The sequence below is a fragment of the Metopolophium dirhodum genome, chromosome 8 (assembly GCF_019925205.1).
Source record: "Metopolophium dirhodum isolate CAU chromosome 8, ASM1992520v1, whole genome shotgun sequence".
Lineage (NCBI taxonomy): Eukaryota > Metazoa > Arthropoda > Insecta > Hemiptera > Aphididae > Metopolophium > Metopolophium dirhodum.
Genome location: NC_083567.1, coordinates 28,338,782 through 28,410,870, shown reverse-complemented (window position 1 = coordinate 28,410,870; position 72,089 = coordinate 28,338,782). Strand labels below are relative to the sequence as shown.

Sequence of the window (72,089 nt, the reverse complement as noted above, 5' to 3'; positions counted from 1 at the left end):
ATATAGATTATTATGGTTTTTTTTTTAAAAACTATTCAACTAATATTCAAAAAAGTAATTTACGATTAATCGTAAACACTAAACAATGAATTTGATAATATCTAATGGGTATAATAATTCTATATATAAAATATTATGGACAGTAGCCTTGTACCACACTTTAAAATTTCCAAAATTACAAATTACAAATTGTATAAGGTATTAAGGTAAAGTGTACGAAAAATTACATACTATACGTACAACATAATCTATTGAAAATTAAACCACGTTTATAATTAAATACTAAAACAAAAAATCGTTTACACGCATATAATGGTCACTAGGATTATCATAAATATTGTAAAAAGTTTTCCTCGAACTAAAAAATGTATATTTAATCGCCATCTGTGTTAAATCACTTCCGTGATTTACATATATAAATATTTTATAATTGTATATACAGGGTGATTCACCAAGCATACTCATCCCCTTTTTTCTTCAATAATAGAGTTATTCAAAATCTGATTTTAAATATACGTGAAGACCATATTTTCCAATTCTTGAGATTTTTGTATTACTAAAGGAATGTTCAATGAAGATATTAACTTTTGTTTTTCAAATGAGCCCCCCCCCCTTCTCCATTCTACTGCAAATTATTTATTAGATAATTTTTATGAACATTTTTTCGTATCAGAACCAAAACTCGTACTACTAGTTTTTGAGTTAATAAACTTTGTGTATTAAGAATAATATGTCTATGGTAATGGCCTTAAAGATATGAGGATTTAAAAAAATTAGTAATTAATATCAATCTATCAACATTATTAATTTGTAAAATTGGTCCAAGATGTAGATATATTAAATACAAGATTCAATATTATACAATATTTTCAAAGACTATTATCCTTAGTACAATCATTTTAATAATATTGAGCAACTACTAATTCGAATCATGAATAAATAAGGTTCCTAAGTCAAAATGTTCAAAAAAATTGTCCACCAAATAATTTACACTAAAAAAATTCTCATTTGATAAACAGAAGTTTGGATCACCACAGGACACCACTCTTTAAATAGTACAAAATAAATCAAGAATTTGAAAAAACAGTCTTTGAGGGCCTATATAATTAAAGGAAAAATGGTAGTGAGCATGTTTGGTGAATCACCCTTTATAAGTTTAATGTTGTTATGAGAACAAGCCAATTAATTTACCGATTTATTGATAAAAATCTAAAAAAAAATGTCTCGATTTAGGAAATAGGTAGGAAATAGGTATAGGTACACACCCACACCGGACAAATTGATTTGCCTTGCAGTGATACGGAAGCACTGATTCCTCTAAAAAAATATTTTATGATAATTGAGTCAATTATCCCTCTCGTCGACGAACCCCGTAGGTGTAGATAGCATAATATATAATATGTAGATAGGTAGCGACTATCACACAGGTAACCTCGTTGACTGCGTATTTTTAAGACACGCGTTTGCCGACCGATACTTTTCTATGCAAACTCGGCGAACCGGAAAGGCTAAACGTTATATTATACACTCTCAACAGGTAGGTTTGTTATGATAACGTAAAATTTATCGGACAAAACACAATAATATGTAAATGCTTAATAAATTAATATATATAGTGACTACATGGCGTGGGCTGCCGGAAACGAGTGCGTGATTCGTGATAATAATGGTCGGTGGTTCGCCCGCTCCCCCCCGAACGTATTTTTGACCGCGCCAAGGACGTGGATTTCGTCGATCAAAACGACAGAATAAACGATGTATCGTGATAATGACTGTAAAAAATAAAAACGCGTAATCTCTCGCGGAAACGACGCGACCATAATATGAATATATGATGTGTATACATATAATACAATATACTGCACACTGCTTCGAGCTTATAGAAAACGAGTTCATGTTAGCCGGTAATTGGTATCGTATTATATATATACGCGTGACTACGGTTACGCATACGGAGACATTTGTATAGTAATAATGTACCTAACATAATGATATTATCGTGTCGAGATTTGTCGCGTCGAGGAAGTAAAATCAAAACGAATGAGTGAAATATAAAAAACGAAAATCGATCGGTGTCCACCCCCACCTGCACAATACGGATACGTACCGTCTCTACACTATACGATAATAATAATATAATCTTATTACACGCTCACAATATTATTATATTGTGTGTACATAATAATATAATAATATAATATAAATAATAACATATTATTATTATTATTATGTCTGCGGGCGACGACGACGATGACGACGACGACGACGATCGACAATCGACGATCGGACCGACCGCGCTTGGTTTACGGTAGCGGTTCAACAAACGTCCGCCAGAAAATTCAATGGACTTCCTGCACCGGAGCCTGCCCGGGCCTTGAGACCTGCGTATCGATGTCGTTATACATACTTACTTATACATATATAGGTATATCGGTGGTGCATGTATTGTCGTGTACCTATATTGTTGTTGTGTTATTATTTTTTTTATTATTATTATTATTATTATTATTATTATTATAGTAGTTACCCATTATATTTGTATGATTATTATATACGCGGAGAAAAGTGGCATGTCTGGCGGAATATAATAATGTTCATGCGAAGAAATCTGCCGCGTGCAGGTGGAAGTACACACACACACACATATATATTATTATTATATGCATCGAATAATTATATAATATGCTGTGCGCGTACATACATCGTCAATGTCAAGGGCGGCGGCGATGTAAAAATATAATAATACACACGTGTGTCTACGAGTGCCCGACACGTTTCCAACGATGATAATTGTACGTTTTCGTGACTCAAATAACAATAATACCATCCGAGAAGCGCAGTAATGATTGCGGTAAGCTGATATTCGCATATTTTTGTGAAGTGCATATACCTATCGCTATCCGGAGACGAAGCCGATTAGTATAATAATATTTTTCCGCCGATTCGAGGACCCCGCAACATGTGAGTCCTAACAATTGGCATTCGCCGCGGTTTAGTCGTATTATAAGTTATATAAGTAGGGCCCGGAACTTGATGACCTAAGATTCTTTAAAAACATAAATAATGTACAAAAAAAAAAGACTTAAATGCTTAAATGACTTAATATTATCAAAAAAAAAAATATTTTAAAAATGGACCAAAAAAAGCAAAAACCAACCAAACATTTTCAAAAAAAGACATATTTTAGTAATAAATTAATTTATTAACTAATGGCCATTGCTGCCGAGTTATATTTAAAGATCAATGAAAAAAAAATCATATATTATTAAAAGTATCAGTGATATCTAGCTTTTGTAGATTTCCTCCCCCCAAGACTGAATAAAAAGAAGCCATTTATAAATAACATTTTGGGCCCCTATACTAAATTTTTTTAACGGGCCCTATACAAAACGCCCAATAAAATATAACACATTACAATCGATAAGGGTGTCTCATACACGATTTCTAGGTAATCAATTGTTAAAATAACAAAATGACTTAAATTATTATAATAAAATTCATATCATAAAACTAGTATTCCTATCAAAATGTCTAAAATTACAAATTTATTTTAACGGGCCCCTGTTGTACTCCGGGTCCAACCATCCCACACCCATGCGGAGCCCCTGCACGTATGCATAATATAAGCCCAGGTTAACTATTGTAATGATGTGCTTTAAAATCGTGTGAGACTACTAAAGCTCATTCAAAAATCATATCCTTAGGGGTCCACCTATAATGCAATAATATTTTGTGAAAATCGGATTTCGGATTTTGTTGCAAAACGAACGTAAACAATTTTTATGCGACGCGCCTACCTCCAAAACTGATTTTTTATTATTGTTGTTAACTATACAATAATATGTATAATGTATATCTATATCTATATATTATATTACATTATGACTATCGCCATTACAGTGTTTTTTTTTTTATACATAATCATATAATATAAAAGTAATAAGTTTATCATAAAATATATACGTACTATTATATTATGGGAATCCAGTAGACGTTTATACTCTCAGACTTTTATAGTTATACTTTTATTACGTTTTGCTCCTGGTGCACGAAAACTCAAAACAATACCATACCAATAAATGCCCGAAAACGGAAAACTAATAACAACGATTCAATTCGGTGAGCAATAAAAAATTACTGTCACGCGTGAAATATAATAATCACACAATAATAATTAAATATTGCACACAATCATAATATGACGAAATATCCTTTAGGTGTATATCGTAGCATGTTGCTACAGTCGTACCGACGATAATTATTACAGAAAATCAGAAAATATACAGTAAGTATAGGTACCTATATTATAATAATAATTTATTCAACAGTCTTTTTATTTTTAATAATCTTGGTTAGTAATAAATATTAATTTCCCAAGTATTCAGTCTCTGCGTACGTATATTATTTTATCGATTCAAGTTTTACTAGTTTATACAGGAAAAAAATAAAGGTTCTCAAACGAAGACGTCTATAATAATATTTGTAATATAAATTATAGAATGGAAATAAAATATAGCTTTGCAAATGTACCTAATAAGTAACAACGAAAATCAAAATCTCCCAGCCCCTAGGGTTTACATAAATAATTTTATTGTGATTACTAGTCTCTATATATTTTTTCTGAGTTACCCACTAAATAAATTCATGAGGCTATTTTTCAATTTATTTTAAACGAGTTTTAAATAACGACAGGTGGCAGTGAATATAATTTGGTGAAAACTAATCGTGTCAGAATTACAAAAGTAAACGTTGTAAAATCTACGAATTAAAATATTTATTTCAGATTTTTAACAAAATATACATTTGACGACTTTCATTTAATCAATCTTGAAAATTAAGTATATTCGCCCCTTCAAAACCCGTAACAATTTAAAATACATTATAGTGCACACTTCGCGTCCTCTCTGTGGACCTTACCGTTACTTGTTCAGTAATGACTGTTTAAAATAAAACAAAACCTCGATTTTTATAATTTAAAATTATGTTGATTGTTAATTTTTATTTCAGTATGACATTCAAATGTTATAGTTACTTTAATAGTTTAATGATATTCAGCAGTCTTGGTTAGTATTCCGAATCCTTTTCAAATAATTTTCCCAAAAGTATTTTGAATAACTATTTAGAATACTTTTACAAAAAAAAAAAGGTTAAAAAAAAAATTTACATTAATTGTTTTTTTTTTGTTTTTCTGGAAATTTTTACAATTTGTATTACATTTTAAATCAAGTATCAATAACTTAAATTATATTAAATTTGTAATTATTAAATTACTTATGATGTGCTAATTTCAAATTTTCCCGAAGATAAGTACTTGGAATACTTTTAAAGTGTTTTAAATTTTATTCGGAATATTTTTTTTTATAAATTATTGAGTATTTATTCCAAATACTTTTTAAAAATATTGTACCCAAGTCTTATTCAGTCGTATACCAAATATTAAAACTTGTTTTGTGTTGCATAAGTGTTATAGTGAAGATATTTACAGAAATATTATCCTTATACATAAATAGTACAGAAAGAAAATTGAACTTGCTTATACATGATGTAGTGAAGCAATGCACATTCCAGACTTTGTATATTAATAACAACATTCGTAAATTTAACATAATAATTTAAATCAGTGTATCAGTCTATTCTCATAGTATTTATACATTTCGTATACAGGTACATCGTACAAACATTGTGCCTGGAATTCACACCTATATTTTTATGGTTACCATTGTATTATATTGTTACAAGATGATAATTTTGAATTATGAGTTTATAAATGACAAATATAGTTCATATAATATGACTAGGTAATACATATATTTTTGAATTGTTTACAATACATGTAAGATGTAACGTACATACCTATTTAACTATTTGTTTTACCACTTATTTGTAAGTATTATGTACCTACCTAATATTTAATTTTGTGTTAACGAGGTTAAATAATGATAGTCTTTTAAAATATTTCTTTAGATAAATGTATATGGGATAATATGCGTTGTGACCGTTGTGTGCATATGGCGTGTAAGTATGTTAGCTTATAGCTTTATGATAAAAATAAGAAAACACAGTAGCCCTTCCCTTCCCACTACTAATAATATTAAATACACAATAGTTATTGTAATATCACTTAAACACACTCATTTACAGATAACTAATTTATTTACCATAAAATGTTACTTTTTTAAACATTTTTTTTTGGAACTACTAAACTACTTGCAATTCCAACATTTATATTTTAGTTTTCTCTCATCCTTGTACCATTGGTTGCTGTAGCCACTATATCGTATCTATATCTATTAATTATCGTATTATATTTTTGATTTTGTAATCAAGAAACTTTTATGCAATTAATGTTGATGTATAAATATTGATCGAATAGGTAGTTTTTTTTATTAATAATTATTTGAAAGTTTATCTAAACGGAGAGATGTACCATGGATTTTTACTTTCTTACTTAATTTATTTTATTTATAATTTGCTTATTTCGTATAAAAAATAACTATTCGTTCAATAATCAATATTTATACAATTATACATCAACCGTTGATGTATAATAGTAAAAATATAAGTATAACATTAAAAGTATTCTGCTTCAAAGTTCACATTACATTTATGAAATAAAAATATAACAGGTTGTTAAAATGTTATCTGATAAAAAAAAATTTAAAGTGGTAGGTGAAAAAACAGTCGCTGTATTTATATAATATTATAATGATATAATTGTATATGTCATTTAAATTTTACAAAAAGAAACATTCAAAGAAAATTTATACTTTGCTAATTACTAATTGTTCATTAGTTAAAACTTAAGCTATATATATATATACAAACACCACTTGCTATCAGTATAATCCACTATGACACTCGAACAAAAGTGTCAGTCAATGTTTTTAGATTAACAAATTCTGTGAATGATTCGTGACTTTTTCAACCCTTTGGTGAAATCGGAAAATGCACTTTACGTCTTCACCTTAAATTAATATTATGTCGATTTTTATCTCTTAGTACGATTTCAATACTTGAACGATTTTATACTTATCGTCTATACGTTTCGAGAATGTATAAACAGGTTTATTTATTTCGTACTTAGGTGTTGGTATTTTTATAACCCGGTAGCAGTTTTATTACTATTTCAGTTTTCATTCCTTATCCTAAAAACTCAGTGCAGCATCCACACACCAGTGAATGCTCGTAAAATATAAAGCTATTATTTTGGAGGTCTTTTGGAGAAAATTTTACGATTTTCCCACCCTTAAACTACAGGGAAAAAAATGCACGGACCACCGGAGGGTGGTATTTGTCCGTTTGCCTTTTATGGGTTCCGCGCGATATTTCAACTTAGTATATATATAGTGGATATAATTTATATGTATAAGACCCTTCTCGTCATCCAACTGAAATCGTAAATCACATTATTGTTCTGCAGTGACATTTATACTTGGCGCCCGTTAAAATAAAATGATGAGACGATAATAGAACTCCCTTTTGGGAAGTTGAAGACAAAAGCCTTCGGTTGAAATCGAAACCTTTAAAACTTTTATTTTATTTTCACTTTTAGTTTATGGAGATTTTTCAAGTGAAAAGTTTCTCAAAATATCGAATATTATATACCTATGCTATCGCTATATAATGTGGAGATAAAAACAGAAAATAATTGAAATTTAATAATCTCAACATAATAACTAAAATAGTTTTATGATTTCGTTAAAAACCAACACAAAAAATAACCGTAGGTACATTAATTGACAATTACTATCAACTCTAATTATTTAATTATTTGTGTTTTCTTTGTGCGTGTGTATGAATAGTGTATATTTGATATCTTAATATGAGTAATGAGTAGTCCTAAATATACCATATATACAATATACATATATGACATACGTATATGTATTATGTATAGAATCTCCCCCCTCCCTTTCTCACTCTCTCTCTCTCTATCTATCTCTTTATCTCTTTACAGTCAAAGCAAAAATGTGGAAGTACAAAAAATATGTAAAAAGGGTGATGGACCACCGAGATTTCAAGTTTTCCAGTGATAACTATATATTATGTATATGAAAAAAGTTATGATATAATACAACGATTAAACCGTTAAACCTTTTTTTAAAAGTTTTTTTTAATATATATTTTTAGATGTATCTTAACGCGTATCGGTATTGTTGACCCCTTCAACTGCTAAAATAATCAAAATCATTACACTTACGGCTTATCGACATTGGACCTTATATAATATAAGAATATGGATAGGACATGCCTATACCAGCTTCATATGGAGCCGTGGTCTTTTTTGGGGAAGAGAGAACGTTAAGAGAAAAAGACAATATGGGCCTTTTTTTAAGGTTATGTCCAAAAACTGTTTACAATATTTGTCAATTTCAAATTTTTATTTTTATTGCTATTTGTTATGCCTGAAAATGGAAATTGGGATACTCAAATTACTCTAAACTTAGCGTACATAATTATAATAATTATAATTGTAATTATAATATAGGATAATATAGATCGTTAATTATTACTAATTAATCATTAACGTTATTTATTATTATTTATCAATTATCATATCAATATTGGCCCCATATAACATTAAAAACGTATCACTAAATTTTCTAGTGATAAGTTCTTATGTCCTATCCATTCTTATATTACCGATGCATTGGACACACTATTACCACTGCCACCGTATTTATAATTTACAAATTATATAAGTATTACTTATACGAATTGTAAAAATTGAACGATATATTTTTGCATCCCTTGACGATTTAATCGTCAAACCGCTAAAACGCGCATCGTCTCAACATTTTGGGAAAATCTATTAACGTGTAAATGGCACCAAACAAACAATAATAAAGAGAGTGCGAGCATTAAAATCTCTTTACTCCCGAATACGTGTATCACGCCGAAACTGTATTTTTAGCCTTTTAGCTTGATAATGCAAGCACTACTCACACACTTAGGTACACATAATAAATGAATAACAGTGTCGGTAATATCTGTAGCAAGAAATACTACACGTTTTACCGAAACCAAGAAACATTTTTTTTTTTATAACATATCGAAAATATTATTAATCATTTTTTTGCACAATTTCAAAATAAGTGCATGGAATTACAAAAATATAGCCCCTCTTCTTAATACAATATTTTCATGCTCTTGGCAAATTATGCCTATTTGGATCGACATTTGTGTTTGCGGTAGTTGGTGTGATATCGTAATTCGCAAGCTATATTATATAATATGGTAATAACTAATAACTGTTAAAAATGTTGGCCATAATATTATATTGACCGCATACCAATATGCAATATTATAATTTATGACCATCTAAAAAATAAATGTTGATCGTAACGAAAACTTGCCTTTTTTTTAAAATATCGATGAATCGTAAACTAATATATTGATTATATGGATTGATTTGGTCGTAATTTTGTCCATTATGTATTTAAATCACCATTTTTTTTAAAACTATTATTATTATTAGTTATAATTCACTGTTTTGTACTAAATCATTATAATAAATAGTGTCGAGTTATAAACATACATACGTAATATATAAATACTACCTAGCTGGTTGTACTATATGTGTATAGATTTTTTCTGTTATTTGGCAACAGGTACCATGGTACATGTTATCGCGGTAGTTTTAATGAAATAAAAAAATATACAAAATATATGAAAGTTTTTTGGATTCCCGCCGGACCAGAGATCTATACGAAAACCACATTAACGCGTATATAGGCAATACTCATTTCAATTATTTACCTTTACTGGTATGTAGGTATAATATATATACAATATACATTTATAGGACATTCATCTGCTCTTCCATCATAATAATATTATTATTACATGTGCTATATGGTAAAACGATAAAATATAATTTATTCTCTGTACTGTACCTACTTATTGTAAACAGTATAAACTAACTAAAATAATATATATATATGTTTCTGTTTCAATAATACCAGCTGCATGTATTTATTATGTATACAGTGTTGGGTGTCTGGTACGAAAGAAGAAAAATAAGTGGGCTTTTCAGATGTACAAAAAAAACGTGTGGCAATCACTTCCAACCCAGTTTGATCAAAACTTGAAATCCATACGTACAATATTGTGTATATACTGTATATATTATACTTAAGGTATAATATGGTACTTAATATAAAGTAGGTATTAAAATAATTTATACGGTACATAATATATAGGTAGTTTAATCGTTGAGTTTTTACGAGTTCGTCTACACTTTGGTTTAACGGATCTATATCATGTAAAACGCTATGGTAAACACCCAGTAGATATTATATTATACTACGTGTACACAATAAAATTCTATACGTATCATTGGTGGAAATCTCGTAAGGGTCTTAACGAGTGCTAGCCCCCCCCCTCCAAAAAAAAAAGTCCAGATCCCCCTAAAAACTAATAAAAAAATAACTGTAATATTTCCACATATGAATATTGTCCCAAATGTCCATGGGAAGTTACGAATTAGGATAATATTTTCTTAGTGGAGAATTTTTTTACTGAAATAATTTACTTAAAAAATGTTATAGTTTTTATAGGCACAACATATTAATGATGGATAAATATATAAATATTAACAACTACTATATTGTACCTATTATACTGACAAAATTATGAATATTAATTTAATACATTAACAGTATAACTTGTATAGATTTTTTTTTTCGGGGGGGGGGGGGGGGATACTCCAGCCGTCTTCAGTGACTTTGTATTGATAATATTTGTATGTAGCTTCCTAATTTTAAAAATCAACCACTCTATTTTGAATCACCTGTGGAATGCAACTGCAATAAACGATTTATAATTTATATTGTCGTAACAAAATGTCGTTTTGTATTTTTGTAAAAGATATTTTAAACTTTTCACCTATCATAATATTAGATGGACTGCTAATGAGTGATAACCGTTGTTTTTTTTTCAAGTTATTTAAGGGAGCTAGGTAAATTGGGTCGGCGATAATTTGGGTTCGTTTTGAAAGCGGTAAGTTGAGTCCCGGGTATAAAAAGGTAATAGGTAAGTTGGGTCCCGGCTATAAATCATTGGCGCAATTAGGTCTAAAATACTTAAGAGAACAAATGATGAAATATACTAATAATATAATAACTCGATTAGAATTTGTTAAATGTTTATCATTTAAGTTTTTACCTAAAGCATAATATTTTTAAATATTTTTTGTAAAATTTGACGTACTATATCATTTAGCGTATTAACATTTTTTCCCGGTACATCATTTTTTAATTATTTATACCATATATTGTAAAATTTTACGTACTATAATATTATTTAGCGTATTGACATTTTTTTCCCGGTACACAATTTTTTAATCATTTATACCATATATTATTTATTTAGAACATAATATTATAAAAACCACATATATTTTAATTTATATATTTTTTCCGGGACTCAACTTACCTACTACCTTTTTTTTTCCGGGACCCAATTTACCGAGATAAGGTCATATGGGACCCAATTTACCAATCCCGTATTTAAGGATTTATTTTGGACACTGAAACTTCTGGAGCGAAAACAAAATATGTTTAATTAATAATTTCGAATTGTGCCATATTCTTCAACCATCTTCAACGAACATTATGTAAGTCATGGGTAACTGGAATTAATGGTCAAGCGACGTCTGAATTGGCATAGTTTCTACAACGTTTGTATTATTGCATTTTATTTCCATTTCTATACACTGCTGTTGTATACAACAGATTTAATTATTTATGATCGTCACCTTGAACGAATTTTATGGCCAAAACGGTTTCAAAATATTTCAAACTATTCGTGTATACAAATATGTAAACACGCGGCATATATTATTATAATACAGATATTATTATTATTATTATAAATACACGACATGTTTTGTAGGTAATATCGCATATAAAATATGTATAGGTACCTAGGCATATTATACACATTGGGTGTTGTTTTCTAACGAACAATACAGCGTGTCACAAACGTTTACGGGGCAACGTAGGTATACGTGTCGAGATACAGTATTATTATTAATAAACACGTCATTTTTTTTCTCTTTCGAATGTGAAGAAATCTCGCTAGGCATTGCCATAATACTATAATATGTATAATATAACCATACCTATATTATTATTCTAACAATTTGTCGTTATTCCGACGAGATAAAACGCAACAACGCGATTCAAGGATGTCTAATAGGAACTAGGAAACGGACAAGTCTAGTTACATATTATTATTATTATTATTATTATTATTACTAATCGGCTGCTACTGTTGCTGCACAGACGCGTCCGCATGCGTCGACTTGTTTTGTGCATAGATATATATTATTTATTACGTTCCCACCCACCCACTTACCCTGGATAGTCGGATATAAGTCTGAGAGTCTTGACGGTTTAGACCCACTCTCATCGTACCAATAACTCATGTTTCGAAATTCACAAATCATCGTTGACTAGGGGTGTACAAAAGGGAAATAGGGCTGTGAGCCGGGAATCGAGCTCAAACATTAGATACTATTCACAATCTTTCTCATTTAGATTGTAGTTAATATTTACAAAAATATTTAATATCCTAATACTTTAACAGCACGTTTTACAATATTTTATAAGTTATTTTTGGTTTAATCACTTTTTAAAACTATACTTTTAGCCCCTAGCTGTTCCCTTATTTCATTTCTATATCCATTGTGTTCATCACGAGTTTTATTACCGTGGTCATCATAATTCTTATATTTTATTTTTTAACTTTAAAAATTCATATAATATTTACTGATTTTAGACTTATACTCTTCCAAACAATACGCCATAATTTATGCAGTCTTTATATTTACATTATTTACATTATTTGGTTGATTTATTTATTATCTACAGAAATACATAATATTATAATCAAATTGTATATGCCACGTGCGTTATTCAGATGCGTTAGTCGTTTTAAAGATACAATTTCTAACACATCGAATTTAATTAGGCAATATGCCAACACATTATAATATGATAATAATATGACAATAATTATTGGTTATATTTCATACTCGCGTTAATTGCGTATAAAAACCAGGAAGTACTAACAGACATGCTCGTGGAGTTTGCTTTTCCTCATACCTGCTTAGATTTATTTTAACAATAATTTTAGACTTTTTATGTCGTTTTATATTATTTCCAGTTTTTGATACTTAATTACATTTATTTGTAGATAATAAATTATTAACGTATTCAAATTTATGTTAAATACTTATACGTATACAACCAATGTTTATTAATTAATACGATTTCGTATTCAAAACGAAATTTTCATCGATTTGTCAATAGTTGGTATATAAGTATATGACCAAATATATAGGTACGGTGCCTACTCAAAGCCGTTATTAGTTTACATAACTTTTTTATGTACTATATATTTTTTTGTATTAATCTATATTTTTTTTTATTTTTTTTATTGTAGTTAGTTTAATATATTTTGAATAAAAATATATGTAAATGATAAAAAAAGATATTTTATTTGTGAAGTTAAAATTATTAACTGAAAAGTATCTCTAATCTAATCTATATCTAGTAATTCGTAGAATATGGTTCTAACTTCTAATATACAATTGTATATACCTACTAATTACAAAATAATAATTAAATGTACATATTGTCTTAAATAATGCCTCATCCCTTTAAATGTTAATTTTACTTAACGACTAATTAAAAAAAAAAAGCCTAGTCCAAATAAAATAAAATTATAATAGTACCTATTATATTTTAATCATTATATGGATTGGCAATTAATCAGCGCAAAATTAGATGATGTTTATAAAAATAAAATCACTGCTGGGAGAATATTACTGTTCTACAAAATTGAAAATATACAAATATTTTACATATTATTTATCTTTTAGTAAGTGTACCTTAAATTACTCGTCTGGAACAAATTCAAATGTTACAGTTTACGATCGTAAGACAAAAAATAATAAAATAAAGATATTAAAATGAAATTCGAGTTTTTGATTGACAAAATACAAATAACAAAATAATAAATAAAGAACGTCAGTGAAGATATTTATAGAGATATTCTATCGATTAAATCCTAGTCAATATGAGATCTATAGACTATATTGTCTATATTATATTATATTATACATATATATAGAGGCATATATAGTTAGTTATATACTGATGTAAATATGTGGTACCTAATACAAAATCAACAGGTATAAATAGGTTGTCTTTGAGATGATGCGATTTCTTATTACATCGTTAAATAATCTTTAATGCGCAGATGGCATATAAATTCAAACAAACAGTTACTTTCTTAAACTCGTCTCCAACATATATATATATATTATGCATAAATTAAGAAGGTTTATTTTAGTGTTTTCCTTCACATATATTATAATCCTAATCTAATACATTTTTATGGGATCTATATACCTATATAAATCGATCTAAATACTATATTATGTTATTAACCACAATATTATCATCGCGCGTTCCTATAACTTCAGAGTTAACTTCAGTGATTCGAGATGTACTAACGATAATATGGCATGTTGGCATGAATCTACAATATAATATACTAATAGTAGTAATAGTAATAATAATAATAATAATAATAATAATAATAATAATAATAATAATAATTTACTAATATGTACCTACGGCTGCGCTGCATCATTCGCTATAAGCTCGTTAAAACCAACTTAACCGCTTGCCGCTCTAGTTTTCATTGTTTTTACTTTTTGTTGCACAATCTAGTGTAACGACTACTGTGCCGCGTGCTTTATAATCATTTTTTAAAATATTGTATTAAAATAAAAAATATAAACATATTAATTATTATTATTTCTCAAAGTTGCGATCGTAAAAATGTTATGTCCGTTTTCGAGTTGGCGGCGTGGTTTCACGGTCGGCGAAACCCGTGACATTGTAAATCGTATATTATATTACAGAGTTCATTGAGTTGTTCCTACTTTCATAACCACTCGGTGGACGATCTGACTGCGGGGCTACGGCGACTAAACGCATTGGAATTTATAAATTGTAAACAGATTGATTTAGTTGGTAATTTTTTTTTTTTTTATTTGATTCAAATATAGTATATTATACTTACGCTCAGTTAACAATTCATTATATATAAAATCAAAGGTATATCTGATTATGTTCCTTATGACAATCCACAGTTTTTGAAACCAAATTTTACACACATATTCTTCGGGCTTTCAAACGGGTGGTTTTCGTCCAGGAGTTCAACACCTAAATGTTGGCTGACACCAGAAATTTGTAAATATTTATGGGCTTGCCATTGGTTACCTAAAACAAAACAGTTATTATGATTAAATATAATTTTCTATAGTTATTGTATTATATATTTGGTATCTGTCATGGACAATTGATATGAATATAGACAATTTAAATGATAATTTGTAATTTATTTTCTTATTTGTTTACGATACAAAGATAGATTAATTTTAAACCGGGCGGAGTCGGGTATATAATATATTATATAATAAAAACGTAGGAAACAGTTTAGTAAACGAGATGGTTGGTCGGGGCCGCTATATTAAGTTATATTAAATACAATATTAAATATTGTCTATTGGTACCTAGGTAATTATTAAATTTTGTATTATTTCTTTATGGAGGCCTATATAATATATGATCTGTATAAATACAAAAATGTAGGGTCTCGAAAACTATCATATTTATTGAAGAGAGGAAGAAGCTCATGATGAAAGTAAATAGCTTCAATTATGGTAGGATTTTAATTTATGTATTTTGTATTCTATGTAAAAATCGGAATGACACCCCTACATTGCAATGTGACTTTGACCTGGAAGCAGAAAAGTTTGGACAGCTTAAACATTTGGCAGCCTTATTTTAAAACTGAAATGGTGTCCCTACATGATTGAATAATAAACTATAAAAGAAAAAAAAAATATAAAACATAAATAAATGTATATTATCCATTTACCAAGATAAGGCAAAATATTTATCAGTGAGCATAACATACATATTTTAGGGAATTGTGGAATATAAAATAGGTTTTTGTAGCGGCATTATGACATTATGTTTATTTATTTTGAAGTTAATTCGGCCAAGTAGAAATGTGTCATCAACGATTTTAATGATTTTGTTAAGCATATCATATAAGAAACGTTGTACTTATATGAATGATTTATGATATATTTTAAGGAATTTAAATTTAAATATTCAAGGATTTAAATTCCCAGGCGACCCCGGAAGAAAACTAAAACGTAAATGGTGCCGCGACCTGCTGGATGAATAAATAAATAAAGCCAAACGTCACGAAGTCGCATCAATGAATGGACTCTTCGTTCAAGCCTCATCAATCACCTATCAACTCTACATCACTTTCGCTTATTGTAAAAACTAAAATATTAACAATTAAAATACGTATAATACTATAATGTATATATTATTCAAGGACTCAAGGTTATCATCATAACTAGAATTATAGCTAATCTATTGAAACTTATTTCGAAATGAATAATAAGAAAAAGAAGACGAACTTTATTTTGGATTTCTTTAGTTAGATTGGATAGTGTGAACGATATTATATTATATGTTTCCCATATGGCCATATCCTATATTATGATTGAGGAATATGAATAATGGATAATGATTAATATCATGTATGTGTAAAAACTTTTTAATGTGAATGGTTCGTTAAATTTAGCAAAATGGCGCTTTAACAAGCATAAAGCTTTTTTCAAGGCTGGAGCATTTTTGTAAGGGGTCGTGTTTATGCAATATTCTATACCCATCGTGAGTTATGTGTCACTGTGTGTGTAGTGACCGATCATTAGTGTGCGTGAGTTCCCTGAACGCTTTATGTAATTAAAGATAAACTACGGCTAAGTTTCTTGGGAATCAATAACGTACACCGTCATGAAATGTTGCGATCAAAAAAATTCCAACATAAAAGTCCCGAATGGCGAAAAAAAAATTCACCCAGTCCCAAAAGCCCGATTTTAATTTTGAAAACATATTTGAATTCCTATGTTATGTAGGAAATGGATTTTCGATTTTTTGTATTTTTTAATTGGTATAGTACCAAATTAATTATATACCTATATATATAATATTTTTTTTCAAAATTCACCTTTACTTGAATGTTATTTAAATAAAAAAAAAATCGAAAAACTATAATACATAACCTAGAAAATAGAATACGAAATTCAAAATATATGTTTCAAAAATTAAAATCGGATTTTTGGTACTGGGTGAATTATTCTTCAGCTTATTGATCTAAATTCTAAATTTATGGAAAAACGACGAAAAAACGACCAACTTTCAACAGTCTTGATTGCAAAATAATATGAAGATTAAATATAAGTCAAATGTCAAATGTTAGTCCTATAGTAATTACTAATTAGTAATCCCGCAAGTCCACCATTATTTAATTAATTTTTACTGTTTGTTTCTAATACATATCATTAGTATACATTATTACCAATTATTGTAAGGTATCAATAACCTTTTTACTGTGACAACTATTTATATTTTCAATGCTTGCATATTCTGTATCATACGATAATTAATAATAAGTAGTCCTAGATCCTTAATTTAATAGGATCGAAATAAATTATGACCATTTCGAAAATCAAAATTACACCAACTTGTATGAAAACAGTTTATTTATTAATTATATAATTATAAAAACAAATGTTATTAAAATGTTCAATACTAACAAATTTCCATAGACCTATATATAGGTCTATCTTATATCTATAATATACCTTATAAGACCTAATTCGTCTTTTGTTATCACAACACTTTAAAATGTTAGTGAATATATACATGGTTTAATTTGTAATAAATTATAAAAATTATCTAAATCAAAAACAATAATGTATTACCTATTTAATGTAATATTGTAATAAGGTAATACATAAAATATAACTGTCCATATATAGTTGGTACTCGAGCATTATATTCATACGATGTTAAGTGTAATCTATAAATTAATAAAAGGGAATATTGGTAAGTGGTAGGTAGTTACCGTAAAATAATATAATATGTGTAGGGTGGAATACATATTATAATATTTAATCGAATATTGAAAAACGCTTCCGAGGTGTGTCCTGCATCATACAAGAAATTTGTCTATTATGTGTTTAATATTAAAATCCTTGTTCTATTATAATATTTAAACCTTCGATGTATTTCACATTTTTACTCGTTAAAATAGGTACAGCATTTTTAATAATGTGATCAATAGGTTTAGCTAGGCGTATGGGGCTGTAATGAAAATTGTATTCGCGCATATAATACGAAAAGGATGAACCACAAAATAAACATCGCATAATAAAAACTAATTACGCTTTAATATTTTACTCATTGTCCACAAAGGTTAATGTATTACATAATGTTTTATTCTTTATCGAACTGTATGATCAATGCCGCCGTCAGTTTTTCAGGTCATGCGTTGAACAAAAACGAAGAACAAGACACAAATAATATGACTGATACCTATACCGGAATGCAGTACCTCAATATACCGGGGTTGCTGGGGGGTGCAAGAAATGCAGGCCATTGTTAAGTCATAACCACGGTCATCTACTGACTACTACCACGGATAACCGTGGTCATGACTAGGGCTAGGATTTCTAAGCGCTAACGTATATTTTTCCTTGGTCCAGAGACGGTTAACCTTTTTCCATATTGTGTCAAATATAGAGAGAAAAAAATAAAAATGTGCCTTAAAAATTAACACGGCTGGCTTTATTATAGATTCTAATCAAATAATATGTTATATTACGTAACATTATTAATGTTATTTTGATACAATAATTGTTGTGTTGTACTGTTATAAGGTATATTAATATTGAAAAACATAAATTTAGAAATATTTAAAAATTATATGTAATTTTATTTGACGCACAAACAACTTTTTTTTTTTATTGAACAAAAATGTATAATATTTACAATCTGTATTCACACGTTATATGATGTTTTGATGTGGTTTGATTGACGGAAGGGGAAAGTCACCCAATGGTGGCACCGCGTGAGACAAACAATTTACAATTTTAAAATACTCATAACTTGCTTTAAAATTAAAATACAGTAAAAAGCCCATGAGATTGCCTATATAATAATCTTACCTTTAAATTTTATGAGAAGTCAATTCGCTCTAATTTTTAAGCTAACGGAGCTAATCGTGTTCTGCTGAGCGTACAATTTGCTATGTTACGCACTTATAAGACAGAGATAACAAATGTATGCGTATCTGCACTCTTAAACCATTAAGTAAAATATGTTTTAAAATATCTAATACTTATGCGTGATTTTAAATCAAACATAATAGTATACATGTAATTGTAGATGTCTTTAATAATAACGTGTGTGTATGTATAAAATTATAAATTATGAAGGAATTTACCAGTGGCGTGGCAAAGTGAAATATTTTATCGGGCAATTTATTTTTTGAATGACCTACCACCCATTGACTACTTAATATAATACTTATTATTTAAGTTATTATTCTTATTGAATATCATATTCAGATGAAGTTAGTATTGTACGTACTACAGTCTACAATGTCTCACTAAATCCAGTACTCACCCACTCGGCATCCACCCACCCACCCCTTTAAGACTATCTGGAAAATGCCCTTCAAGACCTTTTTGACAGATAACAATGCAAGACTAAATAATTAATACATAATATGTAGAGGTATCTCTAATTTATTACATATTAGCTACTATATGAAGGCCCAAAGGCCAAAACTAGCCCATACAGCGGCCCGCTAATAACAAGAGGGGGGGGGGGGGGTGCAAATGCCCACCCTGCCACCCCCCGAATGACACCACTGCCTATAAAATATCATTAATTATAATTTATTAATTTATTATAGTATACGTAGTACGAATTATTTATGTATATTACATTTCCATCAATTGTATTTTATCTTCCGATCCCCGCCTCCGGCTACTACTTAAATGCAGCCGACAATCATCCTTTACGAACTGTATATCCCTCTGCATCTGCTCCTTTTCAGTTTTTTCCGCTCAAATATTTTGTGACCGGCACATGTATAATACGAGAGTACCTGTACACTCGTAGGTACATTTTGCTGACCTCGACGTGATTACGTGACATAATTATAATATTATATTTTCGTAATATTTTTATAATAGTTAAACCTAGACCTAATACTAATTAATAGGGAATATTATAATCAGTTTTTTTATTTCTATTATTAGTAATATTTTATTCTTGAATTCTTATTTTGTGACTTTGTTTTTGTGTTATTATGACGTAATAACTAATAAATAATAATTATTTATTATAATCATCAATTTATACTTTTCTGTGCGTGAATTTTAATTCGTAGAGTTTTCCATTTTAATTATAATTGATTATTATTATTATTGTTTATTATCAGTGCATAACATATTATTATACCTATGTATTAATTAACTTAGGTACCTTGTAGATACCTCATTATAATTTAAAGTTTAGTTGTTATAATTTCAGTTTTTTTATACCTAAATTAATTTGTATATCGTATATGCACTTACCTAATTACAATTTGAAGTTTTGTTTCTACAATTTCGGTTTTTTTTTAACACATCAATTTCAATTTTTCTTTAGTGGTGAAGCCTCCCACGCCCTGTGTAGTTTGCAATATTTTACATCTTACAAGATTTTTGCGTCGCGTTTGGTGCATTTTATTTATACATTGTAATTTGATTATTACTCAGGCTTGTCTCGAAGGAGAGAATTAGGTTAGGGTTATCAATTGCAAAATAAATTACTATAATATGGGAAACGATAAGGAAATAGTAGTAGCTAAAAAAAAAATAATCGCTAATGGAAACCATTTATTATTTATAATATTATCCACGAATTAAGATAATATTATACTAAGAGGATGTCAGCAGTCAGCACTCAACATCTAGTGCACTATATTTTGTTTTCTCTTTCTGAAATCTAAATATTACATAATATCATTTTAATATGCCTTTTTTTGGTACTAATATCACAATAGTAAAATACAATATAATATTATTAACATATTATCTTTCACCTTTCGGCAGAACTACAGAAGTATTGGAGAGTATTGGCGACTTAAAGATCTTCCTTATTATCAATATTGTAAATTCGAATTAACAGACTAGTATTGGACATTTGGACCTATATTGCCTATTGGTAAAATTAAAAGTAATACACTAATACCTATAATATTAATTTTGTTTCACTAATCAACATTTCCAGTCTATTATTTATTTATTTAAACCATCGGTGGTACCTCGGTATCGGCTAATATCTAAAATTAGATCAAATACATTATACCTACGTCCTACACACATTTAGTGGCGTGGCGAACTGAAAATTTTCCAGAGGCATGTTACAAATATCCCAAGTATTCATGCATAATAATGTATTAAGGAAAATCGCAGAGGTAATGCCTCTGAAATTATCGTTCACCACGCCACTGACTACACTCTAAAGTTTAGAGTCTAAACTGTAGAGCAGTGGTTCCCAACCTTTTTCATTCTACGCCCCCCTTGTAAATTTACTAATATCTCATTCCCCCCTAGAAAAAAAAATAAAAACAACTATTTACTTTTATTATTTTCATCATTTTAAAAATGTATTACAAATCAACTTACGAAGTAATAATTAAATATCTTAAGTAATAAGAAAAATGTGTTGAATATAAAAACAAAAATATTTGATTTCAATTTTACACATTGTAAAATAACATAATTATTTTCGAAATTCCGTCATCACTATATCCCCCCCCCCCCAGTAAACTCTAAATTTCCCACCCCCTCCGGTTGGGGACCGCTGCTGTAGAGGCTGCAGCATACAGCAGCTGTCTGTACTAAATGTGCTATGTAGAACTTATGTCTAGTTCCTATAGGAATTTTATTGTTCACGAATCACGATCAATAATGAGGGTCCGAGAGTAAAATTAAAACATAGGGTATGAGGTCCGACGCACTTATGCAATGTGCCAATGTCTGAATACTAATATCGATCGAAAAATAATTATCTGTGGGCTATAACGTTTTTAATCTTTCGTAAAATCGATATTATGAAACCTTTCGGCGACACGCTAACCGACATTTTTATTTAGTTTACTAACCATGACGTCATTGCTTACCGGCTACAAAATGATATTATTATTTTCTTTTCGTACCAATTAGAAATTGCCTGCAAATCTACACACTGTCGTTGATAAATTATTATGGCCGCTCCAATGTAGTGTGCACGTTAATAATATTAGACATCATAGTCATTCTAGTTGGTTCAAGAAGACGGGCGGGTATATTAATATCGAGTACCTAATATACAATTATTGCAATGAACTACAACCACACGTTCACATTATTCCTGAACAAATGTTTCGGGACGGCCGATCGACCGGGCGGCTGGCATTAAACTTCAATAATAATAATATTATTAATGAAGTAATAAGGATTCTAGAATATTCTAGACTTCGTGGTATTATAATTGTAAAAATATACTTCGAAATACCTTAATGCCAAAGACGTCTAGATGGATGTCCATTGCCTTGTTGATATAGCAATATTATCCTCCTTGAATTTCCCTATTATCATTTATTTCACATACGATGATTGTTGCTAGTGTTTTTATTTTTTAAGTAACTGTTATCTTATTTCGTTAAAAATGTATTTTTACTGAATACTTACGCAAAAAGTGATTACTGAGCAGTAGGCACTGCGTTAAAAAAAAATCGTTTTTAAGTTTTATTTCCAAGTGTTTCAACGCAGTTGGGTTTTTTTTGAAATTATTGTCGGTGAGTACAATATAATAATTTTCGTTGATCTATACTTAAAATGTCTGTCTTGGAATATTAGTGTCACTTTTATTTTATTGTAATTAATGATAGTTTAAATATAACATCATCCAACCTAACACTCAACTACCTACCTAGAGTAATGATAAAACCTTCCAAATTATGGTATGGACTATGGAATTTATTTTTAGATAATTATTATTCACGTGATATGCGTTTGTGATGTGTGGTTAGTTATAATATAGTTGTGATTCATTATAATCACTGTCTTAGAACTTTGAAACAAGTCATAGTACAACTGAAAACAAAGGACTCAGACGCTTGACCATGTATTGTTGGGGCAATACAATCAACGGGGAACTCGGTCTGGGTGGTATTGAAGAAAACTATATTCTCAGTCCAGAAGAGATAGTCAATTTTGAAAGCGTGAATAACATTAAATCAGGTAATTATCTATCATGTATGAGACATTAGCAACAATCCAAATATTTCATTAACGTGTTCACTTTTAGTGGCTTGTGGAAATAATCATACACTTGCCGTAACTGAAGATGGACAATTATATGCTTGTGGTAGTAACGATTTTGGTCAGCTGGGACATGATGGATGTCGGACAAAACTACGTATGTACATTTATAAAATGTTTACTTTAATTCCAACAAACCATCTATGTGCATATTAAATTTGTAAGTTACTTGATTTTACAGAAAAAATTCCAGGGGTTGAATCTTTAGTGATGACAAGTGTTGCATGCGGAGAAGCTCATTCAATGGCACTTAATGAATGGGGACAGTTATATACTTGGGGTTCTGACTCTTGTGGACAATTAGGTGAGTTTAAAATATTTAAATGTTTTCAAACTAGCCGGGAGTAAAAATTGGTTGATTTTATTTTATAATGAAATGTAGGACTTGAAACTGATGAAGGGATTCAATATAAACCAAAAATCGTCAAAACATTAGCCAGTATGCTATTAGTTCAAATTAGTTGTGGATATAAACATTGTATGGCTCTGACAAACCGTGAGTTGATTTGTATTATCTTGTGAAAACATTTTATAAAAAAAAAGTACCTTTCTATTTCAATCAATAATTATTTAATATTTTATTAAAACCTAATAAACTGTATTATTTATTTTTATGTTAATAAACATTGTTTATATTAAAAGACAGTTATTTTATTTACATTAAATCTTATTCATACAATTAGATGGAGAGTTGTACACTTGGGGCTCGAATGAATTTGGACAGTTAGGCCTTGGACTTGGCCCTGGTAATGTGTCAAAGCCAACATTGGTTAATTCACTGGTTGGCTTACCTATTTCATTTATTGCCTGTGGTGGATATCATAGTTTTGTTGTATCAAAATCAGGTAAGATTATTGTATAAAACAAATGTTTTTATTTTTTTATCTTTTGTATTGTTTTTAACACTTAAAAATATTATTACTCAATTAAAAAAAAATTTGTTATTATTTAATAGGCACAATTATTTCATAACATAGTATTCACAAATAAATACCATTCAAATTTAAAATAATTTATTAGTAATTAAGTTAAATTGTATAACATTTATGACAAAACAAAACTGTAGATATAAATAAAAATATATTAATTTATACAACTTGTTATGAAATTGAATTAGGCAAAATATAAAATGGAAATTGATTTATTCTTGTTCTTGAGAAATAATATCAATATAACAGCATAGGTAAATGAAGTTGATAATAATAATAATTATAAAAGTTAGAAGTAAAATTAAATAACTAAAACTATAATTTTAAATTATTTAATGCCCGTGATAAAAAAATCTTTACTCAAAATCGGTTAAAAAATAAAAATATCTGTATCCAGCCTAAAAACATCTTTATGTTAAAAAAATGTATTTAGTATTTACAATTATTAAAATTATGGTTTACTAAAAATCATTTTTTTGAAGAAATTAAGGGGGTAAATGTTTGTATTATATTAGGATAAAATCCCCCTCCCCCAAATCATTGATTAACTAATTATTTTTATTAATTATTTATTTCAAATAGGTGCTGTGTTTGGTTGGGGAAAAAATGATTTTGGACAACTAGGGATAAACAGTCAAACTAGCTTATCATCACCTACGCAACTGAAAACAATACGAACTGTCAAAGTAAAATATATTGCTGGAGGAGAAGATTTCTCAGTATTCTTGACATATGTAATTATACATTGAATATTTAATATGGTATAATATTTTGGTTTATTGATCTATTGCTTAATATTTTTTAGGATGGTGGAGTTTTTACATGTGGTGCTGGTATGTATGGTCAATTAGGACATGGTTCATTTTCAAACGAAATTGTTCCAAGAAAAGTGCTAGAACTCATGGGCAGTACTGTGACTCAAGTTACATGTGGGCGGTAATTATTATAATTCAATAAATAAGGTTTTGTTTATTAATCAATTAATATTTTCTAACATTTTATAGGAGACATACTTTGACTTTAGTACCTTCAAAGGGTCGAGTCTACTCATTTGGACTTGGTAGTGTTGGCCAGTTAGGTACAAAATTATCTATTAACTCAAATACACCACAATTAGTGTTAGGACCTTGGCTATCTCCATCTGGAACATCTATGATAGAAACAAATAAGCAATATGTTGTTAAAAGTATTTATGCGGGAGGTGATCAATGTTTTGTTAGAGTCACTCATAAATTGGTATGTGTTTTTTAAATTTATTAGCTTATTATTGTGTTGGTTATTGAAAACAGTAATACATAATATTGAGTGCCTTTTAGCTCGATATATATCCAGATGATTATCGAATTATTCAAGAAAGTTCTCAAATTTGGACTGTAAAGCTTTCAGATGTGATAAATTTATCAACCATCTTACCAGAAAATCCTGTTGACCAAGAAAGAATGTCGTAAGTTTAAAAACATTGGTTCATCTGTGTATGTATATATATATATGTTATACATCAGTATGTTCCATTCAGGTTTGTAGAAATAGTGATGAGCAGTTTGTCATGTTTAAATGGCTCATTTTTAATGTTGAATGATATTCATTACACTTGTACAGAAAATAATCATGGTATAGATTTTGATCTAGCTACACTATGTTTTGACGCTATAAGTCATGTACGCAATACTTCATTGAGTGATTTAGTGAGTATTCAATTCATGTTAACATTATATACGTTATAATAAATAATATCTCATTTTTAGATATTAACATCATTAGCCAGTGCAGTTGATTCTTTATCATTGCCTTCTCCTGATGTGGAGTCATTGAGGTTTTATCTAACCTTACCTATATATCACGAGTTTAAAAATATTACAAATGCTACCATACTTCAAGTGCCTTATGCTGAAGCATTACTAAATCTGAGCAGCATAGATTCAAATACTATTGGTAAGAATACAGTTAAAAGACGTTGATAGTCAACTGTTATTTTATTTTTGAAGCCACATGAATGGTTATCATTAGGGCTGGGAATGCACTGGGTTGTTTTCCAAAGCTAGATAAGTTATGATCTTTTATAACATAAATGTTTCATGTATTATTGAATTAGAATAAGAAGCTGCATAATTTTGCAGTTAAACAATTTTCAATTTTAATGTAATTTTTTTCATTTTTAAAACCATGATAAGGTTATTAGGGCATAAACACTACAACCCAGATTTCTTAAAATTTTATTTTAGGATCTTTGTTTAAAAAAGTAACTTTGTAACATGCTAATGACTAACAAGGATTTTACCTGATCAAATAAAATTAATCGTAATTTTTCAACAAAATCTCTATGCCGTAAAAGTTGAGATTATTATTGTTGTCGGAAAATTAAATTAGATTAAATTATTTTTCAGATTAAAAGCCCGCATATAAGATTAGAAACTGCAGTTTTGCAAAACTTTATTAAATTTATTTTGGTTCAAATCCTGTTGAAAATAAAAATTAAGTGCATTTTATAGGTGCATTATTTTATATGTTAAGATTACAAAAGCATTTTTTCTTATTTAGAGCATTTTTACCTTTTGGGGCATTACATTCCCTTAAAATTAAATAAATGCAAAGATTATTATAATTTTAATAGAAACCACTAGATTGTGCATCTTACCATTTTCGGGTATTATAAAAAACTAAATATACTAACAATAAGCAATAATTATTAGTTATTCCAGATTCCAGATTAATATTCTGTTAAAACGCTTAAAATATGATGTTTATAATAGTGTATACCGTAATGCAATAAAATCGATGAAACATTACAAAAAATGTAACCAATTTTTAAATATCTTAATAATTATTAGTATTGTGATTAACTTCTTTATTTAATTAAACATGCAATACAATATATATACATCAACATCAGAAAAATTAAATATATTTCAATTTATTTTAAACTAAATAACATTAATACATTGAATTTGTATTAGTATTAATTTATTAATTTCACAACATACTCTTGGCACAATTTGTGACAGTGGTTAACAGATAATTACACCAGTACAGGTACCTATTATTTTTCATGCCTGTGTATTTGGTAACGATTGTATCTCTAATATTGACTGTTATATAAGTACGGGGTGTAACAGGAAGACCTTACAAATTAAATAACTTTTGTTCCAAACAATAATTTTGATTTTAATTTTTTTTATATATATAATTTATTGACTCTTACGCACGTATAATATAACATTTTTATTTTTTAATACTAACAATTTTTAATTTTTAATTTCATAAAAATTTTTTTTCAAAATGGCCAATTTGTAAATGTGGTTTTTACTTAAGTCTTGTAGTTAATTTTTGAAACCTCATTATATTGTTTAAGTAGTTGTAAAAAATCATTTCAAATTAAAAAATTTTAAAAATATTTTAAGAGATTTTTTATTAAAATCTAAATATTTAAAAAGTTATTACTTTTCAAATGAATGAATCTTAATTCAAAAAAATTATAAAAACTAAAATATTATATGACTTAAATAAATGTTTTTACAATTGAAATTCTTCTGAAAATCATATTTAGAAATTGGCTATTTTTATTTTTTCAATCAATTTAGAATTTTTTTACTTTCAGTATTATAAAAAAAAAAAATGTTTTATAATACGTGAAGCATAGTTTGCAGGGTTATGGTTGGCTTTATACATCAGTATATTATATATGTACAATATTTATACATCAGATATTATAAATTACCTACAACTACTGGTACAAAATATCACTTTGAAAACTGAAAAATATTCACTAAAATGCAAAAAAAAACATATAGGTCATGAAGCTCAAACAATAGAATTTAGAACTCTTATTAAAGAGTATACACTATACAGTATACATACTTTTAAAATAAAATGTGTTTGTGTATACAAATTCGAACTACTAAAATAAACACCTAAAATAAATAATATTGAACAAATTGGTGTACTAAAGTTCAATTAATTCTTCAATAAAACTTTGAAGTAGCAATTTGGACATCTAGTAAATAACTTTCTTTTCTAAATACAAAAATATAAAATAGAGAATTGATTGGATTCAATCAAATGATATCAGGCCAATAATTATAAATTGTATAGTGTATAGTCAACAAATACTATGTTAGTTTATGATAATATATAAAACACGAATCAATATTAAAATTAAAATTATACAAATGCTCTGTTTTAGTAAGTTATTCTGAATACAGTCCCTGCTTATCGTCAGATATCACTTTAATGTTACCAATTAAAAGCCATTACAATTTGATTTATTATAGTCTATTCAGAATAAGAGCACACCAGATTTACATAGCAAAACAGGTTTTGACTGGCCTCCTGGTGTCGTTTTATTCTGAATAGAGTATAGTATACATATTTTAAAACTATTTCTCAAGTAAACGTTTTAACTTGTTCATCATATTTTCATATAAACTACTATTTTTAGAAACAACATTAACCTAATTATACCAGTGGTAATACCATATATAATTGATGTTCATATATTGTTCACCATTATCCATAATAGGTACTTCATAATTAAATTAATATTTTTTTACCAACAGAGTTTTGGATTTCTTCAATGCCGGTTGTGTATTTTAATACCTTATTAATGGTGTATAAAAATGTATTTATTGATCAATTGAACACCAATACAAATTCTACTGTAAGTATTGTAAATCTTTATTATAATCGTATGTAACTTACTATCTGTTGACTACTAACTGAACACTGTTAGAAAGATTCATTATCATTAATCAACAACGTAGAAATATTAGAAATAACATTTTTAGGACTTAAACATATAGTTGTGCCTAAAGTAAAAGAAAATTAATAAATTTAAATCTAATTTTAAAAAAAATATTCTAATGGTCATAGCTAGACCAACACTTACTTTTATTATATATATAGATATAACAATTTAAAAACTATAAACATAATTTTTTTTAATTTATTATTTTTTAAATGTGACAACATATTTTATGTTATTACAAGTTTTTTAATACAATTAAGAATTTATTTATTTAATGTGGTACGGATGAACAGAAGATATTGTGATGTGTGTGTTAATTAATTAAGGGAAGTGATGGTGACTGGGATTTTGCTTATTAGGGATGTTAGAGCAGCTAGGAGGGATAGGATTAATTTTAACTCGTTAAAGAAATTGGTAACGATTTGCAGAGGTTGATCGGATGGTAATGTGTTTGCTGTAGCTTCAGCATATGAGGGTTTCCCTTTTGGGTTTGAGCTGAACGCGTCATACCCACCCCTGTGAGGTGTAGACCACCTACATGTGTTTGAATGTGTTGATTTTCTCTTATTTTGTTCCGGTTTTAGATTTGATGCGGCTTAATATCTTTTTTAAATGTTTGGCTTCCTTTATAATTGGCAGGGTGGTTTTCACCACAGTTAGCACATTTTACTGGTTCCTCCAGTTTTTTTGTGCAATAATCGGTGTAGTGGTGATTAGCTCTATATTTCACGCATTGCGGGTAGTGGCGGCAGTAGTTGCGTTTGTGGCCCATACTTTTGACAGTTGTGGCATTGGGGAGGACCAAGTTGTCTCTTTGGGTATTCAAATTTTACAATTGAGTTTAATATTTTGGTGGTTTTGTATATTTCACGATTATAGGCGTTACGAACTAGGCTGATGTTGAATAGTGGAAGTGGAAATTTGTTCGTACAGTGTGTTACATTTGGAACGTTGATCACTTTATGCCCGAGGTCACTTAGACAGTTTACGATATCTAAATATTTTAATTGATATAATAATATTATAAGAGAAATTATTATAATATTGATTGTTCATTTCATATTGTTTGATTAAAATAAAAAATTTATCATTTAAGCTTGCTTAAACCACATCTGAAACTCAACATTTCTAAATTTACTTAGGTGTACTAAGATTTTGCTTTATTAAGAAAATTACTTAAGCTAATAAATCTTAAGTAAAATTAAAGAAGTTCAAACTAATTACTGAGTATTTTTTACATAAAAAAATAGTTACTTTTGCCATAAGTTTGTTTTTTTACTAACCATGTTGTTTTTTAGGAACAAAAATGTTGGGATAAAGCATTGATAGTGGCTGCTTCAATGTTAGCTAAATTAAATAAACTAAATTCCAATTTAAACGGGCATCAAGTGAAGAAAGGCCAATTGAAAGTGCCATACACCTCATTTTATATTCCACAATTATCGGATAAGATAGATATACCTTCTGATTACATGAAGTGGATGCGTGCCGATAGTAACGGAATTAAAGTAAGTATATGTTATGTTGTTATTTATTGGTATGAAATACTTGTCACATTCATTAAATTCAAACTGTTTTTAGTATCAAGATTTTTATTTTTGTAACTATCCTTTTCTGTTCAATGCTGAAGCTAAGACAATACTTTTACAAGTTGATCAGAAAGTACAGGTGTGTGTGTATTTCTTAATAGAACACAATTGATAACAGTACTTAAATAGAGAGTATGATTAAATTTGTGACTATTTGATTTCAGATGCAACAAGCAATGCAAGCTGCAGCAACAAGAGCATTTACGCAAATGCTATTTTTGGATGTGAATCAGCATAATTTAGCAAATCAATTTATTGAGCTTAATGTCTCACGGAATAACTTAGTTGTAGATACAATACGTGAATTGTCTCTTTATACTCAACATGATTATAAAAAACCTTTGAAAGTGAGAACCTAAAAAAAAAATAATTCCTGGTAAAATACTTTTATTGTGCGTTAAATAGGTGAAATTTATTGATGAAGAAGCTGAGGATGCTGGAGGAGTAAGAAAAGAATTTTTTATGCTTTTGATTAAAGAGATTTTAGATCCAAAATTTGGTATGTTTGTAAATTATGAAGATACAAACATGATATGGTTTAATGACTCTTCCTTTGAAGATGTTACAATGTATTATCTTATTGGTAAAAATCACTTTTCTGTTTATGTTTTCATTTAAAGTATTTGTATTTATTTACTTATATTTATTTAGGTTTGATGTGTGGCTTAGCAATTTATAATTTTATTATCATAGACTTACCATTTCCTGTAGCATTGTACAAAAAACTACTTAACGAACCTATTACCCTTCAAGATTTTAAAGATCTGGATCCAATGGTGGGTATGTAAGTACATCTAACATTTGGCTCACATAAATATCTCAAATATAATTTATGTTTAAATTATTTTTACAGAAGTTTTGAAGAATTATTGGCTTATAATAAACCTGATCTTGATGAAGTATTTAATCTCACTTTTGAAATCACTAGAGAAGTTTATGGAGAAATTCAAACAATTCCATTGAAACCAGATGGGGCTAATATAATAGTTAATCAAAATAATAAGTAAGTAAACATAATTAATACCTATGTTTAATGTTTGAATTGTATTTTTATGTATTTTATGTTTAGACATGAATTTGTCGATTTGTACGTAGATATGGTATTAAACCGTAGAGTTGAAAAACAATTTAATGTATTCAAAGATGCATTTTTAAAAGTGTGCGGTGGACGAGTATTAAGGTTATTCCATTCGCAAGAATTAATGGCTGTTGTTGTGGGCAATCAAGACTACAATTGGATTGAGTGGGAGAATAATGCTGAGTATAAAAATGGTTACAATAAAGACGACGAAACAATAAAAATGTTTTGGGAAGTATTTCACGAGTTTAACATTGATGACAAAAAGAAGTTTTTGCTATTTCTTACAGGAAGCGATCGTGTACCCATTATGGGAATGAAAGCAATAAAAGTAAGTAATATTGGTACTTTTTCATTATTACAATTACTACCCGATGCTGAGATTACTAAGCTAACAAAAGTCGATTTTTCTTTATTTATTTACCCTTTCACTGGTCCAAACATACTACTACGTCCAAAACATTTACACCATTCACTGCTCCAGACGTACTATCACGACCCTGTATTTTATAATATTCTCATTTGCCAGTAACCGTACAAGTTTAGGAAACCTTGGCTCGCATTATTTTAAACTTAAATACCTTACAGATCTCAAAATTAAAAAAAAAGAATTATAAATATTTTATTTTAAGTAGCATACACAGGTTGAAGTGGATAAATAGTGTAGCAGTGAAAGGGTTAAATTATGTCCTATGTATTGTTAGACTGCAGAAATGATGTCCATTAAATTTTGTGAAAAATTTGGATAAGAATCATAATCATGTAATAGTTATAGATTAGAATAGTTACATCCAAGAAGTATGTACGGTAGAGCTATCTTATGAAATTTAATAAAATTTAATAAAAAAAATCAGAGGCCCAGAAAAAATAAATGAGATTGATCAGAGTCATAGACCTTATAATCATGGACGGAGCATGGTGGTAGTTCCTGCGGCCAAAGTAGGCTGCACTGCACGTGTGGTTTCATACTTCTGCGCATGCACGAAAAACCAACTAGGTTGGGCATAGTTAAAAACAAAAACAGTATAAATATGTAATTATTGTATTATATCATGATTCATGTATATTTCTTACACGTTTTTAATTGGATTAAACAAATTATGAATAAACTTGTCTTAAGTATTACTAAGAACTAATCTTGTTTTTGATTTCAACTTTTTCGTTATATTGACTTATTATAGTAATACATTGCTGTAACACAGCTTACAGTGACCACACCACACATCCCCGCTGGCCAGATATGCTCCGTTTATGAGTATAAAGTCTATGATGATAGTATGTTTTCAAAGAAAAAATAACAGTTGAAGAGTATTGCCATAATAACAGTGGATTTTTGGAGACATTTGTTACAAAACTTAAAATTTAGTTTTTCTTTTATAAGTGAACAAAAATTGTTAATCAAGTCTAGTGGTAATTGAAATAATATAACTGTATTGTGCTGGTAGTCATAGCATTAGAAAAGATTAGTTCTTAATTAGGTTTATGTGACCTACCTAGCAAAAATTGAGTTTAGTATGTAACCTACCAAAACGATTATCTATATAATGTACGGTTACCAATCTTTTTACAGGCAAGATACATTTTTAAAATTTTATAAGTGATATAAAAAAGTGTAAGTTTAAACAGTTTAAACAGTAAAATGAAATTTTTTGAATAATTTTGAAATATTGTTTCTATTCTTTTTTTGATATTTTGTTAAACTGATTTTCACATTATTAAATGTAATCCTGTATTATTTTATATTTGTTTTACTAATTAATTAATAATAATAAAATAACAGTTTTATGATTTTTGCTTTGACTAAAAATACAAAACGAATACCCAATAACGTAGGTCACATACTAAACAATACCCTTAATTAATTTATGCTTTATTTTAATATTCAATAATTATATGATTTTTATGCCTTATTAATTACTAATTAATAAATGTCTTTCAGATTTATATCCAACCCACCCTAGATGATAACTTCTTGCCTGTGGCACACACATGTTTCAACCTTTTAGATTTACCGAAGTATAAATCCAAAGGAAAACTGAAGTATAAGCTGACTCAAGCCATTCACCAGACACAAGGATTTTCTCTGGTCTAAACATTTTATGACACACATTCCTCAAAAATAAATACACTCAAAATTAAACGTTTAATTAACAAACTTTATCGTAGGATTTAATGGCAGAGGAGCTCAGCATTATAATTGTTGAATATCAGGGTTATATTATTCGCTCGTGTTAATGTTATGTTTTCGTTCCTTAATGCCTAGATTAAGATTTATGTTATTTATTCAAATAATTAATATAATATAAGCTTGTGGCTGGTTAATAAATTGTTTAAGGCATAATAATATTTGTAATATTTACTCAAGGACAATAATTACCGGGTAGGTGAATTTACAACTCAATTAAAAAAAAATTCAACTAAAAAATACTCGGTTTTTTTATCTTATCATCAGTTCCAATCAACTGGTACTAAAAAAATCAATGTATAAATCATGAAGACTATATAGAATAAGGAAACCAAACTCTGCTTCTGATAATGTCCTGAAATGAGTTGCACCATTAAACGGGTCACAGGCTGTGTTGCGTGTGCACTGCGCTAGGGTTGCTACTTTAATCTGCTTAGTATAGGAATTATTAATATGTTTTTTGTTTTTCAGAAAATATATGCATTATTTTAAAAATATGACCCTCGTTAAGGTTTTATAGCTTGTACGATTACGCATATATACAAGTGTAAACATGTTATTCTCAAGAAACAAATTTGAGTGTAGCGATACATGTATTGTTATAAAATGATCGTTCAAGAAAACACCTGTGTGGTGTATCGAATATTATCGGGCTCAGACTTGATGTGAACAAAGATATATAGATAAAAAACTAGATATAGTGTTAACGGGTTGTATAATTTAATTATTTACGCAAAACTAAAAATAATATTTATGAAATATACACATATACACATATGCATTCAAGTATAAATGTGTCATCCAAGCTATAAAATCTAAAGTGGGTCATGGTTCAAAATAATGCATAATTTTCCTAAAAAAACACAAAAAACATGAACAATTCCTATACTACTCCGGTGAAAGTAGCAACCCTATTGTACGCATCGCAGCCTGTGGCCATTTAATCGTGCGACTCATTTTGGTTTATGGTGGGGTGGCCGTACGAGGTTGGTCTCCTTATTCTGTTTTTCATGGTACAAACTATGTACATGCCATAAATGTTCATTTGGAACTCATTCCAATAAAGTACCCAATATTACTTATAATATATTATATTTATAATAATTAGTGCCAATATTTTAGTCATTATTATATTGTACTTTAATCGCTTAAATTACTGTACTGTAACTGTTTGTCTGTTTATGATGATGATTGTTGCATATCACATGTATTGATGTATTATATCCAGACTTATATCCAGTGCTTGAATCTAGGGGGGACGCAGGGGGTTGGAGTTTCCTTTCTTTGTAGAAAATATTTATGCGTACCCCTTCTAAATGTATCCAAATCAATAAAATATATCAATATTCAGGTACGTACATATTTTTTACACTTTTCCATCCCCCTTCTAATTTTTTCCCAATTCAAGCATTGCTTTTATCACAAAATGCATACTATAATTTATTATAGTCATAGTTCCCCTTGTTGAATCAAGCACTGCAATCATTTTACACAGAGATAGGGGAAAGTCGTAAAAAAATTTATTAGACATTAGTTGGTTGTGCGCCCACTTCCAATTTTTTTCCAATTAATACAATGATTATGGTTGTATTTATAACTCTCTGGGTCCCATCTACTACCTTACTTATCTCAGTTGACAAGATAGGTCTGATATTTGTATATCGTTAGTAAATTGAAATTAAAGCAGTTAATTATTGTTGTCCTTAAAAGTGTTTTACTATGGAACGAAATGATATAAAATTGGTACATCAAGTATGTAGTCTATAAATAAAGCCTGACAAAAAAAAATTTTTTCCATCCTATTACAATGACTTTGGGACGTATAAAGGAGTCTTAATACCAATAACCAGGAGCATAATTTCAATGAAAAAACTGTGGGTGCTGAAGCCCCTCTATTTTTTTTTGTCATTTTATCATATGTAGACTTATGCACTTATGTAGACGATAAATATAAGCAAATAGCAATTCGAAAACATTGGTCACTAGTATAAATAGAATTATTTACTATCATTATCAATGATAAAATTATAAGTGGATTGGGGTTTGTCCATAGATACATAGAGTATTCTGAGTAATATATTTTGTCACACTGCAAATGTGTCCAGGGATGCGTTTTCGCCGAATTGCTGTACGAACTGGCGTTATTGACACCGCTACGGTATTTACAAATAATCTAAATTTAAAATGTTTACTATGATTTTATGTTTTTATTACATGTCTTACGTATTACCCGTCTACATTCTACATACACAAACGTTTCATCAGAATATCACTTGATTAGTTTTTTAAGTAATAATATTATTTATAAACATAAATCCAGGCTCGCAATATTTATATTATACCACGGCCCGTGCAGATCTCCATCACCTATTGTCAGACCGCCCACCATATTATGTATAAGAAGGTGAGGCAAAACATGGGTAGACCCGTAGACCCGCTGCTGAAATAAATTGACCAAATAATGATATTATGAATTGTTTGTAATATTATTGTGTATATTACGGTAAACACAATTAGACATGCTAAAAAATAAATATCTTAAAGTTAAACCGGGTTGGACACCACTGAGGTTTAAGCTATGAAATAAAAACATTTAGATATAAGATAATATATAGATATAATTTAAAACATATTATTTTTCTAAATCATATGCCCACTGTTTGTTTAAAATGTATTGATTTTAATAGTTAGTCATCAAGAATAATCATTATAATATTCAAAATACAAAATTATTAAATAAATAACATAAAGATATTTAAATATTAACTTCAAAAAGGGTAAGTTGTATTATTTTGATAATTGGATATATTGTAGGTTTATGTTATGTATAAGTATAATAAAAATATAATAATATACAAATTTAAAAATTTTGGAACAAAATAAAAAAACTGTTATTAAAAAATAATATCTTTATCATCAGTAGATTTAGGATTATTTTAAAAATGTAAACTATTCTATTACATATGATTTTTAAAATGTTTGTTATAGGCTGTTCATGATATAGAAAATAATTTACAAAATAAATGGCTGAAAATTAAAAATATATAAAAATTGTGCAATTTGTTGCTAAATTTTAGTCTGTTAAATAAAATTTATTTTTTTAATCTTTTAATTACAGTATCTTCAAATTCAACTTTTTTATCAATTCGAATATGTTCAATTCCTTCTAAGACTTTTGATTCAATCCAGTGAGGTACTATTTCTTGGAGGAGACTGAAGTGAGCTTTCCATTCCTCTAAAATAATAAGAAAATTGGCACTTTTGCTGGAAAAATTATAAAATGAAGGAATATTTATTTACGGTCTGTCATAGTTTCAGGATAACTCTGCTTTAATTGATTGATGATTTTTTTGACTGGCATAATATTTCCTCGAAGTTGTACGAAATAGGTACGCATACTTCTTGCAATATCTGGTAATCTATTCATCATTCTATCTTCTTTTAATTGACCCACTGACCTTGTCATCAACTCTTTAGCCTTTGCTGCTTGCTTTTCTTGAATCTTTACATAAATATTTGAGTTTCAATGTAAAAACCATAAAATAATATCAAAATAATTACCTTTAGTAAAAATGATTTAGGAATCCCTTTAAGTGCTCCTTTTAATGCATTTTTTGCATCTGTCGAAGAAAATTTTTTTTCAGTTATAATTTTATTTTCATTGTTCATTGTTACGAGAGTTCGATTCAAACGATTATTGTAAGCAAATAATGCATGGGATTTATCTAGAAACAAATTAAATTGTAATTAATGCAAAAGTTATAATTTATAATGTAATGTAAATATTTTTAAAAAATATATCCCATATTACCCAATAAATCTTTTGCAGTTTCTAATTTTGATTTTTTAATTTCAATTTTTGGTAATGTTGAAGGAATTATATCCATTACGGATTCAACATCAAACTCAGGATGCCATCTAGTTATTTTATTTTTGTCAATCACAATAGGTGGAATTAATGTATTCAAATATTTCTGGAAACAAAAAATATTAGTTATTTTAAACTAAATTAGCTAGAATTATAATAAAATCATACTTTATGATGCTCCTTCATAATGTCAAGTAGTGCATTAGAAAATATCTTTTTTCTCCGAATTGTTAGCCCAATTAAATCAATGTTATCTTCATCTTTTGAGCCTAATTGATATAAAAATGAAATAATTTAACAAAATGAGTTACCTACTGTAGGTAATTAAATATTTACCATAATTCGGGACTATTACTAATTCCTGACTATATTTCTCTTTTGGTGATTTAACTAATGCAAACTTGAATAAATCTGGTACTACAGTTTTAATTTGTGCTAACTGGAATTCAGTAAAATTCCTAAAAATGAATTGCATTTTGAAGTTTGAACAATTATAAGTCGTTTATAAAACGTTTAATAAAAAGATATTTAGATGATTACTTTCTAGTCATATGCTGAACACCACGTTTAAGTTTATTAAATGTTATTTTTTCTTTTCTAGTAAACATCATGGACGAAACAGTTTCCATAGCTTTGAATAATTCATCCAAAATACGGTACTTCAACGGCAAAGGTAATGTTTTAGAATCAGCCAATGCAGCATATCGTTTTGACGGTGAAAAAGCCATAAGAGATCCAACTTCATCTAATAGTTTACTAGGCGAAACATATTCTGTTGGCTGTGTCATCTGAGTGGTCATTTCATTCTTTGGACTAATGATAGATTGTGCTGGGCTGAGAAATAAGGATGAAGGTTTAAGTTGAGATCGTTTTATGGGACTTGATACAATTTTTTTTGGGCTAGTATCAACCAAGTGATCAACTGATTTAAATGAGGATAAGTAATGACTTTTGGCAGCTTTTACTTTAGATTCAGCAGAGTTAAGAGCAATTTGAGATTGATCTACCACATTGATCAATTCTCGTAATTTTTTAAAGTTATGCTTCTGACGAACAATTTTCCGAAATTCGCCCAAATCCAATTCCTAAAATAAATTAAATAAATATGAACTTATTATAATTGTTTGAATAAAAAAATGCATTATTTTTATTGTATTGTTAAAATTCCGGCATGATCAACAGTTAGGTAAGGTAAACAAGATTATCTATTTATCTTAAATGTTTATCATAATATGTCATACAAATTAACATCTTATTATGAATCATGGGATTATGTTAGTTTTAAAATAAATAAAATATTATGTGAATGTAATTGCTTACCTAATTATGAATCATATCTGGAAAATAAACTATAAAAACTATAAAACAGTAATACCGTATTGATAAACATACTTTACGTAATTTAGCTTTAGTTGCTGATGTTTGAACCGGAGTTGTAGCTCTCTCTGAATAAATTTCTTGTTTATTTTGAGCCTCTTTTTTCTCCAAAATGTGTTCAACAACGCCATTATTAACACTAGCATTTAGATTTTTTTGGAAAACTGTTTTTGCTATACCAAAATCAATCTAAAACAATAAATTAAATAGGTAATAAATACAAAATGATAAGTAGATAAATAATATGCATTCTATAAAAATAGTAGGTCAGCGGCAATACTGAGACTAATAATTATTCTCTTTAGTAATAAATTATAATTATAAAACCTAAAAAATTGTTTTGATACTAGTTCACTATGATTTAGAATTTAAGTATAAAAAGCTCATTTTTTTTTATATATTATTGATTTTTTTTTTTATTTTAGTATGTTTACAGTTATTTTACTTTGCATTGGAAACAAGTAGAGGTGTCATAGTATATTAATAATATACCATAGGGGGTTTGTTATTATTCTGATACTTCAGAAATAGTTCTTTAGTATCATTCAAAAGAGTGTACAATTTTTTATAACTAAAGGTCTGAAGGCTCCTCAGAATTAAGTCCCAGAGGCCAGGTGTAATGAGGAGTGATTTAAAATAAAGTTTTTTTTGTTAAATGATTAAAAATATCATCATTTTTACATGTATTAGTAAAAAAGTTATTAAAGTACCTATAAAATATTATATGTAATATTATTTGCATTGTATGTTGCTGTTTTAATTTTAAAACAATTTTCAATGAGCAACTGTGTCCATGTTTTAAATGTATATCAGAAATAAAATGACATTTACATACATCTAGTAAAATTATATTGAATTTTTAAACGATTAACCACCTAAATATAATATCATATAACCTATAAACTATAACTATAGACTACAAGTAACTGAGTTATTCTATGAATACATTAGAACAACACCTCGATACCAGTTACCAAGCAACTCTTTTTTCAATACAAATGTATTTTTGTATGCTGAAATCAGATTTTTGAGGAAACTTTAAATTTTAATAATATAATCACTTGAAGTTTGTTGTTTTTACCTAATTGACAGCGGGATCACTTGTTCACTCGGACAGTTAAATCAAAAACATTCTTCAATATGTTACGTAAAACCGCTATTGGTATGTCTGGGGTAAAAATAATATTTTTAACAGCGCATATAAATCTGGGTAAATGGACATTTTCCCCCGACTGTTTTCAGTGCAGTAGAACATTTTTCCCCTATTTTTTTTTTTAAAGTTAATTATTTTCTAGTAATATTGAATTTAATAATGTAATATTATTTATTATTTTATATGAAATCTTTTTTTAAAATAAAATATATTATTAATGTATACGTTTAATCAACTGAACTACTTACTTGAAACAATAAAGATTTAAAGTAGGTAGGTATAAAGTAAAATATAATTAATAATTAATGAAAATGGTTAATAATTCAGACATAAAAATGATACATTTTGTAAAATACATTTGAATTCTGATTCTTTTGTTATTTCATAACTTATATTTTTTAGCCTTTGTTCATATTTATTTATTTTTTAAAATTGTACCAGTTGAGTATTTAACAATTTAATAATTGCTTGTGAATTTTATTCAAGTAGTTCAGTTGATCAAAAATATACATCTATAATTTACTATATTTATGAAAAAATTTGAAAATATTAGACAATAGGCATAAATAAATAATAATATTAAATTATTAAATAGTAAACTTTAAAAAAAAAATGTGGGAAAAATGTTCTACTACACCGAAAAAACAGTCGGTATTTTAATACCTATACTTCGTTCGCAGAGAGAACAAGCCAGTTCTGCGCACGCAGACTGACGATATACATACATTTTTTTGAAAATTATAACTTATAAAATATTTATTGAATTACTATGTTATTTATTAGCTTTAAAAAAAGGTAGGTGGTAATAGGTATCATTATATTAATTTTATGTGAAGAAAAAGTAACTGATTTTTAACTTAATTATTATCGAAAAATTTATTTATAAGAGTTAAAAGAGAAATAAGGGTAACTTTTGACTTTCAACTTAACTTGCATTTGCCTATATTAACTTAACTTAACGAGTTAATAAAAATAGTTAACTTGCCCAGCCTTGTATATCAGTATGGTACTAATACAGTTAAGTTAGTACAGAGTACCTATAGTAAGTTAAGCAGTCGACAAACCTTTTGTTTTTTAATCGTTTGCTGCACAGTACAATCAAATGATAATTTTCTAGTTGGTTTATGTATTGCAAATGTATTGTTCACACTTTCCTTTTTGTGGAAACCATCTTCGGTGGTGGGTCTTTTTCTACTCTTAATGAAACAGTCCAATGTCCTTTGAGCTTCCATGTTTACTTCAATAATAATTCGGTTGAATTGTCAGTGCCTAGTCTCTTTTGACAAATACGTCGTAACTAGTATGTCTTACTTTTGCTATTTGCTAAAAGTAGTCAGTATCATTTAGTCACTGTAGTCCGGTAATCATAAAAAATGGAAATTCCAATAGCAATTACCTATTAAATATTAATTATTAACGCTGAATGCCGGTTTTGGCGGTATAACCGTGTGACTTACTGACTTACAAGTAAGCAATATTGCAACAAAAAAAATAATAATAACAAGTTCATGCTGTTGTGGACAGTGGTGCCGTGGAGGTATTTCAGTATTTGTGGTGTACCGGTGCATCGTGAACAGTTCTATATGCTGTTCACCCAATTGCAGTGCAGGCCTAATAATATTCATAATTATTGTACCGTGGTTACCAGACGTTACCACGTCAATTTTTATAATGATATACTCACGTGTTTACGAACAGAAGTCAGCTGCTGTTCGTAGCAGTATAGCAGTTAATCGTTATCATTTGACCTGAAATCGGAAAAACGTTATTTATGTTAATTTTAAATAATAAATACTTAGCAGTGAGAATACCGACGAAAACAAATAAATTATAAATACATATTTTTAATATTCAAATAATTATCAATTATGTTCATCGTAACGTACTCGTCTGTTTAGTGTGTGCGTATTATTATATAATATTTGGTATTTTATAATAATTTCCATATAAACACCACAGTGCCAATAGTGGTGTGAGTCGTGCAATTATAACGACTCGCTCATAACTGTATAGCTGTTTGTTTATTCTTCGTTATTGTCATATAGTGATTTCAAGTATGTATACGTTTCTATAAAATATATATTACCCCTAACTGTAAACCACTCGGTAGTTAACTTCTGCTGCTGGTGTACACTATTTAGCGATTAATATGACTTAAGAATAAATAACTATATCTCTGATTATTGAACATAATATATACTCTACACGAGTTGTGTACAATAATATGTCTTTTGGATTTGATGAAGTGTTTCAGTGTAAGTTGTGTTGATAGATCTCTACTTAGTTTGGGTTAACTAAGATCTGTTAACTGTTATTCAATTTTTTTTTTTATGGTTTAGCGTTGCATTTATGTCTATCCGAGTATCCAATAAATTGTCCGCATTGTAACAAATTTTCTTTTAGGATGATATTGGGCAATGCGTTATGTGGGAATTACAGAAAAACCCGAAGCCTAAAAATCCCACAAAAATAACCAAATATGTATATTTTGCTATTGTGTCATGTTTTATTAGACAAATTATTATCACAAATTTAGATCAATAATCTAATGACCACCAGCAAAGCAGCGTGACTGATAAACTGCCGACATACCTGGTTAGGTATATCGTTAAATTAATTAGTGGACTTACCAAAATTTTAAATTCCTCAAATGCAGCTATGTATATTATGTAATTTCTATTCTATAAATTAAATAGTAATTATTTTGTAAATCAAACTCACCATTCCCAACGCTATTCTGATTACTGTTTGAGAATTTATTACAGACAATAAACATTATTCTTTGGAAAATTAGGTATCTAGATACCTACCTAACTTTTAGATGTCAATCATTTTTACAAAATGTATTATACCAGGTTCAGGGTCTATATACAAAAACATACTAACAAAACAGTAACTGAACTTAAAAAACTACTCCCCAAGCTATTATAGAAGTACCTATCTATAAAATAACATTAATAAAAAAAGTTTGGTGAAGGCACCTATATAGTATATACAAAATAGCTTTATATATTTTTTTTATAATTATTTAAATGCAACTTAAGATAAATATAAATTGTATTATTATAATAAATTATAACTATTATTGATTTCAATTTGTAATTAGAACTATTGTCTAATAAAATATGACATGATAGAAAAATGACAAATTTGGTATTTTTTTTTTACCTTCATCTAGAAATATACTAAAACTAACTAGTATACTACTAAATCTCTTTTTTCTGTTAGTTATAAAAATAACTTTTGTTTTCCATTTTTTCCTCTCTAGGATTATGGATGCCAATGAGTCAGTTGACTGTTCAATGGCACTTATTGACTGGAGTACTCCTGAAATGGTGAAAAATAAAACTTACGATGGGAATTGTATTAATAACCCGTTTGATATACTGGAGTTGCAAGCAGCCAATATGGATCCTTTTGATTTAGTTCCTAAACAAACTCCATTAAGAGGAGATCCACCGTGTGGTAACATATTGAGTCCTCTGTGGGAATCAAAAGTCAGCAGGCGAATTCACAAAAGTGTATCATTAACAGACATTCATGGTGTTGTAAAACTTTTGGAACAAAACTACATAGAACACGGTCAAGATAATTTTGTGAAGAACCAATCAAAAGACGATTATGCCACACCTGAATGTGTTAGCACAAAAACTATCGATCAGTCAATAGAAAATAATGTCTTAGTTCATATAGGTGAAAACAAAATAGTAAATCAAGAGCCGGTTTTAGTACCAGATCAGAATGATGTAGATATAGAAAAAAATTCTTATTGTAACGATCAAGAAAAAAAAACAAATTAGAGAGCAAACACGGCAACGAATTGAAAATCTTATTGAGAAAGAGAAAAAAAATTATGAAGAATGTTATTCTAGAAAGTCATTATTTTGTACACCAAAGCGTAGTAACACAGAGTCAAATTTAATTAAAAACCTTAATTCAAGTGTGTTAAATAGAGGATTCATAGGGAGTTTTAATATAAATTCCAATAGTATTAATAAAACACCTGTAAGTAACAAAAACTTAAAATCATTGTTTTTACTAGTCCTTTGTAAATGTAATCAATTAATAATAATTTGAATACTTCATTTTAGGATAATATTATTGATATAAATGAAAACATAACGTCAAATGATAGTTTGGCATTTCCATTCCATGAACTAAACTCGTTTGATCTTAATTCTTTGAAACCTGAATGGGTGGTGGATAACTTCAGCGATAGTGATGGACCTAGTGAAGAACCTAGTGAGGAACCTAGTGAGGAACCGAGTGAGAAACCTAGTGAGGTTTCATCGGTAAGTGAACACAAGTAATTCGTATAAAATATCTATGGGTTTTTAATCATGTATAATGTTATTTGTTAAAGGTAAATTCTGTAACAGAAATTAAACCGACTGAAAATAATCATCAAGTTGATGTCAAGTTGAAAACTCTTAATCGTTTAGGTATTGAATGGTTTTAATCAAAATAATTATATTTTACTTTTGAAAAAAATGTTACTATTTTAATAATTAATTACATCAATTAAGTTTTCATCTTAAAAAAATTTGACTTTACTCTGTTATTATTCTTTTAGGAATTGTTGAATCAAAACCAATTGGAAGTCAAACTGTTTTGAAGTCCATGCCAAATAAAAGAATCCAAATGAAAGGACCATTTATAGCCAATGTCCCGATTAAACACATGGTGCACAATTTCAAGGATGTAGAAATGAAAGATGTCAGTCATGGTTCTGTTAGTCCACGTAAAGTATGTCCATATGTGTGTATGCAAATACATTCCTTAATATGCATAAATATTGCTTATACATTTTATATTTGTTTAGCTTAAATGTATCATCAATATTATATATATCTGTATATAGTTTATTTTGTATCACCAACGTAATGATATAGAATAGCACATCTTATCATCAAATATTAAGTACTGTAAATCAAAAAAATAAATATTATATTTGAAACAATTTTTGTTCTGTACTGTAGATGAAGCCTATAGCGTCTTCTACCCCAACAACATCAGATATTGTTACTACAGCTAAAACTCCTTCAACTGCCGAGTCTTCTATTAAATCAAGGTATGTACATTGTAATTGCTAGTGCGTTTCACAACAAATGTCCCTCGATACTAACACCTCAGGTGGTGCTTTTTCGTTATGGTTTCCAAAACTAGCATCTAACTACGGCAAGAAATTTAAAATTGAATGCCAGCCCAAGTTGTGAACTCAGAGTCTGAGTAAAAAGTTGGCGTTAGTATCGAGGGACATTTGTTGTGAAACGCACTTTAATGTGTTTAAAATTGAATTGGAATTTCCAACTTATCATATTTTATAAAACCTTGATACATTTAGATGTGCACATCTTACTAAATATTTAAATATATTAAACTAGCCTAATATAATATTAACCTAACCTAATTTAACCTTATATTTTAATAACAATAGTGGTGTTCAATTCAATTGTTTTTATTTTATGTAGGACTAGTTTATCACGCCGATCAATGCCCAATTCTGCAAGCCCAGGAACACCATTAAATGTTACAAAGTGTATTAAAAAGAATTCAACTAATGTAAGTATTATTTGTTTATTGTTTTAGTTAGATTTATTTATAACAATGATTATTTAAATTGTAGACTACAATTGTTTTGTTCGGCAATGCTAATGAAAGAAATACTGAAATATTGCGTTCGTTTAAATTAAATAAATCAAAAGTAAGAATTCATTTTTAACCATAATTTAATGTTGTTCATAACTTGTCTTAATATTATAATAATTGATTTTAGTCCGAAAGTAAAATTGCGATGATATCTAAACCTAATGTAATGAATACAACTAAAATAAGTGTAAGTATTTGTACCAAATGCCAAGTATTTTTATTTATTTTTCATTTCATATCAGCTATGCTTGTTTTTAATTTCCTAATCTATTATTTAACATTTATGTTTAGGGCTTGCCAGTTTCAAAACGGTTTACTATGTCATTCAAAGGGAAAGAAAATGTACAACCTCAGTAAATTATTATAATTAGTATACACATAATATTAAATATTTTAAAGTCATTTTAAGTTATATTTTATAAATAGATAATTGTACTAATGTTTTTTTATTATTATTATGTGATTTGTTAACAGTCATTGAAGCAAACACTTTTTTTTATAAATAAAACGCTTAATTTTTAAAGTCTGATGTTTTATAAACATATTATACATTTAATTTTTTTATTATTATTATTTAGAAAAATCAGAATAAAATACTTGTTTTCTCAACTATTAAATTGTATTTTTTTAGTTAAGTTAGTACCCTATTTTTCATGTACCTACATGGTTTACGTATTCACTTATAATTATTTCTATAAAACTCTGTGTATACATGTAATTAATTACATGTACAGTGTACAGTGAACCCTGTCTTAACGGACAATATGATAATGTTCAGGCAAAAAATTGGTAATAGGTAATGATATAATAATTTAAAAGTATTCTCAACTCCACGATTAAATATACATTTAATCGTGCTCAACACAAACCGTGTTTTCGTCCTAATTTGTGCGTATACATCATGAACCATTGTGTTATTGTGCATACTGTATTGTATAACATTAAATACATACTTGTGTGGCCGTGTCGTCACCTTAAGTTTATTGTTGGTTAAATATATAAACTATGTATTACCTCTTAAAAAAATATGTGCAGTATTATCATTGAGTATATTTGTAATTCCTTATAGAATGAATGTATTCCTTAGTATCTGCTTGTCTATAATGAACACTTTCGATGGTCCTGGTCCGCAATAATATATATCCATATAGGTATCATAGTACTAGATGTGTATTCAAGTTTAAAAAATGTCTGAGGAGGATTTGTAACTCCTGGACCCCATTAGATAAGCCTTGCTTATAGCAGCGTTTCAAAATTGTTTCAATTACTTGAAATACCTTTTCATGCATCTAAAATGAATAATATACAGTTATGTGAAATATAATTGATGAAAATTCTTGGAAAAATTGAATACAGTAAACTCTCCTTATGTCGAAACTCAAGGGGAACAAAACTGTATTTGAACTATCAAGTTTTATTGTAATGGTAATTATTTCAAAGGGATTTCAATAGAATTTAAAATTACAAAGAAATTGAGATATCAACGTTTTTAGATAATAAAAAGCTACTGTATAATATTTTATGGATTCAACAAGTTTTGGTAAAAAAAAAAAACAGAAGTAATAGCTATATTTATTTATTTATCATTATACAATATTATATTTAGGATTTTACAAAGGTGGTTGTGTCAATCGTTTGTAATCAACTTTTTCCAAGTGCACCAGAGGCTTCAGTTGTTCTGCAAAAACACGCATATCTTCGGCAATAGCATCTTGATTACTGGGTGCCAATACACTCAACTCTACTAGGTATGATTGTGATATTGGATCGACACTCTCCGGAGCAGGTTTACCTACTACCATCATCTGTAAAACAATATTAAATATTATAAAATACAATATAAAAAATAAAATTAATATCACCAACTTTAAATATTTTTGACACTGTAATCTTCATTCTGCCTTTACGAAACATATAGCCACGTAAAATGTATTCAAAATCCATGCGAAACCCCATTTCTGTGAGGAAGTCTACTATTGTTGGTGTAGTAGCTACATCAATACTGTTTCGTAGGATCGTCGGTCTAGATTTATCTCCTGAAAACTGGCCAATATTATGTCTATAGGTAATGAGCCTTTATATAAAAGGCTTTAAGCTAAATTTTGTACATCTATAGGTGCACAATGCACATGAATTTTACCTAGTTCAGGCTGTCCTATGTAACGAAGCTGGTACGGCATGTCTAAATAGTCAATCGCTCTCCTGACTCTCAGCGTGAGCGGTTGCGGCGTTACACTCCCTTAAAGAAATGATATCGAGAATAATTTGGGATAGCCACAAGGTATATACTTGAAAATATAGAAAACAACACATTACTTATGCTAAAACACATTTCATGGTCGTGGAAGGTCTCCGGTCCTGAATCGACATTGTCGCAAAGTCCTCGCAACCTGTGTAACAGGACCTCAACAGCTGAGTCCAGAACGCTGCCTTGTAACAGATATTCTTGGTTCGGGACAATGTTGTTCTTCATGGCTGACGTCAAGCTGTCCATTGCCGGGATGGGCGCTTCCTGTAATAAAAGGAATTTTTGAGTTGTTCAAATGTCAATTTTTTGTAATACAAAGTAAAGACAAAAATGCATATTATTATAACACTTACTTTAATGGCTTCCATGTTACTTGATGATTTAATTCTATTCAAGATGTCAACAAACTCAAATGTTACTAGAACTCTGGTTTAATACTGAAAAATTTACAGATTTCATCGAGATTCAATCCCAATCATTAATCATCGCTTTACACTTACCTATTGTTCTGTGCTTACTGCTTACTGCTTATACTTATGCGGCTATGTTATGAATTCACAGAATCCTTACTCCATCCCTTCCATCCCTATGGTTGTGTTAATTTAAGACTAGAGTTTTATTCGCAACTCGGTACTCGCAAACATTGAACATATTTTAAACTATTTCATAATAAATAATATATTATTATTACTTAATATTTATTATGTTCTATGTTTATTGTTTACAAGCACGGTTGTACGATAAGATACTATCAACAAAGCTTGGAAAGCACGGTTTAAGATAGTACTATCTTAAATCGTGGAAGGTACACAAGAAAATGCGATTTTTATCAATTTTTTTCGGCATTTTAGGTTATCGCAACCTTAGATCATATACAATGGTTAGGTTAGGTTAGGTATATACAATGTATATGATCTAAGATCGCAACTCTATTGCCCATCGGTCATATTATCATTCTCGTATCTTTAGAATTGAGTGAAAACTTTTGGAGAATTAGAAACTTAGAACCGAAATACCGAATTGTGTGAACTACCCACAAGTTTTTCAGATAGATTTTAGTTCTCACTTTATTTCTGAGAATTCATAGACATCACGTAACAAATATATTCAAATGTAAGTAAAATTAAGGTAGACTACATCTTTATATTACATATTTATATGTCATTCAAAACTAAATTGCAATTTTTAATTTCTACAAAATATATTACTTGAAAAGAATGGAATAGTGCTTAGTCTTACCAAATACTATATGCAGTATATCTTACATTGTTCTGTTCCGTGGTTACAGAATTTAGGTAGAACTGTAGAAGTTTATAATTCACTTTATATTATTATAAAAATAATATTGTTTGTAGAAGTCTTTAAAGTAGTCCAGTCCCCTTCTACACTCCTATATTATGCATCTAAAATGATTAAATTAATGAGCTAACTAGCTAACTAATCATTAATAATATGAATTCCTCTTTTACATTTATCTATTTAATTTAATTAAGGTACTTATTGTTATGATTTGTCAATTTTAAGTAAACTATTTATTTGTTCAAAAGGCTACTAAAAATTATTAGAATAAAAATAAATTACCTAAGTTATTGTTGTAATGTAATCAATCATTGTTATATTATATTTATATTATTATGTTCAGTAAACAAATACAAACAAACATTACGTACCTACATATATTAATTAATCATTGATTGAAAATTATTTAATATTATTTTGTTAAAGTTGAATACGATGAGAGCGTATCGATTGTTGAAGAAACTGATGCCGTCCAGTGGTGGTGGTGATGATTTTGAAAAGGCCAAAAAGTCCATACGTTTGGCCAGATATGGCTGTACAAATAGGCCTTTTTACCACATAGTAGTTGTGCTTGTAAGTATAACAATTTTGTACTATAAACACTTTATTTACAATATTAAAACATAAATTAACACGTCTTAGCAACGACGTGATTGCAGAGCCCACCCAATTGAACAGCTTGGTACATATGATCCTATGGAAAACCATAATGGAGAAAAACTGGTCAGCTTCAATTTGGAAAGGATCAAATACTGGATGGCCAAAAAAGCACGTGTGACCAATCCAGTCGCTGAATTATTAGGTATGTGTATGGATTTAATTGCCAAGAGTTCAGTTACAAAATGCATACTCACTTTTTGAGATTGTTATGTACTAACAATATTTCGGTGTACACGAATGAAATGTGATGACACTTATATTTGTACGTTATTAATGTAGTAGTAAATCTTAAAGTTTTTAATTTTTTTTTAATGAAAAAGAAATTTGTCAATTACCATAGGTACTAAATTTGTTGTACTAAATATTGTACTAAATTTGCAACTATAACCAATGTCGATAATTCAGATAATTACACAGGAATTATACTCTATTCAGAATAAGATTAAACTATTCTCCATCCAAAACATGTTTTTTCCGCACATCCCCACCATAATCCGGACATCAATGAAAGCTTTAGCACAGGCGTCTAAGGACTGACGACTGTCGCCCAATCACAGAAAGCATAGCCATCGCATGGGTGGTCAGGCACTGTCTACATGCTCGAAGAGGTTCAATCTTATTCTGAATAGAGTATAGATATTATTATACAACATCTTTAAATAGATAGATAGGTTCATTAAGTAGATACCTAGTAATAAATTGTTCAATTTGTTTTAAATTATTTTAATACCTTATAAACTTATTAACTAATAATAATAATTTATTATCAAATAAAAACTGTGCATTTTTTCACCATTTATTATTACCTAATTAAAACATTTTAATTTTTACGTTTTTGACTGCATATTATATACCATGGAACGCACAATTTATTTTATATACCTATATAAAATTTTTATTTTTAATAATAAATAACATCACAATGTAAATTATATGAATATAATAATATCCACAGATAAAATTAAATAATCGTTATTGATCGATAAATAGCCGTATACTCATAATATGTAGGTACCTCTTTTCATAATTTGATGCCACGTTGGAAAAAAAAAGATATTTTTTTGGCACGTAGCGTGGCATTAAATTATGATAAGAGGTACATATCATGAGCATACTACTATTTGTTGGTCAATAACGATATATAAAATAATTCGCAACCCCTATTATATGGCCTATTTCTGCATATTTTGATACATATTAGTGCATACAAATCCACGCTCTACACATAACCATTAATCATAATATATGACTTGGGGTACATTAAAATATTGGTGTAAACGTTGTGAACAGAAATTATAATAAAATTACTTTAAAAGTTTTGGTGAAGAAAATAGACATTCAACACTCCAAAAGAGTATTAGTCTTTTATTTTATATCCTCGACAAATGTAAGACGTTTATTTTCAATGTCACTTTATTCAACCATAGTCTATAGGCATAGTTTGTGTATTTTTTCATTTATGAAAAAAAAAACAATTTTTTGTTTTTAACTGTTTTTTTTTTTTGTTTAATACAATGTTTTAAACTAAATAAATAGCTCAAGTTATTAACAGTATATTTAAAATATATAAATTTTAATTTAGTATGTTATTTACTTATATGCCATTATGCCGTGTACTAGTATATGTTTCACTGTTTATTTATTACTTATATATTTATTTTAAATCTTAAAAGTATTTGAAATGTATTTTAAATATTTTCCTAATGGATGTTTTTTGTGGACATTATATTATGTATATATTAACTATTAAGTAAAAATATTTTAAATTTGGTAATTAATTCAATAAAATTTAAAAAAAAATTAAAATTAAGGAAGGTAATAGATATAATTATTTAATACTTTAACTTTATTTCTGAATGATATCTATTATTATTTATTATTATTAATAAACAAAAAAAAAAAAACAATATTTACTTGGATTTTACAATGTTTTAAAAATATGTTTTAGTTTTAAACGTTGAACAAAACTTTTAAAACAAATGTATTAAATTCATGTTTTAAACATTTTTAAAACAATGTGTCACAACCCTGTGACTATAGGTAATTACATAAAAAAATCTATTTAAAATTATGTTTTATAATTGCCACTCTGTACACCATAATTTAGACATTATTTTTGGATTAAAAATACTGTATTATTTTTAGGTCTATCTGGATTCTTACCCATACACCCTCATACATATATGACAGCTTGGAGGAATAGGCAAAAAAATAAGACCGAGAATGAACAGAGTGAGACTGCAACCAATTAATGAATATTTAATATTATATTATATTTGTTTCCTGGTTATTTAGAATAGTTGAACTGCTGTAATGCTTGTAGTATTATAGCAAGTAAGTACATTTATGCAAAAAAAAAATATATTTATAACAAATTGTGTACATATATTCTGTTGTTCATGTGTAATAAATTTCAGTAAATGTAAACAAAATACAATTTCAAAACAAACAAATAATAATAATTATATTAGTTTTGAATTCAAATAACATGTGTTTTTTTTCACATGTATGTTGATTAACAATATTTGCTTTTAAATTATTATTTTGAAAACAGGTACCTATCATATTTACTAACCTAATATAGTAATATGATATTTTGAAACTTCTGCCCTGATTCAATTACAAAAGGAGCACATAACACTATTCTGAATTCACCATGAACAAATTTTATGGTTTTATTGAAATAAATATTAATAAATATGAACAAGTTAGTGGATAAAATATATAATAATAAAAAAAACTTAAAACGTTTACTTAAATAATACTGAGTGCGGCTCAGTAATCTAAAGGCACATCCTTGTCATTATAAAGGTGATGATCATCGGGATTGTTTTCCATTGCCCGGCCCAGAGTGCTGACGAAGGACTTGGCTCTCGATGACAGATACCGGTCAACTTGACCTAGAACTGTCATGAACTGTATCATCTTCTCCAGGTCGGAGTTGATCTTTTCCGCCCTTTCCTCCTCCGACCTATGTGATTCCTCCAAGCGCATGTGGTTGGATCTTGTCCTTGGCGGTTGATATGTGTCCATCAAAGCGGGTAAGCGTCCATTGCGTGACAAATGACTGTTACCTGAAATTAGCATACCACGTTTAGGGTGTTAGACTGATTAAACGTCAAGTATTTTAAACAAAACTATATTTATCCAAAAATCGATCTCGTTATTGAAAATTTGCTGCAAGATTTTCAATCTATAAACAGTCGATGCCATTCACAAAAATGTATCGATCTATTCTTCACCTACCCATCTCGTATCACCTAATAATTAATTCAGAGGACAGGGATCATACACTGATCAAATATAATAATTTATATGACTGTAGGTATATTTAATTAATTGACGGTTGTAGTATTGATAGGTCTGGTAAAAATATTTAAACATTTTTTGTTGACATTTTATACATAAGTATAAAATGTTAGGTAGGTACCTATTAATGTATTATAATCTTAGTAAATCGTTAAATCGTCGCCGTACGCCCGTGCTAAATATTAGGTTTATTTAGGCCCGTTTACGACTATACATCACGCCTGCTGTAGTGTACTTATACCTAAGTACCTAACTCTGATGATTTTATTTTCGGATTTTCGATCGTGCTTGTTTATAAGAAAATCGTCGAAAACACATTGGCACTAAAGCGGGTTTTGTTTGAATTAAAAGTAGCTTAAAATCACGTAGGTACCGCTTGTTTAACATAATAATATATTAATGTATAAACTATTAATCATATTGTTGTGCGGTCAACAAGCGCACAAACAATACTTAGGTATGTCATACTAAACAAAAAACACTGTGGTACCTACGTCGTCGTAAATGTGCCGGATCGACGGAAATCCACGTTCGGTGTCCGATTTACATTTTCTATAAACAAGACGAGTACGTAGGTATAGTAAATTATTATAATAATTAGACATAAATTATATTATTTGGTGTGTACTATATGTCTATATCGTGAGAAGTTATATTGGAGCTCATGTCTTTGGGACGATGTTATGTTATTATATGTTATTTATGTTATATTATATCCATATTATGAGGAGGGAATAGGCGCTTATCGTAGGGTACCTTAGCACCACGAAACCCTTTATACCACATTAATGCACTCGAGAAATAGTTAATATTATAATATTAATATAGTATGCAATGTAAAATGATTATAGCTAGAAGACTTCTATATAAATTGCGTGTTGTTTTTTTTTGATAGTTCATTATAAGAAGTAAGCATACTATCCTATGGGATGGTAAAATAAAATATTTTTGATGAATACGGTGTTTCCTAATCACGGACAATGTAATAAAAACATTAAAAACCATATTATTTCGGACGAAACCTATAAAAAGGTGACATACGAATTGCGGACACAAAATATATAACATACCTACTAATCGCAGACGAATTATTTTTAATATAACGAATACAGACGTAAGGCAATTTGCGTTTGATATTGTCGAATTTACCGTATTGTTTACCTACTAAAGATTCACATTAATTAGTTCTAGGTTTTTGAAAAAAAAATTGGCACAAAATATTTTTAAAAATACATTTTAAGAATAACGATTGCCATTTGCCCTTTTACGTAACACAAATATTTTAACCCCATCTACTAATTTTTTTTGTAGCTTATCCTATAAGTTCTGAAAAAATGGCAAAGGAAAATATTTGTTCCCGCAATTCACATGGTTTTTATTAACTTGATGTCCTCAATTAGTATTTTGATAACGAAACCCGTGTCCGTAATAATTTTTATGTTATAATATTGGCCTGAACGATTCGTCTGCAATTAGTAGCCGATGAATAAAGGCCATTTTAGATTATTACAGACTGTTGTAGAGTGCAACAAAAATTTTATCTGCTAATTTGTTACAGATATTTTTAGTAAGTTTAATTTATGGAGGAAGCAAGCAAGGACTAAAAACAATAGTAATTACAACATCGTGTTTCAGAGTAGAGTGCAAAGTAAAGAGGTACGTACCTACCTAGTAAATCTACTACCCGTATGTAGTAAAGGTAGTTAGAGGATGTAAAAGTTTGGGTTTTTTTCAGTACTTTTAAATATTAATAAACAATAATATATCGATGCAGCCTGCTGCAATATAGTAGAACTGTAGAACACCTGCCATGTCGGTATAATAAGATGTATATAGTATTATATTAATAATAATGCTCTGTAATATTTTAAGTTTTTTTAAGATTATTTCTAAACAGCCTACTAGCTACTGCGTATCTACAACGGCATATCAACTATTATATAAGATATATGATAAATATAAAAGTAACTGCAAGGTTGCAGCTACGTATTATCGCATTTTCAAACTTTCGCATGAAAACGATTTATTTAAGAAAAAGATAAAACGATTATGTATAGGTGCAGCACATTACCTGCATTAGGCAGCTTGAGCCACGGTTTGTTGTCGGGTCCGCTTGCCGCAAGCTTTTTGGACATGGCTGACGTCCTGGGCAACTTGCCCACTTCCGGTAAGCCCCTGGCCCTGGAAGACGGCGTCGGGTGGTAAAATGTTCCGATAGGGGAGACGAAGTTCTCGCCGTGCGACATGGTTGCGGTTGGCGAAGCGACGACGACCGACTGCGACACCGAAAACAAAAATAAAATCGGTAACAGTATTAGCATTAAGAAATATTATCATCATAACATATTATAGGTATTCTCGTGGTTATATTTTTTAAAAGAAACCCTAAACGCGCGACCGCTGACGAATTGAAATGTCGAAATGGTATAATAATACTTGGATAGGTATACTATTGATGCGATGTCTAACCGGCGACCCTTGGACATATTACACGAGGCGATTTGGACGTTGGGTCGCCGGCCTGCAGTACCTAAATACCTATATCGAGAACACCGGAAGACAAATATTATACGCGCGAACTGCAGCAAGTCTGACTTGACCGAATAAGTCTACGAAAAACGATACCCGAGGGTCGTCATCTGCGCGCGGGTTTAATGGGTGTATTTTAATAGTAGGTAGGTATTTATAATTTGATATTATGTGTACCTGGACGGCGACGAAAAGCGCGATCGCTCTGTATACCATCGTGGAGAGTACAACTGTGCCCTGCCTGTCGGAAAGCGCTCGCTTTTTAAACGTTTCCGCTACGCGGTTTTGAATTTTTTTTCTTCCGCACTGGGTTCTTCTAAACAAATTTAGGTAGGCATACGCGGTTTACTCGCCTTACCCGCACCGCTGTCATTATTTTTCGTTTGGCCCACCGTTTTTCATATATATGCAAATATTCGCAGGTATGTGTGCTGTAGTATACATAATATAATATGATATCATATTTTATAATATTATACGCGCAAGCGTGACTATATAAGTACTTCGTGTAGTAATGATAATAATAATATAATATAATAATATGTATGTAGGTATACATTATTTTTTAAAGTATTATGTTTTTAAAAATGTTGTGTCGGCTATACATGACCACACGACAGTGACGACATCAACAACAAAAATAATAATAATAACAATAATCATATAATACACAGTAATAACAATAACAATTACGCGTACCGTGTGCAACGTAATTAATTATTATTATATAGCTATGGCAATTGTTCAACACAGCTACAAGTAAGATAATTGAAGTAATACTAAAATGTGTCAAGTTCTACGTTAAAATTTAAAGCTCTTAGAGTTGCTAAAAAAGAACTAAAATCGTTTAGTGAGAAATCGTTATTGTTTAATATCCTAGAATGTCAAAATTTAAACTTCAGATGATCCTAAAATTATTTGTTCAATTACAATCAAATTTTGTTTATAAGTCTTATTAGAATTTCATCGAACCTTAAATTTAGGAATTACATTTTAGGTATGAAAGCTTTGTTTATGAAATTTTAACGACAAAATATTTTGCACACTTTCGCGATTTTAAAAAATTTTGTATTAACTTTTTGTAGAAAAAAACCTAAAAAAATTTAAAATTTAAAATTTCTATTCATGAAGGGACAAATTATTTAATAAAATAAGGTTTTATTACCTTAAGGTAATAACTGCTTAAGCATAAAAGGGGGTTGACCAAAAAGCATTGACAGGGGCGCAATTTCAACGAAACAATTGAGGGTGCTGAAGCCCCCCTATTATTTTAATATTACCTTATGGTCATGTATACCCGAATAATGACCATTAAAATGTAAATTAACATGAATAAATTGTGGTTTCTGGGTGCTCAGTCCTCCTCCCCAACCCCTCCTCCAACACCTTGTAATCTGTATAATACATTAATATACGAAGAAATAAATTGATAATTGAAGACGTGATCGTGTCTCGTGCAGACATATCGCCTCAAAAAATAAATAAAAATATATACCTACTTAAATAATATAGGTAGGTAGGTATAGTCTTTTTCACTATCTCTTTATTTTCTGACAGCCTTTCCTGAAAAAAATGTCCCTCAATATACCTACGCTACTAAGACACCGAGTTCTGGAGTTCACAACATAATATATATAATTATAAGTTGTAACCAGTGTTGGGAAAAGATACCAAAAAATCAACTGGATAAGATAACAGATAATTCATTCAAAATTTATCTAGATAAGATAAAATATCATTTTTTTTATCTAGATAAAGATAAAAATACATATACATTTATCTAAATAAAAAAATAGATAATTTTTTTTTAAATTTTATTATAAATAATGTAATTTATTAGTAATTACTAATTAGATAATATTTATTAATTAATAAATCCTTAATGTCACTTCTCAACTAAAATAATATACAATTTAAATTTTTAATACAACTTGAATAAAAATAAAATAACAAAATAAAACTGACAATATTTCAGTAACATTTCTTTTTTTAACTATAATAAATTTGGAATTTGGAATTACTACTCGGTTCTCGTAAATTATTGACTATTTCAGTATTTAAAAATATTCTTATTATTATATTATTTATCTAGATAAATTACCACAGATAACCATTACATTTATCTAGATGAGATAATTAGATGATTTAATTATTTTTATCTAGATAAAATTATCTAGATGATTCCTCCCAACATTGCCTACAACATAATGTTTTTCCACCATATTGAATGAACCATCACTACAGTCTTACGTATTATATATATTATTTATACTGTATACCCATAATACAAATAACACTACATATTTTGTGAAATAGGTGCTAAAATTGAACAATTACTTTTTTTTAGGATTTTATATCTAATATCTGGTTAGGTTACTTCACCTAAAATGCTATATTTTGTTATATTTCACTCACACTAATAATATCATTTAAAACTAACACAGATCCCGGGCGGCTAAGACGAGATTAGAAATTACCTAAATGTTGTCCCATAAAATGTAATAGTCGTAGCGAGACCCTTTCATTTGTTATTTTATGAACAATAATATTTGGTAAGCTACTGTATATAAATGTCTGGATTGAAGAATAATTATAGTATACATATACTTTTATATTATTATTATTTAGTATGTTTTTTTAAAAATAATTTTTTTTCTATATTTACTTACATAATTGCTGGTATCTAATACCTATACTGTACCTGCAGTATAAATTTACGTACCTTGACTTATTTTCTTAAAAATAAAGCAATTAAACTAAAATACCATATTTAGGTACCAATAAAAATTGTAAATGAACAATTTGAGGTGATGCAATTATGGATATAGTTATTGAATAGCTAAATTTCTTTCGGTGTAACGAATGTCTCTATAGCAAGTTCGATGAAAAGTGTCTAATGAACAAATTTGATTCGTTCCCTTTATATTTCTGTCCAGTGTGATATGTCTTTCAATAATCTAAAACAACATTAATATAATAATTACAATAATAAATTAATATTTAATAACTTAATTAACCGTAGTTTATAATATTAACTAATATATATAATAAATACCATTATTTATAATTACTATTATTCAATACTATTGACTATCGAGTTCTGTCGTTAAGTGATCGGTGTAATTCAATTCAGTTTCGTTTAATTATTGGTATATATTTATTGAAACATGCTGGTATTGATATTTTTGGTGTACCTACAATAGAATTTAGGAGAGGTGCACCAGGAAAATGAACAATATACAGGATGATCCATTTAGTGTCAGACACTTATAATGAATATCTTATACGACGAATGCGTCTTACGTTTTCAGTTACATTACAGTAATCACCCTGTATAATAATTAATAACCACATTTATAATGTATATACTATATATGTATTGGATATAAAAATAAACTAGGTATAACATACAAGAGTGTAAAGTTGTAGCGCGCGGGAAATTATAAAGAAATATCTTCAATAGATATATAAACTGTTGTAAATTTAACAACATATTAGGACTAACGGCTATTAATTATAATAGCATTTAAAGCTAGATGAAGACATAAGGTATATGAGACTATCAGAAGTGTTAAACGGCAGAGAATACCCCATGGCATGTTGCTGTTCAACTCTGCTTATCTGAACTTATTAATAATTAGTAAAAATAAAAAATTATTCGTTACCTATTCAATTTATAGATTACCTAATAAACTTAACTATAGATTGTTAAAATTTGAAAAAATATGGATGTAAATCATGTGTGCCTCATATTAGTCATATTTAGTACCCACCTAATATCTATTTTATTTTTTTGAATAATTAAATATTTTTATAATACCATTTAATACATTTTCATTGCAATGTAGGTATTGTGTAATTGTATTACTCTAAATTCTAAAACACTATAAACGGACTCTAAACACTTGTCAATATAACGGACAATTGAATGATACATTGAGTTCCGTTCTACAGCAGAGAACAATTGAAGGGTCCGGTGCAATAACAAGATATCTCCACTTTTGGAAATTGTTCAGGAGACATAAAAAATGTTTTTACTGACCCAACTTTCATCATGTTACTGTTTCAAAAACTTATTTTTATGTTTTGGATGTATATATAACATTCCATAAAACCTTATTACTTTTAAATAAATTTGAATAATTTTAATTAATTAACTCAAGTTTAATTTAGTGGAGATATATGGGTTTTTGCCCCAAAATTAAAATCCATGTTTTTTGTTTTTTTTTTATCTCAGAAATTCTTTCATCATATGTATTGAATAATCTCAAAAAATATTTGTAATGTGTAATTTATACCTATAATCAAAATCATCGGTTGGATCACAACCTTTTATAATGATTAAATTGAGTAACTATGTGTTTTAAGGAGATACCTGGTTTTTTGACCCAAAATATAAGTAAAACATTGGTTTATGCATTCATCAATGTAGCTTTGATATCCTTTACGACTAAAAAAATACTTAACAAAACTACTTTGGTAGGATATTTCATTTTAGAATATAATCATGAGCATATTAGTACCTATTAATGAACACATAATAAATAAATAGAAAATATATCTAACAATGATAAACAACTATAACAGAATCAATATAAAAATGTTGAATAATAATAAATAAAAACGTAGAAAACTATAAACAACATTTCGGTTCACGACTCACAATGACTGAACGACATGTCAATATAAAATATAACACAAATACACAATATTAACAAATATTTTAGAACATGGAGTAATATTAATAAAGTCATGATTTAAAATAAAAACCGATACAATTGATAACTGATAAGCTATACCTTACTAGCACGGATATAGAATATACTACAACTGCAAAATAATATCAATGTCTTCCTGGTGGGTAAATGCATGATAAAATGTTACTTTGTCATGGGTAAATGTGTAATGACAGTGTTGACAGCTTTCGGAGCATAAACAAGGTATCTCCGGAGATATCCGGTTCTTGCCCAGAAAATGCTTAAAGTACAGTGTTGACATCTTTCGGAACAAAAACCATATATCTCCGGAGATACCTGGTTCTTGCGCAGAACATTTAAAACCAGATATCTCCTTTTGTATGATATTAGCGTATCTAATAGTCGGAGATATATCGTTATTGCACCGAAATGTAGACAAATTTTTCCACTATTAGAATATGTTAAAACATGCATTTCGAAAAAAAGTGGAGATACCTTGTTATTGCACCGGACCCTTCAATTATCTGTTTCAATTATGTTATACATAAACTTAGAAGCAAATTCAATTAATAAACTGATTGTATACGTGCATAATATGAAGTATATAATTTTCGTACTTTTATTGAATAATTTCTTTATTTTAACTAACATTAAATTACTGTTTAAATTACATTAAATTAAGTTAGAACAATGTAAATTTTAGCTAAATCCAAATTGCAATTATTTGCAATTAATTTGCAAAATATTAACACTGGTTTTGAGTCAATCGGACGAGTTGCAGGTGGGGTTAACTTCATAAACGATAATAACAGACTACAGACACCATACACCGAATATCAAATAACGAATTGAACAAAGTTTGAGTCATATTGAGTTGATACATTAAACGGGCAACGGAGTGCACGGGATCAGCTAGTATATTATAATATATAATATTTATACTAAAAGCGCAGCACCACTATCAGCAATTAATGTACTTATTTGGCAAAGGATGGGCTGGTCTATAACAATACAAAAGGTCTGTGACCTAACAATGAAATATTATGTATTTAATTTTATTTTGTTGAAGTACCTACCTATTAATTAAAAATTATTTTTAACACGACGTATTGACTTATTATTTTTGTCTTTTAGTTTATATAATTTTGTATGATTAAAATATGTTTCCTTTATTCCCAAATAATTATTAAGTACAAATTATGTAGAACTCGATTTTATTTTAACAACAAATACTTTTATTAATGCTGTTTATATATGTGTTGACTTAGTAGATAAGTAACAATAAATTATAAATTATATTAAGTAAGTAATATTATCAAGGTATAAACAATGTATTAACATTTAGGATTAAATGCATTTAGGTGAATAATTATAATATTGCAATGATAGATGATATATTATAGATGATAGATAATAGATGATAGATGTAAGATGATAGATGATATAAGTAAGATGATCGATGTAAAATGTAAGATGATTCATCAATGCGATGATGTTGGGTGGACTTGAGGACTTGTGACCGACGTCGGGTGGACCATGTTCAGCGACCGGCGTCGACCCGTTTTGTGGCGCAGCGGAAACTTCTTACAGCTGACTGTTCGACTGCCGACTGTAATATTATTTGAAAATATTATTTCTACTTAATCGTGATATTATATTATATTATAATAAATATTAAGTACCTATATTATAGTTACCTAACAATTGGGATGTCATTTTTCTAAATATTGATGCCGACAAGATAGTGATGGCCAAGCAAAATACCACGATTTATGGCGTACTTATCCGAAGAAATTGTTGGAAACTCTTTCAAACTGGCAAATCAGATAGACGGTGACGTGTTCGTTACTTCACCATCATGGGGTGGCCAGGATACACAAAAATGTAGGCCATCGTGCTGTCAGCTGTATGTATGATAAAGTTCCAGGAAGTGGGAATTACAATAGCCCCTAAAATTCTGTTACACCTCAACCTAACCAAAATATAATATCATTGTATAAGAAAAACGATTCTGAGCAAAACGGTCAGTCAGCCTATGATATTACCAAGTATATTTGATGATATTATTGTGAATAAAGTAATTTATATATAACCTATTTACGTGGAGCCTTGTTTTAAATTTTCAATCCTTAGCCATAAAAGTTAAACATTTTATAAATTTTTAACCACAAAATAATTAATAAATTATAAATTTGATAAATGTTGTTAAAATTTGAACTTTAAATGCTTATAAAAAAAAATTGTGCCTATGTATTTTTAATATTTTTCAACTGCTATTAGAACGATATATCAGGAGCCTTATATTAAATTTTCACGCTTTTTTACCCAACAAATAAAAATTTATTGATATTTATAGAAAAAAAAACTAAAAAAATTGAAAACTGACAATGTCCGTAAACAGCTCAAAAAGAGTCAAAATATTTTCAACATTTTATGGTGTATAGAAAATGCTAATATAAACATTCAGTGAAATTTTCAAGTATCTACAGTCATTCGTTTTTTAATTACAATAAAATAAGAAAATTGTTAGATGAGAAATCGAGTAAATATCAAATGTTGTAAAAATATAAATTTCAGACGCTCATAAAAATTTGATTTAAGTTTCTTCTATACATTTTTTTTTTGATAAAGGTAGACAAACTTATGAGTAATCTTATATTACATTTTCAAATCTTAGATTTAAAAAGAAAAATTTTTATGAATTCTCAACTCAAAATAGTTTGTTAATTTTCGTGATTTTTCTGTATTTTGTCAAAATTTGAACTTTAAATGCTTATAAATAAAAACTGTGACTAAGGATTTTTAATTTTTTTCATCTGCCTTTGAAACAATAACCTAGGAGCCTTCTATTAAATTTTCAAGCTTTTTTACTCAACAGATAAAATTTTATTGATATTTATAGAAAAAAAAACTAAAAAAATTGAAAACTGACAATGTCCGTAAACAGCTCAAAAAGAGTCAAAATATTTTGTAAATTTTATGGTGTATAGAAAATGCTAATATGTATAAACATTCAGTCAAAATTTCATGTCCCTACGGTCATTTGTTTTAGAGTTACACCAAAAACCAAAATCTATTTTCTCAAAAACAGATTTTGCGTAAAAATTCCCGTTTTTCCTTAATTTTTCTTTTGTTTTTCACGTCGCTTGTGAAAACTACTGGGAAATTTTTATTTTTGACCCCCCAAAGTACCAACTAGATTCACTTTCCTATCAGAAAAGTTACTATTGAAGAAAATCCAAGCACTTTTACTGTCCTAAAAGGTGATGACAGACACAAAAATAAAAAAAAAATAAAAAAAAAACACACATCATTGTAAAATCAATACATTCATCGCTTCGCTCAGAATCTAAAATATTACAGTACCTTTGTCGAACAGTCGGGCAAGCTGTATTATGTTTCCGCGGGCCGCGGCGCCGCAAAACGGGTCCACAGCCACTTTCACCCGGCCACACTTCCCTGCCATATACACGCAGAGTGTCTCGGGACAGACCGAGTAAAAGCTCTCTATAAAACCAAACATGCGATTATAATATATATCATTATTATTTTTAACGTATATAATATATAAAGGTTTTTTTTTTACATACCCTCGTCTATCAGAATGCCTTGGTCGAATTTTGAAAACAAGACATGTCTCTTCTTCAAATATTTATAAGTACTTGGTCTGTGGGCAATATAAAAAAACATTATTTAATTTCTGATTATACCTATAAGTAAATGCACGTACGTGGTGTCGACCCGCGTGGCTGACGCCTTTTTGACGGTGCCAACTTTCGTTATCGAAGGAAGTTAACCTAGGTTCGGGCCTGCTTTCGATGGTTGGTGGAGCGTTGGTAACATCCACGGTGCCGGTGTTGAGGGTACGCGAATAACTGTGGACCTTTATAGCCGCCGGCTGCATGTGGGTGTAAATCCAACGACGAATTATTGTCAAATTCAGTGGGTGTCCGAGCGTGGAGGGCATTGTCACAGCAGCTACACGTTCCGTCAGACCAGAAGCTTTGTCTAGTCATCTCCAAAGTTCAGTCCTTGCCACGTATATGCGCCGAGTTGGTACTTCATCATAATATCTCCTGTAAATACAATTATACAATTATATTATATACAGTCGCTATTGCGATATAGGTAAACGACACGCGAAGACGTTCCGGTATATTTCTTTCTAATATTTCAAGTTCAACGCCTCTTAAGGGTGCAATTTGCTTCTCGTGTTGGGAATAGATAACTAAAAAATTATCTAGTTAAAAATAAAGATAACATAAATGTAATTTATCTAGATAAAGATAAATACAACAATACATTTATCTATATAAATATCTAGATAAATATCATTTTTTTACACTTATTTTTATTGTTTTTTTAGTATTTTTGTAATATTAGATTTATATCAATATAATGACATAATATTTATAATAACAACGAATTGAGCCTTTGAAATACAGTTCTACGAAGTTTATTTTAATTTATTTTTAAAATGGATAGGGAAATAAACCTTATAACTAATTAATTTTAATATGCTTATTATGGCTAGTAGAGAACGATGTATAGTGCAAGCCCGCATGCAGGTTCTCGTATTATCGTAATATTGTCGTTGGCAATAACAAGAAATATATAACAAGAAATATATTCTTCTAATTTTATAAATAATTTATATTGTATTAGAATTTTAGTAATATTGGTTTTATAATTTTGTAGGGGCACTATAATATTTATCTAGATAAGCCCGTTTTTTATCTAAGCTAAACATTAGATAAATCGTAACATAATTATCTAGATACTTTAAAAGATAATTTATTTCAAAAAAATCTTATCTAGATAACTCCCAACACTGGTTATAACACGGCGTTGTGCGTCTCAAAACATCTGCGCCACAAACTTCTTTAGCTCTTTTCTAGCTGACCTTCCAACTCGCGCGTGCTGTGCGACATGTCTATATTGTTGTTGTAGCTATATTATGATAATATTATTTTACATTTACGTATAAACCACGCAAATCCCGAAAAACGTCAAACAGCCGTGTGGATATTTATCATTGCTTGTTGTGATGATTGGACGCGAATCCGATCCGATCAATAATAATAATATATGTTGCTCGAACGAGTCGTGAACCCGCGGGGATATATATAATATTATATAAATACGGTTGTCGGACGAAGTTAAGCTCGCACAAGTACCACGCATGTGTAGCCTATAATTATTTATAGCACAAATCAGTACAATAATACACACTATTGAAAAGTGTTTGATTGATATAATTATTTTAGTTTATTGTAATATATTGTGATATACAGTTTTCGACGCATTCTTGTCACCATCGTCGAGAACGTTTTTTTTTAAATATCAGAAGATGAATTCGCATCAAGCGACGGCGATCTTTGTATTGGTCTACTGCTGCGGCGGAGTAGGTCGTACTGTTTGGGTAAGTGTCTGTGCAATTGATTATAATTTTTATGTTATAACAATACTTATTCCCACGACTCGCGTAATTTTCACTTAAATATGTGTACCAGCGATTATGATTAGTTTTAATTTCATTGTGTACATATATATCAGGCAAACATCGTCGACGGACGCTACTACGAACCTCATCACCATCAAATCGGCGGAGGTTACTTGTACGGAACCGGTAAGTACAATTGAAATTTCAAAATCTTATTAGCTGCGATTCGTTTTGGTGAACTTGCTTCTGCTGTTTAATACACCTACCTACCTAATATAATATCGAATATGTTTTACTGTCGGGTTATACTGCAAATAATAGTAATTTGCATTAGGTACCCAATGGGGTCCGTTGTGTATTCGAATTTTTATATTTATGGAGGAACGTTTTAGTTATTTTCCGTCCGGGGATTCACCTGGGGTATGCAGCGCCCCCCGCCCATATGTTTATATTATTATACGACCGCTGAAGAAGGTATCGAATTTTATATTTAAAAAGTTAATAAAAACATTGGTGACATTTATGATGACACCGATTTTCAATCTGTAAATACTATTGCGGGCTGCATGCTTTGAAAACCAAGAAGTTGTAGGTACCTAATTATTCAAATATTCAATATAAATTGATTATTTTAACTTTTAAGTCAACAGTGATATATGGTCTGAAATCCTCTCACAAATCACTTCATTTTTTATATCAAGTACCTTGTACCTAAAATTAAAGTGATAAAAAAAACGTAATTGTACATAGGTATTTTACGACTTTGTGACGGTTGTTATTAGTATTTTTCGACTTCCGATACATATAATAGAGACAGAATTGGACATATTATCTAAATATAGCAAATGTATTGAGCATATAACTATAGCTATAGGTACATGTGTATCTTGCCATCTCGGTTAGAGTGTATCTCAGTTTTAGTGTAGGTACCTCAGTTCACGGACAAATCGGCGTCAGTGTACCTAGATTTGTGAAATAATTCCACCTAGATAGGCAATCGAAAGTCGCTGGTTGGATTTAGCACTTGGTAGGTATACCTATTTTTTTTTAAAGTGGCTTAAACTATTTACCCTCTAAACTTTTCTCTGACATCTTTGAGATAGTACTTTTGTACCACTTTTATGAAAGGGAGCACTATAAGAAAGAATTTTCTAAAATTTACATTTTAAAGAGGTGTTCAGAAAGGGATTTTGAGATTCACTATGAAAATCGAAATTTTTTTTTGTATAAAAATGGTTTCCAATTGACATTCGTTACAAATTATAATATTAATAATAGAAATTAGTAGTAATTCAATAATATACATTTTAAACACATTCATCGCTCCGCTCAGAATCTAAAATAGAAAACTATAAGGTATAATTTCAGGAAATATAAACTTAAAATAATGTTGTAGGTATATTATGACACAATAATATAGTTATAGATAAATCGAATTTAATAAACTACATGCAAATATATAATAACGTTTAAGCGTAGGTATTATTAAGAATTTTGGATAATTTATATATATTGTACATAGTATAAGTATGAGTTTTTTTTTCATGCCAGACTATTATCTTATACGTTATATCTGATTTATGTCGTGTATAATATTATTTGTGATATACAACGGTGCAATTGGGAATTGAAAAATATGTAGCATAGATATAAAAGTATAAAGTATTTTACTATTGAAGTTGACACATTGTATTTATGTTAAAAAAATGAGTACTTAATTAAACAATAACTTATCATCCAAACTTAATTTTAAATATGATGATAAGATAGTTATCACTTATCATCACACGTAATTATTAGTTTATTAATTATTATTTTTTAGTTATTACCGTATGTCAACTAAAAGTTAAAACTATATAGTTAGGTTGGGTTTAATATTTTGTTGAAAACATTTTTAAAAACAATTTTATGGTATTTTGGTACAAAAAGGATTGAGACTATTTATTATGATATTTTATAACAAAGCAAACGTTGCCACACCAACAATTATGGTGATGTACCTCACCATCATATTATATAACATTTTTTATCGGTCCGGTCTGTTATTGTGTATTTGGGTACAACGCGTACAAATTATATTATGTAAAAGTAAAATAAATGGTTTAATGATAAATACACTTTAAACGAAAAAAAAAATAATAATAATATATTAAAATAATATATTGATATTAGTAACCAATTCCTATAATATTATGATTAAAAAAATTCGTGAGTACGGAGGGCTCACAAATATTTTAATACGATTATTATGTTTTTCGGACCACAGGCTCTTACCACCGAGGACGTCAACATTATCGGAATATCGGCCTGATCGGTAATGGCATCGGCAACTCTCGTCTGCCTCAAATGCCCGCCTTGGCTTCAATCGCAACGACCGCCGCCGTGGCGATGCCCCGAAACAATTATATTAGCCGCGGTCACCGCCCGTACCAAAACGTTATAATACCGATGTCTCCGTATTTCTGGTCGGCACCGAGATCCGGTCTGCATCGCGGTAACGACTATTACCGTGGTCTTGGTAGTGTAACTGCCGTCGCGAAGAACCAACAGCAGCTGTTTGGCGGACTGATCCCGAAGAAAACGCGAAAGATCGTCATCGACGGGCCGGGCGGACACGTCTCTCAGTCATTTATCCGCGGACCTAATACTCATCATTACGGTTACCGTTGAGCGTTGACAAACGACGGCTTTTCCAATCCGAATTCCACATATATTTTTGAATCGATCATCAATATTGTGTCTCCTAGACCAGTATGATCTGGGCTGGTTTTTTCAATAGACACAAAATTGTTTGATTAGTAATTTAATTTGATATGGATTTTTTTTTGTGTATAAGTATTTTTTAAATATTGTTAAGTATGAGCATAATATGTAAATATATGGTACCTAGCACAAATCACATAAATACAAATATCATATACATTTAAATTTTTATTCAGAATCGGAATAGGTTACACTATAATTATTTTAGAACAATATTGTCATAAACCTAATTAATGATTTATTAATGTGTATACTATATGAATATGTATGCAACATTTACAAATAATAATAATATTATAATATCGTCTATTAACATATCGGGATCCAAAAACAGGATCCATCAAATTCACTCTCATCAACTTACGCTTTAAGCCTTATTATATCACGGGATTATACGATTATGACCTAATAAGTCTTTTTGATCTATTCTGTAGGGTTATAATTATTTATTACTATATACCGGATCATTTAAATTTTAAACTCATCGAAAATTTAGCTTAAAGTATCAATATAGGTCAAACTTACACAAAAAATACAAAAAAAAACTTTTTTAATTGTTGTATAATATAACAATGGTGGAAAGGCCAAGTGAAGTAACCCTCAACATATTGAAATCTGATAATGATTAAACACATTACACATGTAAGTAGTACTTAATACACATTTTTTCCAAGTAATGCACCTAAGCCTAAAATCATTATTTCAATGCTGAATTCAATCTGATTTAATTTAAGAATACTGTAGCTCACAACAGCAACATAATATGGCCAACTGATGTAAGCCATAGCGTATTTCACAATCATTGTAAACGGTTCCAGTAAATTAAGGTTACCCTAACTGTAACTCACCATTGTTTTATAATGTACAATTAATGTAACCCTAAAAATCTCATAACGTACCTAACCACCATTTAAAATATCAATTCAGGCAATGGCGTATTAAGGATTTTGCTGCCCTGGGTGCACATTTTGTTTTTAATGCCCCTTCCCCACTCTCGTTTTTTATATTGGCAATTTTACTCACCCATAAATAATCTTACAACGCATGTGATCGAGTGCCTGTGATAACATAATAGTCAAAGCAAATTGTAAAATGTATTAATTTATTTTTATCCATCTATAAAATAGTAAACATATTAAAAATTAATATTTCTTGAAAAAGACATCGATAAAAGCCACATTGGGCATTCTAGCATTAAAATCATGGTTAAAATCAATATAAATATTTATATATAAAATGACAAAATTGTCCAATGATATTAATTTATAATTTATACGAAATAAGTACACAAATTTGCTGCCTCCCCCCCCCCAAAGTGATTCCCGGGGCAATTGCCTCCTTGGTCACCCTAAATACGCCACTAAATTCGGGTAAAATACTGTAACCCTCAACTTCCTTCACTTTGAAGCATAATGATTAAATTAAAAAATCGTTTCTCACTTTTAACTGCATAATAATTTATGAATAAGTACGTGTTTAACGATTTACAAATCAAATTTTACGTTCCTTTGGAGAATTGTTAACAAAACTACCTATTAACATTTTTGTCTATCTGGTAAAACTGAATTTTTGGTGGTAACATCTTTTGGCATTTCGACTATATTATAATATTAATAAGCTATTCAAAATTAAAATCTTCTTTAGTACCTACCTAACTTAATAAACGGGACTATATAAGGTTATTAATTAAAAATAATTAACAGTTCAACGAGTGACGTAAATAATCTGTTATTTCCATCCGTTAAAATTGTATATTATATAACTGCAGGATCCTATACCAATATTTTTTTCCGATGTTATCGAGGAAATATCAACGTAAGACACGAAACGTTATTATATTGAGTTTCTTTTATGTGTTGTATTGTAGTCTAATGACCTTTGATCAGTTTGTTAAGTTTATCAATCTAAAATAATTAATAATAACTATAAGAGGTATAAATTTATGATAATGTGTAGGTACCTTATATAATATTATATATACATGATCATAATATACCGTGTGTCCACAACAACAGGGTACAAAGAAAAAGTGAAATTGTTGCGCATGTGGAAAATACAAAAGTTAAAAAATTGTAAGTTATAGGAATTTATGATTCGAAAGATTCAATTCCTGATTCAATCCCTCAAAAAAATAATAAATATGTAGGTTTTGATAAATATAAGTAACTGGTTTATAGAGTGTACCCGGTTTTTGTGGTCACACAGTATATACAATATACATACTTAGCCACTTAGGTATAACCAATGGACGTCTATTGAGGTCAATATACGCAATGCCTACGCGATAGAGTTTTAATATTTAAATATAATATACGTTTGTTCAACTTATAATATATTGTATATTTTAATATTATTATTTGGGTTATAAAATAAATACATATAAATGTTTTTTTTTTTATCAATCTATCTATTTGGGTATACATTTGTACGATAATTTTACTATGATGATGGTGTTGGAACACCAACGATGGTCTAATTTTTACAAAATGACAAATGTTCATAAGTGTATAGTCTTAGCACTATTATTATTTATTACAAATTAGAAGTGTTATAATATTATTTAGCCGTCAAGGCTCGGAACATATTGCATTAAAAATGTTCGTAATATGCACGTGAATATGCAATTAAAATTACCAAACAATTGAACGGTCCTCTACAATTATAGGGGATTAAAACAGGGAATACGGTAGGTGCAGTTGTGCAGGCTTACATCAATAGAATATTGGTACAATATGCATTGATATAAAGCAGAAATTATACTAATAATTGTTAAGAAGAAATGTTAGCATTTTATTCAACATTAATTTTCGAATTTGCTGTTTTTTGTAAAATATAACAAGATATGCACAAATATCGGATAAGCCCAATTTTGTATTCTACTTTAGCACTTTACAATTTATATTTCATTTAGAATAGGTACGTTTATTCTACAACCACCACAAAAAACATGCAAATGCAAGAAGTCCCATCGCCGTGAAATTTAATTATTATGTACCATTGTTTTTGACGACGTAAAAGGTGCATATCACTGAATTACCCGACTCTGATATCATTGTTTATCATTTGTTTATCCGATATCATGACACATCATTAAGCAGAGCAGCCACCCATTAAAAACAGTCTGAATCTTTGATTTTTTTTTGTACTTTTATTTTTTATAGTAAGTCACGCACGATTTACGTTTGAGAATTTTTTTTTTTTTTTGGGGGGGGGGATTTCTGACAACTGTGTGGATACCAAGTTTTTTTACGAAGGGATTTGGAT

The 72,089-nt window shown here is 28.9% G+C and overlaps 7 protein-coding genes across 9 annotated transcripts; 4 read left to right on the top strand and 3 right to left on the bottom strand.

Annotated features, from left to right (window-relative positions):
* Window positions 1–22,621: 22,621 nt before the first annotated feature.
* On the top strand, window positions 22,622–35,180 carry LOC132950664 (probable E3 ubiquitin-protein ligase HERC4). Of its 3 annotated transcripts, XM_061022185.1 has the most exons (22): window positions 22,632–22,782; window positions 22,876–22,947; window positions 23,056–23,227; window positions 23,295–23,405; window positions 23,490–23,612; window positions 23,691–23,804; window positions 23,992–24,153; window positions 24,820–24,971; window positions 25,043–25,173; window positions 25,242–25,473; window positions 25,554–25,681; window positions 25,754–25,922; window positions 25,983–26,169; window positions 28,791–28,891; window positions 30,277–30,486; window positions 30,560–30,646; window positions 30,732–30,914; window positions 30,973–31,150; window positions 31,219–31,351; window positions 31,421–31,570; window positions 31,637–31,976; window positions 33,585–35,180. In XM_061022185.1, exons 2-22 carry the CDS (start codon window positions 22,945–22,947, stop codon window positions 33,735–33,737), a joined length of 3,219 nt encoding a protein of 1,072 aa, XP_060878168.1. In that variant the 5' UTR covers window positions 22,632–22,782; window positions 22,876–22,944; the 3' UTR covers window positions 33,738–35,180. The 3 variants fall into 3 exon arrangements, with proteins under 3 accessions (XP_060878170.1, XP_060878169.1, XP_060878168.1); XM_061022186.1 differs by lacking the exon at window positions 22,876–22,947 and having other exon boundaries at window positions 22,628–22,782; XM_061022187.1 differs by lacking the exon at window positions 33,585–35,180 and having other exon boundaries at window positions 22,622–22,947; window positions 31,219–31,347; window positions 31,637–31,715.
* A 1,112-nt stretch (window positions 35,181–36,292) lies between these two features.
* Window positions 36,293–41,756, bottom strand: LOC132950853 (DNA replication factor Cdt1-like). The gene is made up of 9 exons (XM_061022449.1): window positions 41,293–41,756; window positions 39,091–39,264; window positions 38,239–38,783; window positions 38,035–38,156; window positions 37,867–37,967; window positions 37,642–37,804; window positions 37,392–37,555; window positions 37,131–37,332; window positions 36,293–37,065 (listed from the first exon to the last, which is right to left on the bottom strand). Exons 1-9 carry the CDS (start codon window positions 41,458–41,460, stop codon window positions 36,923–36,925), a joined length of 1,782 nt encoding a protein of 593 aa, XP_060878432.1. The 5' UTR covers window positions 41,461–41,756; the 3' UTR covers window positions 36,293–36,922.
* A 149-nt stretch (window positions 41,757–41,905) lies between these two features.
* LOC132950854 (uncharacterized) lies at window positions 41,906–46,488 on the top strand. The gene is given in 11 exon segments (XM_061022450.1): window positions 41,906–42,282; window positions 43,497–44,013; window positions 44,015–44,233; window positions 44,320–44,520; window positions 44,592–44,670; window positions 44,802–44,974; window positions 45,208–45,299; window positions 45,700–45,790; window positions 45,855–45,932; window positions 46,005–46,064; window positions 46,169–46,488. Coding segments are annotated over 10 exon segments (1,572 nt in total). The 5' UTR covers window positions 41,906–42,282; window positions 43,497–43,500; the 3' UTR covers window positions 46,235–46,488.
* Window positions 46,489–47,437: 949 nt separating this feature from the next.
* LOC132950589 (mediator of RNA polymerase II transcription subunit 18) lies at window positions 47,438–48,856 on the bottom strand. Its single transcript, XM_061022106.1, has 6 exons — window positions 48,626–48,856; window positions 48,479–48,562; window positions 48,194–48,389; window positions 48,018–48,116; window positions 47,744–47,913; window positions 47,438–47,682 (listed from the first exon to the last, which is right to left on the bottom strand). Exons 2-6 carry the CDS (start codon window positions 48,491–48,493, stop codon window positions 47,488–47,490), a joined length of 675 nt encoding a protein of 224 aa, XP_060878089.1. The 5' UTR covers window positions 48,494–48,562; window positions 48,626–48,856; the 3' UTR covers window positions 47,438–47,487.
* Window positions 48,857–49,059: 203 nt separating this feature from the next.
* LOC132950591 (small ribosomal subunit protein bS16m) lies at window positions 49,060–52,470 on the top strand. The gene is made up of 4 exons (XM_061022108.1): window positions 49,060–49,238; window positions 49,851–49,997; window positions 50,067–50,226; window positions 52,230–52,470. Exons 2-4 carry the CDS (start codon window positions 49,860–49,862, stop codon window positions 52,334–52,336), a joined length of 405 nt encoding a protein of 134 aa, XP_060878091.1. The 5' UTR covers window positions 49,060–49,238; window positions 49,851–49,859; the 3' UTR covers window positions 52,337–52,470.
* A 264-nt stretch (window positions 52,471–52,734) lies between these two features.
* LOC132950590 (uncharacterized) lies at window positions 52,735–56,461 on the bottom strand. The gene is made up of 3 exons (XM_061022107.1): window positions 56,100–56,461; window positions 55,465–55,669; window positions 52,735–53,158 (listed from the first exon to the last, which is right to left on the bottom strand). The coding sequence occupies exons 1-3, from the start codon at window positions 56,136–56,138 to the stop codon at window positions 52,860–52,862; spliced, it is 543 nt and encodes a 180-aa protein (XP_060878090.1). The 5' UTR covers window positions 56,139–56,461; the 3' UTR covers window positions 52,735–52,859.
* Window positions 56,462–65,921: 9,460 nt separating this feature from the next.
* On the top strand, window positions 65,922–68,900 carry LOC132949837 (uncharacterized). Its single transcript, XM_061020911.1, has 3 exons — window positions 65,922–66,041; window positions 66,176–66,248; window positions 68,329–68,900. Exons 1-3 carry the CDS (start codon window positions 65,970–65,972, stop codon window positions 68,730–68,732), a joined length of 549 nt encoding a protein of 182 aa, XP_060876894.1. The 5' UTR covers window positions 65,922–65,969; the 3' UTR covers window positions 68,733–68,900.
* Window positions 68,901–72,089: the final 3,189 nt, after the last annotated feature.

Excerpts from the sequence above, each read along its gene's own strand:
- LOC132949837 (XM_061020911.1), top strand. The coding sequence starts at position 65,970 with ATGAATTCGCATCAAGCGACGGCGATCTTTGTATTGGTCTACTGCTGC. Across the intron at positions 66,042-66,175 it reads GAGTAGGTCGTACTGTTTGG|GCAAACATCGTCGACGGACG; the intron begins GTAAGTGTCTGT and ends CATATATATCAG. Across the intron at positions 66,249-68,328 it reads AGGTTACTTGTACGGAACCG|GCTCTTACCACCGAGGACGT; the intron begins GTAAGTACAATT and ends TTCGGACCACAG.
- LOC132950591 (XM_061022108.1), top strand. The coding sequence starts at position 49,860 with ATGAGAGCGTATCGATTGTTGAAGAAACTGATGCCGTCCAGTGGTGGT. Across the intron at positions 49,998-50,066 it reads ACCACATAGTAGTTGTGCTT|CAACGACGTGATTGCAGAGC; the intron begins GTAAGTATAACA and ends AACACGTCTTAG. Across the intron at positions 50,227-52,229 it reads TCCAGTCGCTGAATTATTAG|GTCTATCTGGATTCTTACCC; the intron begins GTATGTGTATGG and ends TATTATTTTTAG.
- LOC132950590 (XM_061022107.1), bottom strand. The coding sequence starts at position 56,138 with ATGGTATACAGAGCGATCGCGCTTTTCGTCGCCGTCCAG. Across the intron at positions 55,670-56,099 it reads CGCTTTTCGTCGCCGTCCAG|TCGGTCGTCGTCGCTTCGCC; the intron begins GTACACATAATA and ends TCGGTGTCGCAG. Across the intron at positions 53,159-55,464 it reads GCTCAAGCTGCCTAATGCAG|GTAACAGTCATTTGTCACGC; the intron begins GTAATGTGCTGC and ends TGCTAATTTCAG.
- LOC132950589 (XM_061022106.1), bottom strand. Across the intron at positions 48,117-48,193 it reads TGAAATGTGTTTTAGCATAA|GGAGTGTAACGCCGCAACCG; the intron begins GTAATGTGTTGT and ends CATTTCTTTAAG. Across the intron at positions 47,683-47,743 it reads CAGTGTCAAAAATATTTAAA|ATGATGGTAGTAGGTAAACC; the intron begins GTTGGTGATATT and ends ATTGTTTTACAG.
- LOC132950853 (XM_061022449.1), bottom strand. The coding sequence starts at position 41,460 with ATGGAAGCTCAAAGGACATTGGACTGTTTCATTAAGAGTAGAAAAAGA. Across the intron at positions 37,968-38,034 it reads AGTAATAGTCCCGAATTATG|GCTCAAAAGATGAAGATAAC; the intron begins GTAAATATTTAA and ends TATATCAATTAG. Across the intron at positions 37,066-37,130 it reads TCCTGAAACTATGACAGACC|AGGAATGGAAAGCTCACTTC; the intron begins GTAAATAAATAT and ends TTATTATTTTAG.
- LOC132950664 (XM_061022185.1), top strand. Across the intron at positions 26,170-28,790 it reads CATAGATTCAAATACTATTG|AGTTTTGGATTTCTTCAATG; the intron begins GTAAGAATACAG and ends TTTTACCAACAG. Across the intron at positions 31,977-33,584 it reads TGGGAATGAAAGCAATAAAA|ATTTATATCCAACCCACCCT; the intron begins GTAAGTAATATT and ends AATGTCTTTCAG.